The sequence below is a fragment of the Helianthus annuus genome, chromosome 7 (genome assembly GCF_002127325.2).
Source record: "Helianthus annuus cultivar XRQ/B chromosome 7, HanXRQr2.0-SUNRISE, whole genome shotgun sequence".
Lineage (NCBI taxonomy): Eukaryota > Viridiplantae > Streptophyta > Magnoliopsida > Asterales > Asteraceae > Helianthus > Helianthus annuus.
The window spans coordinates 1,600,984-1,673,072 of NC_035439.2; the positions used below are offsets into that span (position 1 = coordinate 1,600,984).

Here is a 72,089-nt window from a genome sequence, read left to right on the forward strand (position 1 = left end):
ATCGAGCAGCCCATTCGATCGGAGCTCCTGGCCGATCGGCTGCCACTTTCCCCTTTTGGAAGCCTATAAATAGGGCTGTCCTTGTCTTCATTTCCACTTTTGGAAAGTTCTGACCGGCCAGCTCCTATTCTTCATCTTTTCTCAGATTTCTCTCAACTCCGGTAAGTTTTCACTCTAATTCTTGTACGTTTTTGATCATTGCATGATTCTACACCTTTCTATCTTTCGAAACTCGATTTCTAACCGTGAAATCACCAAGATCTAAGTGTTCTTGGGTGATGTCATCATGGTGTTCTTGAAGAACATCAAACTTTGGCCTCATTCAACCATGAATAGCTTAGATCTAACCGATTTCCACATAAACAAGTTAAGATCTATCAAAGATCTAAACATCCACAAGTTGGGAAGGATTGAAAGAAGGAATCCCAACTTTCTTTCAACTCTTTTACACTCAATGCCTTCAAACCGGTAGAAACGGAGCCTGAGCCAACCCACCGATCATTCCAATGGTTGGATGGTTCAAGATTCGGGTTCCATCTACGAGGTTCACCGACAATGGGTTAAACTCTAAGCCGACGTTCCGAACCGCTCAACGGACGGATTTGGGTGATTCCTGTCCGAGCCGGAGAGACGAGTAAGAATGAAGGTATCATAGTTCAACTCGTTATCAAACTACCTCGATATAATGACAAGTAACCAAACAGCCAAGTGTTAGACGAAAGGCCGACCAGGTCAGAGATGTTGGCCGAACGGCTAGGCTGTTCGAACAGCCCAGCCGATCGGACATACCAGCCGATCGACCGGGCCAGCCAGTCGGCTAGCACGTGGTCCCACACTTTAAAACTTCATGAAGCATAGTATCGAGGAAGGGATGTTCGATCGAACTGCGTTTGGTGAACATTACTCTTCGGATCATGAGATACTACTCTTCAACACTTAATCGTTTTCACAACTCGTTCGTAGTAGGAATGCCAGCCGATCGAACAGACTGTTCGATCGAGCGACATTCTGTTGAGAATCACTCTAAGGTTCCCAGCCGATCGATTAAGCCGGCCGATCGAACGGACCGTTCGATCGATCGACCTGAAAGGTAAGGACATTTTTGTGTTCTCATATACTACAACGAAAACTTCAAAAGTTCAAATCCTCAAACACAAACACACCAGAGGAAGAAACAATCCACTCGAATGGCCCAGCCGATCGAGCCTACCGGCCGATCGAACAGGACTGTCCAATTGGATATACCAGCCGATCGAACACACCGTTCGATCGAACCTGCCGTTCGATCGACCAGCCCACTCGATCCCTTCACACTTGTCTTATTCTCCACGTTACTCATTGTTGTGCTATCGAACTATTCAAGCTAACCCTACTCTCAGTGCTCCCTTCAATCCATAATCAATCACTGTGAGTATACTCGATCCCTTTTGCTTTTAGCACTACTCAAACTATTTGAACGCTAACCAATATGCATGTATTACGTGACTTAATGAATGCTTGTTGATTGTGTTTACACGTGGAATGCTGTCTACTGCCTTAACGACGTAGTACTATAGTTTGGACTCAGCACCCGTTCACACGGGCGTTGTTAAGGACAATTACTTGCATGGATTACGGTGGTAATCATGTATTGCGAACCGTCTCGGACGGTCAACCCGCAGTCATTGGTATCGATAGGTCCATGTCGATAATTAACATGCTTCGTTTTCCTCTGTGTACGTGCTGGTTATGCGTAAACTATTCGAACTCTATAGGCTATTATCAAACTTGTATGCTCACCTTTACATTTCATGTATTGACTTTATTTTAACGTATGTGACAGGTGCTTAAGTTGCTAGGATGCTTAGGTGCGTGGTGATGAAATCGAGGCTAGGGAGTCTAGAAATAATAAACGATTGCCTGTAATAATAAATCTGAGTTGTCGGAACAGAACTTCTTGTTTGGATGATTATCTATAATAATATGTTTGTTTATTCGGGATACGGTATGGGGTGTATCTTTAACTGGATTATATAAATAGTTGTTATGGAAACTTCTGAACAATCTGTTTCGCTCAGTGCCGCGCCCCGATGATTCCGCCATCGGTTGGGGTGTGACATTGCTCCTACCCGACCCCTCCTGCTTCACAATCTGTTCCAAACAAAGCTACTAATGGGCCTACCAAAAAGCCCAATTCTGTGCCCAAAAAGTCTCCGGGTTTCAACTACAACCGAGCTGTTCAAGGTCAGTCCCAGGCCTAGAAAGCTACATCTGTAAAGCCCAAAAATTCTAAACCAAACCCTCCTGCCAAAGCTGCTGTAAAAACGCAGTTGTGCACTCAAAACAGGTTCGCGGTCTTGGATTTAGAGGCAAGTGCCAAAATTGGTACGTTAGTCGAAGAGCTGGTTGATTTATATCCTCAGGATCCGGTCAATGAGGATCCCTTTGTGTGCACTACGAATCAGCAATGCCCCAGTGACCCGGGTCGTGTTCTCCCTAACTGGAGTCGTTTTAGTCCATCGGAATCTTTAAACCGGACTTTAGATAAAGATTACGGCATCACTGACTATCAGAAAAAACGTAACATTTATGCCTTTTGTGGTGATTCGAAAGCGGTTAAAGAGGAGGACCAAGAAGAGTGGATTGACTTTGTGCATCGTAATCTATATATAATATATATCATTACCACTATACAAACCATAATGCATACATTACAACAACCATTGCATCAATATGTTGCAAATTATATTTATGCAAGATTTTGGCTAAATTAATTAGATTATTATAAATAATAATACTTTACAAATAAAACAATACAACTTTGAATGGATCAAACCGATTGAATATGGTAAGATAATGAAACCATTATTTGATTAGGGTACAACCACTTAAGCACAATTTATAACTATACATGCATACAAAACAAATTGAATTTGGTAAGATAATGAAACAATTATTTGATTAAGATACAAGCACTTAAGCACAATTTACAACCAAACAATATAAAGGTACAATAACACCTTGCAAGACAAACCCTTAATGCAGAACTTACAACTTACTAATGCACTCACTTGTTGCAAATTAATAGTATATAAATGTGCTAATGTTTTAAAATCGGCAAACTAGAGCTGGATTGAAAACTTGGTTTGTAAGACAAAACCGGCAAACCAGAGCTGTTGAAATCTGTTTGGCAAGAAATGGTTACGTTTGCTACCCAAATCTCGGTTTGTAACCTGCCTCTTTCAAACTGATTTAAAAACCCATATCAAATCGGTTAAAAACCGGAAATGAACTGAATCAGTCGTTTCCCTCTCCAAAAACAGATTCCTAACCCCAACCAGGTCCACCAAGAACCAGTTTTGACTTTCGTTGACCAAGACCGGGAATAAAAAGACTTTGCACACCTCTAGGCTTAGATAAATTACCAAGGGCTTGCATCTACACAAATTATCCCTTTTAAAAAATAAAATAAAAATTATCCCTTTTTTATTACATTACTGTGTAGGAAAAATCATACAGATTTTTTATCCACCTGGTATTATGTTCAATTCAGCCCTGCCCCAAATCAATATTATTAAAAGGGTATTTTTAATGCTTAAAACCTCCTATAATATTTGAAACACATATTTTACATACTAGATGAATCAATAAATTCTGACAAACAAGTGTGTCGTGGACCCAACCCAGCCTGTTTTGACCGGTTATCCAACTTGCCCGATAAGGGTGCTAAATGGCCAAATGGGTCATTTTGGTGGGTCAAACCCGAAAATGTTACAGGAACCTGAAAATTGAATAGAACATATAAATCTGTGTGATTTTGTGGGTCGAACCCGGAGATGGGGTATGGTATTGGACCTGACCTGAACGATCGGACATTTCTGTTACTTATTGCCTTTTATTATAATATTTATTATTATTGCGTACTAACCCATGAAGGCTAGCGCGTTGTAGTTTACACTACACTATGTTGTGGGCTTGTAGAGACAACCCTTAACTGGGCCTGGCCCATTGAGGTTAGGGTTGCCCATATCTCCTATATAAGGTGGTCCTCACCTCATTATTAGGGTAAGAGATATGGGGCAAACACACTTTTTGTAGCTGGAAATAGGGGATTCTTCCCCTACCAGCCGTCTCTACATCCCCACTTTTCTCTCTTTTCCATGACAGATCTAGGTTGAAGAGGAAGAACAAGATGTGATTCTCCATCTCTCAGAGAAAGCAGTTCCAATCATCCCAGAGGTGATTCCGTGTTTCTACATTGGCGCCCACCGTATCAAAATCTAGATCCAAAAAGAATCACAACTCGTTTTCTTCTCTACTTCATCTTTTAGATTTGTTTTCCTATGAGTTTTACAAGCAGTTCTCGATCAAAAACTTCAGATCTGAGTTTTCTTTTAAGTGTTATGTGGGTTTTCTTATATACTTTTAGATATGTGCTCACCATAGCTTTAAACAAGAATATTAATCGAAATCCTCCATATTTTCGCACATTAAAATTTTTTCATCAAGATTCCTAGATCTAATACTTCTAAGGGTTGAGAACCCCTCTTTTTCGCTTAAAAATCCGGATTCATGATTTATTGTTTTCACACCTTGTCGCATCTGTTTCTTTCAATTATCTAATACAATATGCACTATTCTCGAACATGAAAGGAAATCATGCAACATCTTTTTTTTAAATAAGAAAGTGTACAAATTGGTACTATTATTATTGCACAAGGTATAACCCCTAGTGCTTCATTGTGGGAGACACACTCTAACATGGCAGGAAAAAGGGTGTACTAGATGTCCCCATCTTTACACCTATATAAGGAGGTCTTCACCTCATTATTAGGGTAAGAGATATGGGGCAAACACACTTTTTGTAGCATCTGATGTCTGGTCAGCACCGTCCATCCTTATGAGGGATATCATCGGGATCTCTCTAGTCCAGTTACTAAAGTTATGCCCTTCATCGAACAACTCTTTAACATATGCTCATTTTCCGATACACAACTCCACTAGAGTTACACCAAATGCATAGACATCCATTTGAGCATTCGCATGCCCGGTCCCTGTAGTGACAAAAATAGATAGAATTAAATTCAAAAGCGGTACAAAGAAAAGAGGATGTCTTGGTTTTAAAAAGCGTGAAGCGCACAAAAGTAAGATAACTATCGTGTATTTTCTATTTGCGGTCAGTAATCACCTTCGTATTCAAGTGCCAAATATCGTGACTCAACTAAACTATTGCCATCGGGTGCGCTTTCCACCAATGCATACACCACTACCTTTGCTCTCATACCCTCACGTATAACAAGGATGTTGGAGGCCTTCAAATCGCCGTGAACATAATCTCCGTGGCCCGATTTAGATTATCAACCCTAAGTCTGGCAACACCCCGCGGCATAATAGCAATATCACTAAGATCCTGTCCTAAACTCTCATTTCTGTCATCAAGAACGACACCAAAATTGAACCATTGAGGGTTATGATCAAAACAAAACCAGACTAGTAGTGAGGTTACCCCACCAATGACAGTTGCTTCAATCACGATAGCGAAAATCGAAAGATAGAAATGAGACGGTCGTTGACAAAAGGGAAGTCGAGTGGGAAACGACGACGCCATCGCCGGAGTAAATGGAGAGTAGTATCAGTAAAGATGTTAGTCGGAAAAGAAGGTGGGGAGGCATGGTGAGCGATTTCTTGGGGGTCAAGATCTTTCGGTTGACGGTTGAGTTTGGCAACGAATCGTTAAGTAGTATCTTTGAATTTGACTTGTTTGTTGCAAGTTATGGTATGTTCATTAATTAAATAGCATGATTAATGAAATAGCATGATGAGATTTTTTGTAATGAAATTTAAAAAGAGGGATTCTTGATTATTTATTTTATATCCTCCATTTTCCTCAATCTCTTCTTAGAAACACGTCACATCCTCTCTTGTAATCGATCTCCTGATCTTCACTTGTGCTTCAATTGGTTTTGAAATTATTATTTAAGTCAAAGGTATTGTTTAGAGGGTGTTTGGAAATTGCTTATCGACTAATTAGCTTTTTCAAAAGACCATTAAGTTAAAAAAAGTGTTTGGCACCGATAAAAGTGGTTTTTATTTTGGCTTCTTTGAAAAAAAAAAGAGTGGTAAAAAGTTGTTTTCCAAAAGCCTCAGAACCACCTGACTTTTTAAATAGCTTTTTGAACATAAAATTGCTTTTTATTTTAGCTTTTTGAAAAATGGGAAAAAAGTTGTTTTCTAAAAGCCATAAAAAACTAACTTTCTAAATACGTAATACTTCGATAGGCAACCCTGAAACGTCTTTCTTCAACTTTCAACTTTCAACTGAAGTTGGTAAGTGTGAACCTTGTCGTTGGTTAGTGGTGTCTAAATACCTGATGACGGATTCTCCAACAACACACACTGGTCAAGCCTAGTTCATGCCAATGGACCCATAGTTTCACCATCACACGCAAACCCTTTACCACCTATATTTATCTCTGAATAATAAACATTTTGAATAATGCCTAGTACTTTTCTACCAACGCCTTTAGCCTCAGAGAGAATCCCATCCTTATAGAAAAAAGGTAACTAAACAACGCACAACAATAGTTACTAACGCATTTGACTTTAGAGATTCAAACCCCCATAAGTGAAGAATATAAGGACACATGCACTATAACCACAAAGCCAAACACCACAGAAGGAACCAAGAAACAAACACACTGAATATGGAAATTCGACAACCATTACACGCACGCATTGTTAAATACGCAGAGTGATAAACCTAAAAACGTACATAAAGCTAAACCAATATCTATAGCCTAGAAGCCTTAGGTTACATGCTCTTTAAATGTTGTTTGCGAACGACTATAACAAAAGCGCTAGCAAATAGAAAACGTACCACTTAATAAGATACCACGCAAGAAAACACTAAAACCAAATATAAAAAAGAAACTCTATACAATTTAATTAGGCAAAAAAGAAAAAACAAACAAACAAAATTAAAGAACACTAACCTTATGAGCCAGATATGTAAAACGTTTACTAAGAGTCACGTGTGCCTCTTCGCCTACAAAATTCATAGTTAATTATATGTTAAAACAATAAAGATATGTAATGAATAAAACAATAAGAAGTACACATCCACAGCGAATGTTTGAATCTGAAATACGTACTCAAGTTAGCAGTCAATAAGGTGGGACACATACTTCTGCGTAAGATGTAACAACATATTGCATAAAAGAAAAACTAATTGTATTATGTTATACATCAATGTAGGTCCAACGAAAACAAAAGGCTTATCAACCATCTAAAGTAAAGAGTCTAATCAAGAATGCTTAACATCAAGCATGACATTTTACTTAAACACACATAATAAATAAAATAATGTTATCTAACATATCATACCTATATGTATATGTAAGACCCTTGATTTATACTATTTACATATAAACATCGACTATAATTGTGTATTTACGATTACATATACATTTGAAAATACGATTTTATTAAAACATTTTAAAATTTAAAACATTTCAACATCGTATATTTATATCATCGTTTAAAACGTGGCGACGAAACTTAATGTGAAAGCTTGAATCTTGATCGTGTTCGGTTCTTTGTTGAGCTTGATCGCCCATCGGTACCTTACATTATACCTACATTTCATAAAATATGAAATGAGTTAGTTATATGGCGTTTAAAACGGGTCTAAACGAGTTCGCAATACAAAATAAACATCACAGCAGCTTTTGCTAGTTTAAGTACCCGCCGCGTGCCACGACGGGATCTAAAACACCTGTCGCGTGCAACGACAGCTGTCGCGGGCCGCGACCACAAGGATTATGGCCATCGCGTGACGCGAGGCCCTTGTTTTGAAAGAAGGTTTTGATTCAGTTACTTACTGCATATTTCCAGCCAAACTAACATTCACAAAAATGATCATAACTCTCTGAATTTTTATCCGTTTTACGTCCCGTTTCTTCCTACATGATCGTAATTCAATTTTCCATCATATGGAGTCAAAATCTGACATCCGGATTAACAACTTTCTAGGTTTTTAAGCCCTCATCTTTATATCCTTTTACAAAACTTTTGACCCGTTCATGATTTTATCAAACAAACATGTTTTTTACCTCCAAATTCTCATGAACATCATATTTTAAATGTTCCTATTACACAAGCTTCTAAACAATTCCAACTTGTCACCCGAAACGACTCAAAACTCCACCCATATCCTAATCCAATCATCCTACAGTAATCCTTTCTGATGTGGACCAGATTACTTAAACACCAAAGGATGACCCACAGTGCGTCTTAATTCATAGGACGATTAACCAAACGTACCCGTATCTAGGGCCAAAAAAAACATCATTCGTCACCTGCATTAATGACCAAAAAAAACGCAATTGTAACTTCACCTCATCCGACAACTACGCTATTTAATATCAATCGAACACTGCATAATAAAACATCATTCGTCACCTGCATTATGTAACATTGTTCGTAAACCACACAAATAATAATCATTTACCCACCATTTAACTAGCGTACGACACATAAGCACATAAGGTGGGAACCTAACACATTAGTTGTTGCATGTAGGTCCCTTAATCCTATGGATCTTGACAGAATTGTCTATCTAATCCAGAGTGCGGAATCCTCCGGATCAAATTATCACAGAAAGGTGTAGAAGTAGAAATCACTAAAAACTGATCTTTATTGATTATCAAACTGATTACAATCAATCAAGATCCCTAACAATCACCAAATTCGTCGAAGCCCTATAACTCTCACAAATTCTCTCTCAATCTCTCTATAGACTGATTCTCTAGTGATTATGGTGATTAACCTAAACCCTAATGCAAAGCCTTGTTTATATAACACAAGTTTGCAACACGGGCTAGGTTAAAGCATATGGGCTGCGAATTGGACAATCCCAATTCGCCTACCATTCCCCCAATGTGGGTTTGGTTTGGCCCAAGCATAATTTACGAACTATTACAAAGCTAAACCTGCTAACCGTTTATCATTTCACTAATTACAAGATATCCAAAGACCCAAATCTAAAAGTTGTTGTCACAAACATGCACCAACATACTCTTCCTTGACAATAGCTTCATAAGATAACTTTGTCTTCAGTCTTCTTGCATTCTTCATGTAATCTTTTTGTAGTCTTTGGTCTTTAAGTAGCTTCAGCTTCAATAGCTTTTGTCAGCAACAGACTCCCCCTAAGCTGATGCATCCAATCACCAGATATTCAAAATTATTAGCACTTGAGTAAACTCTAGTTCAGCATTTGCATAGCAATCTTCAAACTCTTCAAACGTTGTCTGCAATGTAGTAAGGAGGTTTCTACCATGCATCCAATCAGACTCCTCTTCACTCAACTCATTAATTTACTTAACTTTGCTTCACAGGAACAAATTGCTACTATCCGTATACAAAACAAACATCTCGAGAAACCATAAGAATGTTTCAACACAGTTTAACAAATCATTATTAATCAAGAGATGTGAAAACTATATTACAGATTAAGCAATTATCAACTCAACACCAACACTCAAAACTTTCCAACATACTAAAACCTACAAGGTTAAAAATTTGAACTCATATTCTAACACCAGCTCCCCCTTTCGGTAACAATTCTTCCATGAACAACCATTTTTTCGTACATTAAGAATTCTAAAGAAAAAGGAAAATATTTTTGGGTTCTTATATTTTATGAAAGCAAATTAAATGAACAAAGAAAATAAACACTCTGTTTTTGTTAGAATCACTAGTTAAGAAGATCATACCAGCCAACTCAAAATGTTTCACACTTACAGTCAATTCTTTAAGTTAATTTTCGTGAAACGCAGTTCAAGGTGATCACCAGTATTGTTTATCCACTTAAACAAAACAGACAAACATTTCAAGTACTTTTACCGGGTGATACGATTAAGGTAATATTATACTGATGTACTAGCGTGTCCCACTTCAGGACATACCCCCGCGATCAAGGTATGCACAAAGATTCCTCGTAGCAGCTGAGTATACCAAATTCATCCTTTTTGTTTTACAAGGTTAGATAATTGGTGATCATGTCAGTACTTTCGTACAGCAAAGGGACCAATATCCTACGAGGGTAAGGTAAATACCAAATGGTACGATTTATGCATTTTGCACATTTGAATGACTCTCTAAGAATGCTTCTTCAATTTCTGGTTGTTTAGCATTTTAGCTCTTTTAAGATATCTTGGTTGTGCCTAAGTCAGCATATATCTAGATGTAGCAAAAGGATAACCATGATATCCCGGATGAAATAACAGTATAAAGACCTAAAACCTCAGATTTTGGCAATCTATCAACGCAAGATTTAAGGTTATAAAACCATACGCCACTTATATGTTACCCACTGATACACAGTTCATTATGTTTATATTACCTTAGTAATTTGATTATTTCATGTTTCTTGCCTACTGGTACATCAGATGATGAAGCTGCCATCACACTTATGCAATTTCAATGCTAGTTCCAGTGTGACAGTCTAACCCGCTGATGTACTATCATTTCTTCTTTTTCGCACAGTGGTAAATCATTTTTGATTTTTTATATTTTTATATTTTTATGTTTTTCTATATTTTTTTTATTTTTTATTTTTAGGAAAGCACTAAAAATATTTACAAAATTCTTATGAAAAACTGGTTATTCGGGATTCCTCAACCTGCTGAATTAGACTAGATGTTCAAAACGAGCCCTATCAAAAGCTTTTGTGTAAAGATCTGCCAGGTTATCTAGTGTGTCAACTCGATGCAACTCAATCAGTTTCTTTTCAACACAATCCCGTATAAAATGATGATGAATGTCAATATGTTTTGTGCGACTATGTTTTACAGGATTATTTGTTATGGAAATTGTGGCATTCTTGTCTATCATAATAGGAGTACGAGTGAAATTCAAACTATAATCACGCATCTGTTGTTGTTTCTACTGAACCTGAGAGCAACAACTACCCGCAACAATGTATTCAGCTTCACACGAAGACGTAGACACACAAGCTTGTTTCTTGCACTACCATGACATAAGTCTTCCCCCTAAGAACTGACAAGCACCTGTGGTAGATTTTATGGTTGACTTACATCCTCTGAAATCTGAATTAGTGTATGCAATAAACTCCAAGTAACTATCAGCAGGGTACCATAACCCAAACTTAGGTTTTCCCTTCAAGTAACGAAGAATTCGCTTCACCGCCCTCATATGCGAGTCCTTTGGATTTGCTTGACATCTGGCACAAAGACATACGACGAACATAATCTCTGGTCTTGAGGCAGTAAGATACATCAACGATCCAATCATGGCCCTATTTTGAGTTGGATCAACATTGTCCACACTCTCAGCATCTAGACCAATATTGTGATTTTCACAGATGGGTGTACTAAAAGTTGCGCAATCCTCCATTTTGAAACTAGTCAAAACTAGTCAAAATGTCATACACATACTTCGTCTAATGAATAAAGATCCCATCCTTCTTTTGTTCAACTTGCAACCCCAAGAAGAATGAAAACTCACCCATTGCACTCATCTCAAACTTACTCTTCATTACCACCTTAATTTCATGACGCATGCTCTCATCAGATGGATGAACCAAAAATAATGTCATCCACGTATAACTGTACCAACAGAAAATCTTCCTTATTCCTCTTAATGAAAAGTGTATTGTCGATCTGACCCCTTTCAAAGCCATTTGCCAAAAGATTAGTCGACAGTGTCTCGTACCACACCCTGGGTGCTTGATGTAACCCATACAACACCTTATCCAATCTATACACTCGATCTGGATAGTCTGGATCAGTAAACCCATCTGGTTGTGAGACATACACCAGTTCTTTGACTTTCCCGTAAAGAAAGGCACTCTTCACATCAAGCTGATAAACCTTGAAACCCTTAAAAGATGCAAAGAAACAACCGAATTGCTTCCAACCTTGCAACGTGTGTAAACACTTCATTATAATCTATCCCTTCTTGCTGATTGAAACCTTTTACCACTAACCGAGCCTTGTTTCTTGTCACGATCCTCGGTCATATTTCTTACACTTGAACACCCACTTGGTGCCAATTTCTTTCTCTTCCTCTAGTAAATCAACTAACTCCCAGACTTTCAACTTCTCAGACTGAGCTAATTCCTCCTGCATAGCTTCTACCCATGAATTATCCTTCCGAGCCATGTGAATATTTTTCGGCTTCTCTTTTGAGAAATAAAATAGTTATGCAAGCACTCGTTGATAATACCAGTCTTCTCAATCGTAGCATACAAGCATAACCCTTCTGCTAGACTTCTCCTTGTTTGAACACCTACATTCGGATCACCTAGCATGTTCTCAACCGAATGATCTCTGTTTGCTTGTGTAGTAGCAATGGTGTCAACTTCCAAGTTGGTTTCTAGATTTGATCCGTTCCCCCTTGACTATTATGAGTAGCAAACAGATTAGTAAAGTCCTCCCCCTCAATAGGTTCAGACTCGCTATCACTCGAATCCACTACTTCTGCATTTGCATTTGAGGAAGTTCCTTCCACATCCGCAATTGGAACACTTGATCTCAGACCGAAATTACTATCATCTCTATCCCTAGTCAAGTTATGGATTACCTCCAAATCATCTGCATCAGAAAACCCAGGAATTTTAAAAGACTCAAAGAATAAATACGTAATCATATACCTTGGCTGGACCTGGGCTGGACTGTTTGGGCGAATACGTTATTATTTTGATTTTAAAAACCGTTTCTATTTTACCATTAGTTTTATTAGAAACTCTCTTGTTTGGTGAACCGTCTACATAACTTAGGAAAAATCCTTCGTCAGCAACTTCACTAAATCTTGGTTAGTTTTTATTACTAATTATTGTGCATGGTAGCCCAAATGTTTCAAACCCTTCTAAATTTGGTTTACGATTTCTTAAAAGTTCATAACATGTTTTGTTATGTCGTTTAACCGTCAAAACCCTATTTAGAACATAGCAAGCTGTATTCACCGCATCTGCCCAAAGGAGGACAGGAAGCTTAGAATAAGAAAGCATGGTCCTAGCAGCTTCAATTAAAGTCTTGTTTTTCCGTTCTGCCACTCCATTCTGTTGCGGTGTGTATGGAGCATTGAATTGATGTTCTATCCCCTTGCGAAGACAGTACATATCCAACAACCGATTTTTGAACTTCATGCCATTGTCGATTCTAATGCGCTTAATCCTTGTCTCAAGTAGATTCTCCAACTTTATAAAAAGATTGATCAACATTTCTACTGTTTTATCCTTTGACACTAAAAAGAAAACCCAAGAAAAACAAGAAAAGTCATCAGTAACAACTAAACAATAATATTTTCCTCCTACATGTGAAGTAATTCGAGTGGGGAAGTAATGGAATTCACGGTTTTAGACTTGTGAGGTTTTATATGTTGCTTTCCCTTTTTACAATGATGACATTGATCATCTACAGAAAAATTCTGCATAGGCACACCTTCCACTAAACCATTTTTAATTATATGATTCATTTTTCGATAGTGGATATGTGCCATGTGTGCATGCCATAACATCGACTCAGCCTCGGATGCTTTTGACAACAAACATGTAGACACCATCGAAGAGTCATTAACACTCATGTCCATGACATAGGTATCATTCTTCCTTGATGCCCTCATAACTATCCAATCTTCAGGAATGTCCAAACCAAGTTTTAACACCAATGCCTCAGACTTAGTAAAGTGGACAGAGTAACCCTTATCACAGACTTGCGACATGCTCATTAAATTGTGCTAACACATATACCTATTGTTTTAATTAAGATACGTGAGATAGTTATGTAGTTATATAAAATCTATCACTCTCACTATATACAAGTATTTATGTGTTTTTCTACTTATAAATCGTTATGTGTTATTAAAATATAATTACTATTCCGTGGGTTCTGTTTGAGTATGCAGGGATTTGTGGACTCAACTGTCGCTTGGTTATGGTTATGTCAACTACGTGAATCTTCAAGATGGTTAGTTTTGTAACTGTTTGAAAAGTTGGATATCGTTTATATTGTAACTCTTAGTAGTGTCAATATTCGAGGAATTGTTAATGTTTGGTAGCTGATCTAGATGGAAATATTACCTCGTATAAGATGACTTTTAAAAAATTACTTTTACCACCGCATCTAATCAATCTTGTAAACAAAATATGGGTGTTATTAATATTGCTACGAAAGTGAAAAATATTTGCTTAGGAAACATGTCATTTGTAAGTTTGAAGTCAGATCTGTAACGAAGACAATAACCAACAACAAAAATTGCTAACCATCTTGTGTTTCACATCTAACCACTAGAATACATAATCTACCATGGATTAACTTAAACATTATACAAAATTAACACCACCTTAATTGATTTAAAACTGGCCTTTCAAAGAAAAGTTCTAAACGTAGTTCAAAGATCCATGTCCCAAGGTGGCTTGCATGTTGACTCATTTGCTTGATCCGGATCTTTATTCCATCTAAATCAAAGTCGACCACCTGAATCGGTTGTAGGTATAAGTGGTCCACCTGTACTTTTGCACTTCATATATTGCAGGTTGATAAAAGTAATGAAGAAGTTGCATTTTTGGAAACTCATCATAAAGCTTTTGATTTTATCACAATGATTTAATTTTATTTTATTGAAAAAAAAATGTTATTTGATTGAATATTGTTCGGTTTTCTGTACATAGCAGGACCCTTTTATACCCACAACTACAAGTTGAGCTTCAAAGTCTCTTTTGTTCTACAAAGAACTCGAATCTACCATTCGAAGGAGCTTAGAGATCATCTGTTCTTTCGGAATTGTTTTGTTAGTGTACTAACACCCAAGAGTTGAGTCGAAACGTAGGACGAAACCATTCACCTTGATCATACTTGGCGGAATTGGAACAAACAATTGGCTTCTACTTTATATGAAACATAACACCGTCGCAATGCGGCGGGTACTTCTTCTATTGGGTTTTTATTTGTAAGCCCCCCCCCCACCCCACCCCGGCCGCAACGCGGTGGGGGTTAAACCTAGTTATGATAAATGACTAAAGAATTTAGGGGCTCTTTGTTTCGACTTTTAACGGGCTCCTAATGGTTCAAACCTCTTACTGGTTCAACACTTAATGGTTCTGACTGTTTGTTTATACCGAGTCTGAATGATTAAGACCTCTTATATGAATTGGTCAGACATTTATCTCTGAATGGTTAAACTTTATACTGATTCTTAATGGTTCAGACATATTACTGATTTAACACTTAATGGTTCAGGTTTACAAACATTTACAAAAACCTAATGAGTAGGGATGGCAATCAAACCCGAACCCGATGGGTAAACCCGAAACCCGACACATTTGGGACGGGTTTGGGGTCGGTTAATAGGGTTTGGGACGGGTTTGGGAATAGTTTTTATTTTTTCGCGGGTTTGGGACGGGTTTGGGATTTAGTAATATACCCGTTTACCCGACCCAATTACCCGATAAAGTGTTTACCCGATATAGTCTCTTTTATATTATTAAATGTGTCTATATATGATACATCTATTTTTTACACATATAGGTATTCTATTTCGTATACATTGTAGTTATTTAATATATATTTTTATAATGACAATACATAATGTAACAGGTTAGTAGTTACCCGATAAATACCTAATGGGTTTTGAGATGAGTATACCCAACGAGTAATCTTTTAAAATTAACGGGTTTACCCGAAACCCGCGGGTATACCCGATACCCGATGGGTATTTACCCGCTAGAAACCCGACGGGTTTTGGAACGGGTTTGGGACAAGCTTATCTGACCTGAACGATCGGACATTTCTGTTACTTATTGCCTTTTATTATAATATTTATTATTATTATTGCGTACTAACCCATGAAGGCTAGCGCGTTGTAGTTTACACTACACTATGTTGTGGGCTTGTAGAGACAACCCTTAACTGGGCCTGGCCCATTGAGGTTAGGGTTGCCCATATCTCCTATATAAGGTGGTCTTCACCTCATTATTAGGGTAAGAGATATGGGGCAAACACACTTTTTGTAGCTGGAAATAGGGGATTCTTCCCCTACCAGCCGTCTCTACATCCCCACTTTTCTCTCTTTTCCATGACAGATCTAGGTTGAAGAGGAAGAACAAGATGTGATTCTCCATCTCTCAGAGAAAGCAGTTCCAATCATCCCAGAGGTGATTCCGTGTTTCTACATTGGCGCCCATCGTATCAAAATCTAGATCCAAAAAGAATCACAACTCGTTTTCTTCTCTACTTCATCTTTCAGATCTGTTTTCCTATGAGTTTTACAAGCAGTTCTCGATCAAAAACTTCAGATCTGAGTTTTCTTTTAAGTGTTATGTGGGTTTTCTTATATACTTTTAGATATGTGCTCACCCATAGCTTTAAACAAGAATATTAATCGAAATCCTCCATATTTTTGCACATTAAAATTTTTTCATCAAGATTCCTAGATCTAATACTTCTAAGGGTTGAGAACCCCTCTTTTTCGCTTAAAAATCCTGATTCATGATTTATTGTTTTCACACCTTGTCGCATCTGTTTCTTTCAATTATCTAATACAATATGCACTATTCTCGAACATGAAAGGAAATCGTGCAACATCTTTTTTTTAAAGAAGAAAGTGTACAAATTGGTACTATTATTATTGCACAAGGTATAACCCCTAGTGCTTCATTGTGGGAGACACACTCTAACATGGCAGGAAAAAGGGTGTACTAGATGTCCCCATCTTTACACCTATATAAGGAGGTCTTCACCTCATTATTAGGGTAAGAGATATGGGGCAAACACACTTTTTGTAGCATCTGATGTCTGGTCAGCACCGTCCATCCTTATGAGGGATATCATCGGGATCTCTCTAGTCCAGTTACTAAAGTTATGCCCTTCGTCGAACAACTCTTTAACCTATGCTCATTTTCCGATACACAACTCCACTAGAGTTACACCAAATGCATAGACATCCATTTGAGCATTCGCATGCCCGGTCCCTGTAGTGACAAAAATAGATAGAATTAAATTCAAAAGCGGTACAAAGAAAAGAGGATGTCTTGGTTTTAAAAAGCGTGAAGCGCACAAAAGTAAGATAACTATCGTGTATTTTCTATTTGCGGTCAGTAATCACCTTCGTATTCAAGTGCCAAATATCGTGACTCAACTAAACTATTGCCATCGGGTGCGCTTTCCACCAATGCATACACCACTACCTTTGCTCTCATACCCTCACGTATAACAAGGATGTTGGAGGCCTTCAAATCGCCGTGAACATAATCTCCGTGGCCCGATTTAGATTATCAACCCTAAGTCCGGCAACACCCCGCGGCATAATAGCAATATCACTAAGATCCTGTCCTAAACTCTCATTTCTGTCATCAAGAACGACAACCAAATTGAACCATTGAGGGTTATGATCAAAACAAAACCAGACTAGTAGTGAGGTTACCCCACCAATGACAGTTGCTTCAATCACGATAGCGAAAATCGAAAGATAGAAATGAGACGGTCGTTGACAAAAGGGAAGTCGAGTGGGAAACGACGACGCCATCGCCGGAGTAAATGGAGAGTAGTATCAGTAAAGATGTTAGTCGGAAAAGAAGGTGGGGAGGCATGGTGAGCGATTTCTTGGGGGTCAAGATCTTTCGGTTGACGGTTGAGTTTGGCAACGAATCGTTAAGTAGTATCTTTGAATTTGACTTGTTTGTTGCAAGTTATGGTATGTTCATTAATTAAATAGCATGATTAATTAAATAGCTGATGAGATTTTTTGTAATTAAATTTAAAAAGAGGGATTCTTGATTATTTATTTTATATCCTTCATTTTCCTCAATCTCTTCTTAGAAACACGTCACATCCTCTCTTGTAATCGATCTCCTGATCTTCACTTGTGCTTCAATTGATTTTGAAATTATTATTTAAGTCAAAGGTATTGTTTAGAGGGTGTTTGGAAATTGCTTATCGACTAATTAGCTTTTTCAAAAGACCATTAAGTTAAAAAAAGTGTTTGGCACCGATAAAAGTGGTTTTTATTTTGGCTTCTTTGAAAAAAAAAAGAGTGGTAAAAATTTGTTTTCCAAAAGCCTCAGAACCACCACCTGACTTTTTAAATAGCTTTTTGAACATAAAATTGCTTTTTATTTTAGCTTTTTGAAAAATGGGAAAAAAGTTGTTTTCTAAAAGCCATAAAAAACTAACTTTCTAAATACGTAATACTTCGATAGGCAACCCTGAAACGTCTTTCTTCAACTTTCAACTTTCAACTGAAGTTGGTAAGTGTGAACCTCGTCGTTGGTTAGTGGTGTCTAAATACCTGATGACGGATTCTCCAACAACACACACTGGTCAAGCCTAGTTCATGCCAATGGACCCATAGTTTCACCATCACACGCAAACCCTTTACCACCTATATTTATCTCTGAATAATAAACATTTTGAATAATGCCTAGTACTTTTCTACCAACGCCTTTAGCCTCAGAGAGAATCCCATCCTTATAGAAAAAAGGTAACTAAACAACGCACAACAATAGTTACTAACGCATTTGACTTTAGAGATTCAAACCCCCATAAGTGAAGAATATAAGGACACATGCACTATAACCACAAAGCCAAACACCACAGAAGGAACCAAGAAACAAACACACTGAATATGGAAATTCGACAACCATTACACGCACGCATTGTTAAATACGCAGAGTGATAAACCTAAAAACGTACATAAAGCTAAACCAATATCTATAGCCTAGAAGCCTTAGGTTACATGCTCTTTAAATGTTGTTTGCGAACGACTATAACAAAAGCGCTGGCAAATAGAAAACGTACCACTTAATAAGATACCACGCAAGAAAACACTAAAACCAAATATAAAAAAGAAACTCTATACAATTTAATTAGGCAAAAAAGAAAAAAAAAACAAACAAAATTAAAGAACACTAACCTTATGAGCCAGATATATAAAACGTTTACTAAGAGTCACGTGTGCCTCTTCGCCTACAAAATTCATAGTTAATTATATGTTAAAACAATAAAGATATGTAATGAATAAAACAATAAGAAGTACACATCCACAGTGAATGTTTGAATCTGAAATACGTACTCAAGTTAGCAGTCAATAAGGTGGGACACATACTTCTGCGTAAGATGTAACAACATATTGCATAAAAGAAAAACTAATTGTATTATGTTATACATCAATGTAGGTCCAACGAAAACAAAAGGCTTATCAACCATCTAAAGTAAAGAGTCTAATCAAGAATGCTTAACATCAAGCATGACATTTAACTTAAACACACATAATAAATAAAATAATGTTATCTAACATATCATACCTATATGTATATGTAAGACCCTTGATTTATACTATTTACATATAAACATCGACTATAATTGTGTATTTACGATTACATATACATTTGAAAATACGATTTTATTAAAACATTTTAAAATTTAAAACATTTCAACATCGTATATTTATATCATCGTTTAAAACGTGGCGACGAAACTTAATGTGAAAGCTTGAATCTTGATCGTGTTCGGTTCTTTGTTGAGCTTGATCGCCCATCGGTACCTTACATTATACCTACATTTCATAAAATATGAAATGAGTTAGTTATATGGCGTTTAAAACGGGTCTAAACGAGTTCGCAATACAAAATAAACATCACAGCAGCTTTTGCTAGTTTAAGTACCCGCCGCGTGCCACGACGGGATCTAAAACACCTGTCGCGTGCAACGACAGCTGTCGCGGGCCGCGACCACAAGGATTATGGCCATCGCGTGACGCGAGGCCCTTGTTTTGAAAGAAGGTTTTGATTCAGTTACTGCATATTTCCAGCCAAACTAACATTCACAAAAATGATCATAACTCTCTGAATTTTTATCCGTTTTACGTCCCGTTTCTTCCTACATGATCGTAATTCAATTTTCCATCATATGGAGTCAAAATCTGACATCCGGATTAACAACTTTCTAGGTTTTTAAGCCCTCATCTTTATATCCTTTTACAAAACTTTTGACCCGTTCATGATTTTATCAAACAAACATGTTTTTTACCTCCAAATTCTCATGAACATCATATTTTAAATGTTCCTATTACACAAGCTTCTAAACAATTCCAACTTGTCACCCGAAACGACTCAAAACTCCACCCATATCCTAATCCAATCATCCTACAGTAATCCTTTCTGATGTGGACCAGATTACTTAAACACCAAAGGATGACCCACAGTGCGTCTTAATTCATAGGACGATTAACCAAACGTACCCGTATCTAGGGCCAAAAAAAACATCATTCGTCACCTGCATTAATGACCAAAAAAAACGCAATTGTAACTTCACCTCATCCGACAACTACGCAATTTAATATCAATCGAACACTGCATAATAAAACATCATTCGTCACCTGCATTATGTAACATCGTTCGTAAACCACACAAATAATAATCATTTACCCACCATTTAACTAGCGTACGACACATAAGCACATAAGGTGGGAACCTAACACATTAGTTGTTGCATGTAGGTCCCTTAATCCTATGGATCTTGACAGAATTGTCTATCTAATCCAGAGTGCGGAATCCTCCGGATCAAATTATCACAGAAAGGTGTAGAAGTAGAAATCACTAAAAACTGATCTTTATTGATTATCAAACTGATTACAATCAATCAAGATCCCTAACAATCACCAAATTCGTCGAAGCCCTATAACTCTCACAAATTCTCTCTCAATCTCTCTATAGACTGATTCTCTAGTGATTATGGTGATTAACCTAAACCCTAATGCAAAGCCTTGTTTATATAACACAAGTTTGCAACACGGGCTAGGTTAAAGCATATGGGCTGCGAATTGGACAATCCCAATTCGCCTACCATTCCCCCAATGTGGGTTTGGTTTGGCCCAAGCATAATTTACGAACTATTACAAAGCTAAACCTGCTAACCGTTTATCATTTCACTAATTACAAGATATCCAAAGACCCAAATCTAAAAGTTGTTGTCACAAACATGCACCAACATACTCTTCCTTGACAATAGCTTCATAAGATAACTTTGTCTTCAGTCTTCTTGCATTCTTCATGTAATCTTTTTGTAGTCTTTGGTCTTTAAGTAGCTTCAGCTTCAATAGCTTTTGTCAGCAACAGACTCCCCCTAAGCTGATGCATCCAATCACCAGATATTCAAAATTATTAGCACTTGAGTAAACTCTAGTTCAGCATTTGCATAGCAATCTTCAAACTCTTCAAACGTTGTCTGCAATGTAGTAAGGAGGTTTCTACCATGCATCCAATCAGACTCCTCTTTACTCAACTCATTAATTTACTTAACTTTGCTTCACAGGAACAAATTGCTACTATCTGTATACAAAACAAACATCTCGAGAAACCATAAGAATGTTTCAACACAGTTTAACAAATCATTATTAATCAAGAGATGTGAAAACTATATTACAGATTAAGCAATTATCAACTCAACACCAACACTCAAAACTTTCCAACATACTAAAACCTACAAGGTTAAAAATTTGAACTCATATTCTAACACCAGCTCCCCCTTTCGGTAACAATTCTTCCATGAACAACCATTTTTTCGTACATTAAGAATTCTAAAGAAAAAGGAAAATATTTTTGGGTTCTTATATTTTATGAAAGCAAATTAAATGAACAAAGAAAATAAACACTCTGTTTTTGTTAGAATCACTAGTTAAGAAGATCATACCAGCCAACTCAAAATGTTTCACACTTACAGTCAATTCTTTAAGTTAATTTTCGTGAAACGCAGTTCAAGGTGATCACCAGTATTGTTTATCCACTTAAACAAAACAGACAAACATTTCAAGTACTTTTACCGGGTGATACGATTAAGGTAATATTATACTGATGTACTAGCGTGTCCCACTTCAGGACATACCCCCGCGATCAAGGTATGCACAAAGATTCCTCGTAGCAGCTGAGTATACCAAATTCATCCTTTTTGTTTTACAAGGTTAGATAATTGGTGATCATGTCAGTACTTTCGTACAGCAAAGGGACCAATATCCTACGAGGGTAAGGTAAATACCAAATGGTACGATTTATGCATTTTGCACATTTGAATGACTCTCTAAGAATGCTTCTTCAATTTCTGGTTGTTTAGCATTTTAGCTCTTTTAAGATATCTTGGTTGTGCCTAAGTCAGCATATATCTAGATGTAGCAAAAGGATAACCATGATATCCCGGATGAAATAACAGTATAAAGACCTAAAACCTCAGATTTTGGCAATCTATCAACGCAAGATTTAAGGTTATAAAACCATACGCCACTTATATGTTACCCACTGATACACAGTTCATTATGTTTATATTACCTTAGTAATTTGATTATTTCATGTTTCTTGCCTACTGGTACATCAGATGATGAAGCTGCCATCACACTTATGCAATTTCAATGCTAGTTCCAGTGTGACAGTCTAACCCGCTGATGTACTATCATTTCTTCTTTTTCGCACAGTGGTAAATCATTTTTGATTTTTTATATTTTTATATTTTTATGTTTTTCTATATTTTTTTTATTTTTTATTTTTAGGAAAGCACTAAAAATATTTACAAAATTCTTATGAAAAACTGGTTATTCGGGATTCCTCAACCTGCTGAATTAGACTAGATGTTCAAAACGAGCCCTATCAAAAGCTTTTGTGTAAAGATCTGCCAGGTTATCTAGTGTGTCAACTCGATGCAACTCAATCAGTTTCTTTTCAACACAATCCCGTATAAAATGATGATGAATGTCAATATGTTTTGTGCGACTATGTTTTACAGGATTATTTGTTATGGAAATTGTGGCATTCTTGTCTATCATAATAGGAGTACGAGTGAAATTCAAACTATAGTCACGCATCTGTTGTTGTTTCTACTGAACCTGAGAGCAACAACTACCCGCAACAATGTATTCAGCTTCACACGAAGACGTAGACACACAAGCTTGTTTCTTGCACTACCATGACATAAGTCTTCCCCCTAAGAACTGACAAGCACATGTGGTAGATTTTATGGTTGACTTACATCCTCTGAAATCTGAATCAGTGTATGCAATAAACTCCAAGTAACTATCAGCAGGGTACCATAACCCAAACTTAGGTTTTCCCTTCAAGTAACGAAGAATTCGCTTCACCGCCTTCATATGCGAGTCCTTTGGATTTGCTTGACATCTGGCACAAAGACATACGACGAACATAATCTCTGGTCTTGAGGCAGTAAGATACATCAACGATCCAATCATGGCCCTATTTTGAGTTGGATCAACATTGTCCACACTCTCAGCATCTAGACCAATATTGTGATTTTCACAGATGGGTGTATTAAAAGTTGCGCAATCCTCCATTTTGAAACTAGTCAAAACTAGTCAAAATGTCATACACATACTTCGTCTAATGAATAAAGATCCCATCCTTCTTTTGTTCAACTTGCAACCCCAAGAAGAATGAAAACTCACCCATTGCACTCATCTCAAACTTACTCTTCATTACCACCTTAATTTCATGACGCATGCTCTCATCAGATGAACCAAAAATAATGTCATCCACGTATAACTGTACCAACAGAAAATCTTCCTTATTCCTCTTAATGAAAAGTGTATTGTCGATCTGACCCCTTTCAAAGCCATTTGCCAAAAGATTAGTCGACAGTGTCTCGTACCACACCCTGGGTGCTTGATGTAACCCATACAACACCTTATCCAATCTATACACTCGATCTGGATAGTCTGGATCAGTAAACCCATCTGGTTGTGAGACATACACCAGTTCTTTGACTTTCCCGTAAAGAAAGGCACTCTTCACATCAAGCTGATAAACCTTGAAACCCTTAAAAGATGCAAAGAAACAACCGAATTGCTTCCAACCTTGCAACGTGTGTAAACACTTCATTATAATCTATCCCTTCTTGCTGATTGAAACCTTTTACCACTAACCGAGCCTTGTTTCTTGTCACGATCCTCGGTCATATTTCTTACACTTGAACACCCACTTGGTGCCAATTTCTTTCTCTTCCTCTAGTAAATCAACTAACTCCCAGACTTTCAACTTCTCAGACTGAGCTAATTCCTCCTGCATAGCTTCTACCCATGAATTATCCTTCCGAGCCATGTGAATATTTTTCGGCTTCTCTTTTGAGAAATAAAATAGTTATGCAAGCACTCGTTGATAATACCAGTCTTCTCAATCGTAGCATACAAGCATAACCCTTCTGCTATACTTCTCCTTGTCTGAACACCTACATTCGGATCACCTAGCATGTTCTCAACCGAATGATCTCTGTTTGCTTGTGTAGTAGCAATGGTGTCAACTTCCAAGTTGGTTTCTAGATTTGATCCGTTCCCCCTTGACTATTATGAGTAGCAAACAGATTAGTAAAGTCCTCCCCCTCAATAGGTTCAGACTCGCTATCACTCGAATCCACTACTTCTGCATTTGCATTTGAGGAAGTTCCTTCCACATCCGCAATTGGAACACTTGATCTCAGACCGAAATTACTATCATCTCTATCCCTAGTCAAGTTATGGATTACCTCCAAATCATCTGCATCAGAAAACCCAGGAATTTTAAAAGACTCAAAGAATAAATACGTAATCATATACCTTGGCTGGACCTGGGCTGGACTGTTTGGGCGAATACGTTATAATTTTGATTTTAAAAACCGTTTCTATTTTACCATTAGTTTTATTAGAAACTCTCTTGTTTGGTGAACCGTCTACATAACTTAGGAAAAATCCTTCGTCAGCAACTTCACTAAATTTTGATTAGTTTTTATTACTAATTATTGTGCATGGTAGCCCAAATGGTTCAAACCCTTCTAAATTTGGTTTACGATTTCTTAAAAGTTCATAACATGTTTTGTTATGTCGTTTAATCGTCAAAACCCTATTTAGAACATAGCAAGTTGTATTCACCGCATCTGCCCAAAGGAGGACAGGAAGCTTAGAATAAGAAAGCATGGTCCTAGCAGCTTCAATTAAAGTCTTGTTTTTCCGTTCTGCCACTCCATTCTGTTGCGGTGTGTATGGAGCATTGAATTGATGTTCTATCCCCTTGCGAAGACAGTACATATCCAACAACCGATTTTTGAACTTCATGCCATTGTCGATTCTAATGCGCTTAATCCTTGTCTCAAGTAGATTCTCCAACTTTATAAAAAGATTGATCAACATTTCTACTGTTTTATCCTTTGACACTAAAAAGAAAACCCAAGAAAAACAAGAAAAGTCATCAGTAACAACTAAACAATAATATTTTCCTCCTACTCCTTACATTCACTGGACCAAACAAATCCATGTGAAGTAATTCGAGTGGGGAAGTAATGGAATTCACGGTTTTAGACTTGTGAGGTTTTATATGTTGCTTTCCCTTTTTACAATGATGACACTGATCATCTACAGAAAAATTCTGCATAGGCACACCTTCCACTAAACCATTTTTAATTATATGATTCATTTTTCGATAGTGGATATGTGCCATGTGTGCATGCCATAACATCGACCCAGCCTCGGATGCTTTTGACAACAAACATGTAGACACCATCGAAGAGTCATTAACACTCATGTCCATGACATAGGCATCATTCTTCCTTGATGCCCTCATAACTATCCAATCTTCAGGAATGTCCAAACCAAGTTTTAACACCAATGCCTCAGACTTAGTAAAGTGGACAGAGTAACCCTTATCACAGACTTGCGACATGCTCATTAAATTGTGCTAACACATATACCTGTTGTTTTAATTAAGATACGTGAGATAGTTATGTAGTTATATAAAATCTATCACTCTCACTATATACAAGTATTTATGTGTTTTTCTACTTATAAATTGTTGTGTTATTAAAATATAATTACTATTCCGTGGGTTCTGTTTGAGTATGCAGGGATTTGTGGACTCAACTGTCGCTTGGTTATGGTTATGTCAACTACGTGAATCTTCAAGATGGTTAGTTTTGTAACTGTTTGAAAAGTTGGATATCGTTTATATTGTAACTCTTAGTAGTGTCAATATTCGAGGAATTGTTAATGTTTGGTAGCTGATCTAGATGGAAATATTACCTCGTATAAGATGACTTTTAAAAAATTACTTTTACCACCGCATCTAATCAATCTTGTAAACAAAATATGGGTGTTATTAATATTGCTACGAAAGTGAAAAATATTTGCTTAGGAAACATGTCATTTGTAAGTTTGAAGTCAGATCTGTAACGAAGACAATAACCAACAACAAAAATTGCTAACCATCTTGTGTTTCACATATAACCACTAGAATACATAACCTACCATGGATTAACTTAAACATTATACAAAATTAACACCACCTTAATTGATTTAAAACAGGCCTTTCAAAGAAACGTTCTAAACGAAGTTCAAAGATCCATGTCCCAAGGTGGCTTACATGTTGACTCATTTGCTTGATCCGGTCTTTATTCCATCTAATTCAAAGTCGACCACCTGAATCGGTTGTAGGTATAAGTGGTCCACCTGTACTTTTGCACTTCATATATTGCAGGTTGATAAAAGTAATGAAGAAGTTGCATTTTTGGAAACTCTTCATAAAGCTTTTGATTTTATCACAATGATTTAATTTTATTTTATTGAAAAATAAATGTTATTTGATTGAATATTGTTCGGTTTTCTGTACATAGGAGGACCCTTTTATACCCACAACTACAAGTTGAGCTTCAAAGTCTCTTTTGTTCTATAAAGAACTCGAATCTACCATTCGAAGGAGCTTAAAGATCATCTGTTCTTTCGGAATTGTTTTGTTAGTGTACTAACACCCAAGAGTTGAGTCGAAACGTAGGACGAAACCATTCACCTTGATCATACTTGGCGGAATTGGAACAAACAATTGGCTTCTACTTTATATGAAACCGAACACCGTCGCAACGCGGCGGGTACTTCTTCTATTGGTTTTTTATTTGTAAGCCCCCCCCCCCCCGGCCGCAACGCGGTGGGGGTTAAACCTAGTTATGATAAATGACTAAAGAATTTAGGGGCTCTTTGTTTCGACTTTTAACGGGCTCCTAATGGTTCAAACCTCTTACTGGTTCAATTAATGGTTCAGACTGTTTGTTTATACCGAGTCTGTCTGAATGATTAAGACCTCTTATATGAATTGGTCAGATAGGGGGGGTGTAGAAAGTAGCACCCATGATATATATTATATATAGATTACGATAAACCTGTCAAACGGGAAAAAATAGACGCGGGTTCATCGTAACGCACGATTCCTAGATCAACTTAGTTATTTACTATGTTTTACGTTTTGGTTTAATTTCTTCGCATTAACACGCCGCAACTTCAGTGTCGGTGGTCGCTGGCGGTAGTGTGGCATTAGTGCTCGTCCCCGTCGCAACACGGCGATGATTAACACTAGTTATTACCAATTTTTATGCAAATTTCACAAACGACGATAAACGAATATAAAATTAAAAGGTGAACGTGCATTACATGACATATACAATCATTATTATAAAAAAGTTCCCCTAATACAAATATAAAAAGTTGATACATGAGTAAAGTATACGTTATTTTCCCATAAACGTCTCATATGCCATGATTAAACCAAGAAAAGGACATAGTATACTCAGGGTACAATATTCAACAACTTTTGTGTCCTGTTCCATTCCAAGCAGCCACACTATCTTCTGCAAAGACTTTCCACAGTCTTCTCCGTACCCTCTTCATTATCTCCCCCAAATCTTCTTTCTTTAACCCTTTTCTTACTGTTTCTTGATCTTCACACAACACATGGATGCCAAAGATCAGATCACACACACACCCCCTTCAGGTTCCTCATCTTTCCACTCAAATAATCCACTTTCCCACATGGGTTTTCTCAGATTCAACTCGCCATTGTTGATTTAGAACATTAATGGTGGTTCTTGACTTTAAAGTTGACTTTTTTATTGTGGGTTTGTTGGTTTCTTGATGTTTGCAGGGGTTCACTTGTGTCATAGATGTGGGTGGCCTTTTCCTAACCCACACCCAAGTGCTAAACACCGGCGAGCACATAAGAAGATCTGTGGAACCATTGATGGTTATACTAGTTTGATTGGTTCAGAAGTGGGTTCAGATGATGATAAAGAAAAGACCCCTAGTGAGATTTCATGTTTTGATTTTTTTTTTCTTTTTTTTTGCAATTTTTTGCTGTTAATTTTTTTTTTTTTTTTTTTTTTTGTTAATTGGGTAAAGTTTGTTTGGTTTAAGGTCCCAAGATTGTGGAGAAGGTAGGTGGGATGAGGGTGAGTTTTAGTAGATCTGAAGATGAGGTGTTTTCAGATGCAGTTACTGAATTTCCAGATAGTGGATCTGCAAGCAAAACTCTGGATAGGGATTTGTTTTTTTCGTTTAAAGACGCCGAAAATGACGGTGAGTGTTTGTTATTCAGTTTTTATTTTAAGATTATAGGGTGTTTGGCATTGTGTTTTCAGGTTGCATATGATCAGGGTATGGTGTTTGGGTATGGTAAAACTGATTTTGATTATTTAGTTATTTACGTATTAAATCGTTCAATAATTAGAATTGTCAAACACTCAACTACCCAGGGCTGGCAATTGGGTACCTGTTAAGACACGATTAGACCTGTTTGACTGAAAAACACACCCTTTGACTTTTTTAATTTTTAAAATAATTAAAATTACAATGTTAGGATCTATCATTTATTCATCTTTGTACATAAAACATAAAATTGTTTTATGAACATGAGGTAGAAAGTAGTTAAACGAGTCGTAATCATGTTTGAAACTTATGTTGTGCGCGCCGTCAGAAACCTGTTAAACCTGTTAAGACACGATTTGCCAACTACTGATTATTTGATCATCACAATTCACAACGTCAGAAAGCACACTAATATATTATACACTAGCTTCCTTGGCTCTTTTTAGCTGCAACAAAATATACGATTGTGATCGTTTCATATTACATATTCACTTTTAAAAACACAATGCCAAAAACCTCCCTTACTGTAAAGTTTTAAACATAATTTACATTTCAATTCTTTATACGAGTTTTTTTTTTTTTTTATTTATAGGTGCTAATGAGTTCTTAAATGATCCAATAGAGATCAGCAAAGTCGATGCCAGCGTTGAAGTTTCTGAAAAGATTAACACCCATGTAGAGAAATCTGAAGAAACTGAGATAGCAACTGTGGGTGATTCATCTGAGTCAAACCATGAGTTGACCGACACTGGTTTGGTCAAAGATGGAGTCATGGGACACGCACCTGAGCCAGGTCACATTTCCCATTCACAAGAGACTAAATCTATTGATGTCGTGGAGGCAGAGGAGGAAAAAGGTCAAGAAAGTCAAACCTCTGAAAGTAGTACCAAAGAAGCTATAGATTCAGAGTTGACCAAAACACCCCCTGAAGTTTCTGCAATTGTCGGTGGATACCATGATAACGTTAAGCAGGAGATCAAATCTGATTACGTACACGTTTCAGAAGTTGTTAACGATTATAAAACTGTTGAAGAAACCAATATCGAAAAGTTTGGTTTGGAATATGAAGTTTCTTCAGAAGTTGTTAAAGAATCTGAAACCGATCGTTTAGAGGAAGTTGCTGAAGAAATTATGGATAAAAAATCCGAATCTGATCATAAACAAGATCCAGAAGTGGCCAAAGAACCTGCAAGTGTTCAAAACGTTTCGGTTTTGATTGAAAAGGAGAATTCTGGTGCACCAAATGTACAGATTCAGGAAGTTTTCGACGAACCCGTTGCGGTTATAACTGAAAAAAAGGATCTTGAAGCACACAAGTTGGAAAAAAGCTCGATACAACAGATTCAAGAAGTTGTGAGGGAACCCGACACAGTTTTGACTGAAAAAGAGGATCTTGCTGGACCCCACTTGGAAAAAGAATTAAAAGAACACACCCATAAAGTTTTCGAGAACCCCGTATCTGTTTTGACTGAAAAACAGGATCTTGGTGTACCAGATTTGGAAAAAAACTCAAAAGAACAGATTCAAGAAGTTGTTAAGCAACCCGACACAATTTTAACCGAAAAAGAGGATCTTGGTGGACCCCACTTGGAAGAACAATCAAACAAACACAACCATGAAGTCGTAGAAAAACCGGATCCAGTACTGACCGAAACTCAGTATATGGGTCCACCCAAACCGGAAAAATGTTCAAAAGAACATGTTGAAGAGCCCGATTTAGTTTTGACCAAAAAGGAGGATCTTGGTGCACTTAAGTCGGAAACATGCTCAAAAGTAGATGATAATAGCAGTGTTGTTGCTGATGTCAGCATTGATAATTCTGTTGTCAATGGCAAGAATGCATCTGATGTTGTTCGTGTGCCTATAGAAGAAGCTAAGATTAAAAATCAAGATTCTGGTGCAGCTTTATCAGCAGTTTCAAGTGGCCGCAGTAGTTTGGAGGGAAATTGGGGCTCGGTTTCAGGTACATTTGCTGACTCTCATTGTTTCGGTGGTAAATGGGAGAAGCACTTTTTGTCCAAAAATTTGGTGTCGATCATGATTTTAAAAGTTATTTATTTAAATAAAATAATAATAATTTATAAGGGTTTTATAATGCTAAAAAGAACCTTTTTGTTGAGTTTCTAAAATGCCAAAAAGACCTTTCCATTGAGTTTTTAAAAAATAATCATGTGAAAAAGACCTTATTAAAGTTAAAAGACTTATGTGCCAAGTTTTAATATTTTAAGGGATTTAATTATTGTTAGATCATGATCTGATCTTGATTGACTTGAATTAGTGAATTAACAACTACAAGTTGCCTAACATTGTTAAAATAAAATAAAAGAGCACAGGGACAAACTCGCTAAAACGAGCTATAAGAGTTAATATTATGAAATCTTTTGACTTCGATAACTTACTATTTTAATTAACATCATTAACAACTTAACTATAAGTCAGAGTATACTATTGCTAGTTTGCTACCATATACTTTTATGACATTGATTGGAGTATCATCTTACGATCTTGAGAACTTTAATGTGCGGATGCAATTAAAGTTGATACGTTTTCTACCAAATTTGCTTTTAAAATAAAAAAAGTAACGCGAATCAACCCATTTGCAAGTAATCGGGTTGAAATTGCTACCTCTACACGTGACTGTGAACTTCAAATACATTTGTGTATAAATTTGTATGTTATTACAGTGCTTTCTACTGCTTCAATTGATGCTGGATCTTTACAATCGACTGAAAAGTCAAAAGTCAACTTCGGGAAGTCAAATGCAGCAACATCCGATGTTTTCGAGCCACCGTCATTCATGACACTAGTGGAAACCGAAAGCAAAGATAAGAAACCGGAATCTTCTGAGGTGCTAGACTCACAAAAACAACCAAATTCCGAAGTTTCACAAGCCGGGTGGTTCCCAACTTTGACCAAAGTCAACAATGAATCCGAAGGGAGAAAGAGAAACGAGGAAGCGATTGCAAAGGTTACAAACTGGAGCACCGGGAAACAGTCTATACCTCTAAAGAACCTGTTGGGTGAAGCCAAATCGCCAGGTGGCGCACAACCCGAGCCCGTGGTTAAGAAAGATGAAGCTGTGGTCAACCCTCCGGTCAACAATGACGTGTCATCACCACCAAAGCTGATTGATGAGAGTAAGAAAGGGAAGAAGAAGGTAAAGGGTTTAAGTTCGTGGGTACCATTTGTATGCTGTTCTTCGGTAAATGTTGTTAACTAGAAGATGATGCGAATGCAGCAACGCTTTTGGATACTTTGCTTGATCGGGTCTACATTTGTTGCTAAAACCGTTGCAAAGTCTGACGTTCCCCTTTTGTATATTTTTATATAGTAGATGGATCATGATTGTTTCTTCAAGTGATAATAGAATGGTTGATTTGTACTTAGGTTTCTGTTGCATGTGAATGTTGAATCTGTTCTGGTTGTTCTGTTTGAAACAAAGGGGGCAACTCACCCATTAACGAGCGGCACACCGCCCGCCTCGTTAATGGCTTCTTCATTAACCAAATAAGGACGGTTGTGCACACCTTCAAAATCCAGTCTCTCAAAAGAAAATGTGAACCCTTGGGATTTAAGATATCCGGTTTTGCAAACATGTGACCTGATGTTAATAACCCGTTGTTTGCAAACACACAACCGAACCCAACCCCATTGAATGAGGTAAACAACCCTTCTAATCTCTTTGATCCAAAGTACTTCACCACAATTGGAATATGATTTTGGTCTTAGTTTTAAATAACGTGCTAAACGCTAAAGTGACTCAAATCCCCAAATTCAAAATTCGATAATGAGTTACTAAAGCATCGACGAATTCAAGTTCATAACTGAAACCCTAAATCGGAAGTTGGAAGAGGTCGATTTCTCAGACCACTTGCTATTCACGGTGCTACACTGCTAAATTGTTCAAACTTCAAACCCTAATTTGGAAGCTGGAAGAGATCTCATCGTCCAGTTGCCATTAAAAGTTGGATAATTGCTTACTTGGAAGAGACACATGCCTCTTAAAGGGGATGTCGTATGTTCAAACCTAGACAAGAAGAGAATTTAATATTAATGGTGTAAAGTAGAAGAATAACATTTGTCATTCAAAAAAAGTTGGATAATTAATTTTAATGGTAGTATAATCATATTTGTGATATTAATTATTCGTGAAATTCTTGCGAATAATTCATATATGATAAAAGAAGAACTGAATGAACAGTTCTTCTTTTATATTATTATTATTATTATTAATGAATATTACTTTTGATATTATAATAAAATACATGGATGGTTCTGTTTGGTATCGGTACAAAAAGGTAAAAATTGGTATCAGTCTGGTATAGAAAACGCTAAAAGTCGATACCGAACTGATATTGAAAATCTTTTAGTTCGGGAATTTCGGTACTGCTACCCGGTACCATTTGCTCATCCTTAATCACGGGTGTCGTAGATTTTCTTCAACTTTTAATGATTTCTTTTTTTAGTTTCAACGGTGGGGGTGAGCTCGGTGCTAATCGATACCAAATCGATACTGGTACCGAAAATACCGGTTACGGTACCGGTATATGAAGGTAAAAATCGGTACCAGGAACGCCAAAAATCGATACCGAATTGGTACTTAACATCTTTCGGTTCGGGAAATTCGGTACCGGTACCCAGTATCGTTTGCTTATCTTTGACCACGGAGTTCATACGAACAACAGGGGCGTACCCACCCTAAGTCAAGGGTGGGCGGGCGCACCCCATGAAAAAATATTTTTTAGTGTTATTTTTCGCCGGAAATCCCGACCGTACCCCTTGGAATTTTTCACCCGCACCCCTTGAAAATTTTCAACCGCCCTACTTAGAAAAAAATAATTATTAACCACTTATTCACTTAATTATTTAATCCAATCAAAGCCCAATTTGCAACCCATTTTTATTAACACAAGCCCAAACCAAACCTAAAGAAATTTGAACTAAATAAAATAACCCAAACCCATCCACCCATTCCATTTCCAAATCCCGTCCCCAAAAAAACTTACAGCGACTTGACGCCACTGCTCACGACCTGGTGGCTTTTTTTACCGGAAAAACCAAAATTCCGGTTGGACCGACCCATATTACGTCAGAATTCCAATATAGAACTAGTATGGTTTATTTATTTATTTATTTATTTTGTTTTATGTGATGATTAGGAGAAAATATAGATGTGTAAGGGTTTAATCTTTTTATATTTTTATATTTTTTTTTGTTGTTCTAGACTTGTAGTTAAATGATTTTGTTGTTTTATTTATAGCTTTGTTTGTTTAAATGATTAGTTACAAGTAATCAACATTTAATATTTGGGCTTGAATGTTTAAAAATATAATTGAAAGTTACAGGCTATGGTTGAACATGATTGTTTATTTTGTTTAAGTGTTTAGTGTTATTTTATGAACTTATGGAGCAAATTATACGTGTTAGGAACAATGAGAAAGAATGTAATGAACTTATGACGTGTTTAGTATCTTTATATGATATTTTGGATATATTTCAAAAAAAAAAAAAAAAAAAAAAACCTGTAGGGCACAATTTTAAATACGTTTGTAATTTGTAATAACGTTTGACGTGTTTTTGATGATTTATAAATTTTAGTTTGATGTTCTTTTGTCTTACATGATCCGACCTGACCCGCTATGAACCGATATTTTTATACAGCTAGTAGCTAGGTGCCTAAAATCTTTGAAAATATTCTGCACCCCCAGGAAAAAGTTCCTGGGTCCACCACTGACGAACAACATCATTACCATACAACTTATTTATTGATTCTCTTTCGGTTATCTTTTAGTGTTTTTTCTACATTTTCTTTTTATCTTGTCAACGGTTACGTGCGCAACGCGCTCGTAGTGATTTCAAACCACATGTAAACACGGACTAAATAATAAAAGAAGTTCGCCGCAACACGGCGACGGTGATAAACCTAGTTTTAACCTAAATTAACAAGTTGTGACCCGTTACCCTGCTCACCAAATTTGATACTTATACAGTCTGATAATGTTATCCAGTAGGCCCAATGTCGGCTTCATCTTCTGGGTTGGGCCCAATGGCACCTTGATTAACTTGCAAACCAAATGGCCCATCACCATTCTTGTATTCATCAAAAACTCTTCTAATATTTTCAGTTACCCATTTATTCTAAAATTTCTAGTGTTACAAATCACATATATCAGCTTTACAGATGAATATTTACAAGGAACTTATCAAGGTTGGTTAGCATTAGAATTGACGATAGACACAAAAAACATCTAAGTTAAAGCAACAATAAGTTCTCATTTTTTCATTATATATCTTTTTCTTTTATTGTTTTTGTTTGATTCTTTTTATATATATGATTTCGTACATGTCTGTACTTTAACCTATGAAATTAATGATTTTTAGATACACTATGTACATAATTAATTTTTGGTGAGTTTAATAACAATATTGAGACAAATACAATGCTTAATAAAATATAGATCTAACCAATGTGGTTAGATTTGGTTTTTGTTTCTTTTGAATTTGCTCCTACAAAGATGCTAAACACATGTGACAACTATTTTAAGTATTAATCCTTGTGATTTATCTTTTCACTGTTCTCCCCCTCTATGTTCCGGACTTCATGCGAACTCGCCTGTTTTAATACTACTATGTTCTTAAGCAAACTTTATTACCAAAGATACAAACATGCTATCAACACAAACATGCTATCAACTATTGGTCATTTAAACGTGTATTAATCCCTTTGATGGGGTTGAACCAAAAAAAACATTTTTATTCAAAGGCAACGTTTAAATAGAACCAAAACCACTAGCAAGACGCTAGAGGAGCAAACACTACAACAAAACAAAGCAAAGAAAGCAACTTAAAAAGAAAAGAAAAACGATTACCAGAAATCAAAACTTCCCAATCGAGAGTTATTGAAGCCAACAATCTTAGCATGAGTCTTGAGCCAAAGCAAACCAAGGGACTTAGCTTCCCCTCACAACTCCTCTCCCCACCGCCTTCTTATGATTTAAAAGTCGGTTATTGTGAGCTTCCAAATCACCCAACAAGTTAGAACAAGAATTGATTACGAGTGTTTTTTATTCCTTTTTTTAATGCACCGAGCAAACTAAACTAAAGTTAGATGATTATATAACATTTTTCGTGTAAAAAAAAAAACTAAAAATAAAATCAACTATGATCACCCATCGTTAATTTATTAGCATAAAAAAATCTTCTAGTAATATATATAAATTTTAATGTTACATGTTTATTACAAAAAATAAATATAACATACATCGACTTGAAATGTATTCACATTTATGATCGATAATTAAAGAAGGTACATACGATATATTGCACATCTAAATTAAATGTATTCAGTATTCGATTCGGATTCGAGAAATTCGAAATCCGACTCGATTTGATTATCAAAAGTTGAATTCGATTAATCAAATTCAAATCGAATACAAATTTATGATTTTTTAATTCGGTTTGATTTAATTCAAAATTTGAATTCAGCTTAAACATATTTTTCTATTTGGGGCAAAATATAAATTACATCCATTCTTCACAACATTACCAAGCTCAAATGACAAATAATCGATGCTCCTTATTTCTAAATTTTTTTACCTAACTTATATCACTACTAGTAACCAACCTAACTTTTAAATTTTGGTCTTTTAACGTATTGATAGTTTAATAATATTGTAGATCTGTATTTTTTATGTTAAAAATAATTAGTTTGTAGTAGTTTCAAAAATAAAAGTAAAATAATTTGTTGTTTAGGGTGAAGTTGTATTAAACTGAATTCGAGATTCAAATACGAATCGAATAAATCAAATCTAATTCGATTATGAATTCAACTAAAGAATATAAAAACTCGATTCAATTAACTCAAAAAATTGTTATTATTCGATGAACACCTAAGGTTAGCCAGTTATTGAAAAAAAAAAAACTAAACAATATTACTTCCTAATTATTGAAAAAAAAACAAAAAAAACTGAACAATATTACTTCTTCTAGAAAAAAAAGAGTTAAATGTCATTTTAGGTGGTGTTTGTTTTTTTTCAAAAAGAGCTTCCTGTCTCTTCTGTCTGCACCGTGCAGACGCGGGAAGATGTCTAGCCTCAAAAGAGTGTTTTTTTTTTTGAGAAGTGCTTCCTGTCTCTCCCCAGCCTCTTCATGAGGAAGTGATAAAACCAAAGCTTCTCCAAGAAGAGCTTTACCTCTTCTTGGCACCACCTCCACCTCCACCCATGCTCCGCCCCTGCTCCGCCACCACCACCACTGCTCCGCCACCATCATCATCATCATCACCACCCCTGCTCCGCCACCACCACCTCCACTCCGCCACCACCTCCGCTGCTCCGCCACCACCACCACTGCTCCGCCATCATCATCATCATCACCACCTCCGCTGCTCCAGCCTCCACTCCGCCATCACCTCTGCTCCACCTCCACTCCGCCACCACCTCCGACATCATCATCAACATCACAAACAAAACCCCCACATCAAAACCCCCAAAACGAAAACCCTAAAATCGAAAACCCTAAATCGATCGGAAACGAACACCCCAAATCGATCAAAGTTCAGCGAGTCCGGTCGACCTCATGTTCAGCGACTCCGGCCAGGTGTGAAGGCGGAGGTGGTGACGGTCGTTTTGTTCGATTCGTTGCAGGCTCGGTGGTTGTGATGATGGCGGTGGAGGTGGTGACGGTGGTTGTGATGATGGCGGTGGTGAAGTGGTGGCGGTGGTGATGATGGCGGTGGTGCAGATTGTAGAGAGAGAGTAGAGAGAGAGTGGAGGTGCAGATTGTCTGTGTGGTGTGTGTTAAAACCTAGAAGAAGAAGAGGTTTTATATAAAAGAAAAAACAAACCCTCTTCTCCTTACAGACTGAAGACATTTGGTCCACCTCTTCTCCTGCAGATGCCTGCAGATGTGGCCTGCAGCAGAAGAGGTTTTCAAGAAGAAAAAACAAACAGCACCTTAGTCCCTATGGTTTGGGCTATTTCCCAGTTTAGTCAAAAGGTTTCATTTTTTGTCTGTCGATCAAAAAAGGTTTCACTGTTGTCATTTTAGTCCACTTCTGTTAATGAAAAAGACAATTCGGTCATTTTATATGACCGAATTACCCTTCTAAACTAAAACCTTTAGACTAAACTAGCGAAATATACCAAACCAAAGGAACTAAAATGAGATGTAACTCTAAAAGTGTTGCTTTCATTTTGGAAAGAATGAGTTGAAGGGTAGTTACCATATATACATCAAACACGAGGGGAAATATTTGACTTCTTTAGTTTAAAAAAGGGGAAGAACATTGATTAAAGCAAGTCATCGATCCCCAATTTGATTTGAATCATCAATCCGCTCAAAACAAAACCCCCCTGCAACAACGGCTACTTCCTCTTTCTCTTTCTCTCTCTATCTCTATCTTTATCTCACTAATTTCTCGCACCACTGTCTGTCCAAACCCTAATCCGAAACTGCTTTCCACAAGATGAAGCACTCAAAGCCCTCACGAAATCAGATCCTGAGGGAGATTCCTCTTGACACTCCACCGTCAAACCCTAGCCCGATCAAGCAGCCGAAAGGTTCTAATCGAAAACACAAGTTTTCGAAAGAAAATGATTCACCGCACGAGATCGGTTCTGTTCCAGATTCGTCACCGTCTCCCGCAGCTGGTAAGTTGAAGTCGCCGCTTCCGCCACGTCCGCCTAACGCGCTTAAGCGGAAGCTTAGTAACGATTTTGGTGTTGAAAATGGCGTATCCGGATCGGATGATACTGGAGTCAAGGTAGTTTTTGTATACCTAACAGATTTTATTATTAATTTAAAGTTTAAACACAATTGTTGTATTAGTCTATTAGGTTTATAGTATTATTATGATTATGATGTGGCTCGGTTTAGGTTATTGTGCGTGTGAGACCGACTAGTAAGAATGAAGAAGAGGGGGAGGTTATAGTCCAGAAGACTTCTGGTGATTCGTTGACTATTCTTGGTCAACCGTTTACTTTCGATTCTGTGGCAGACGCAACGTCTACTCAGGTGAGTTGCTCATGATTTATCTGTTTGTGTGGAGTGTGGAATTTGTTTAGATTATGAACTGATGAAGTGATTGTTATGTTCGCGGTGTGTTTGTGTGTCGATTCAGGTTGATATATTCAATCTTGTGGGAGCTCCCCTTGTTGAAAATTGTCTAGCTGGATTTAACAGCTCGGTTTTTGCGTATGGGCAGGTATTGTTTGGTCTTCTTTATGTATGTGCGTGCGACTGTGAACGTAACAGTTTTGTTTTAAAGTTCTTCATGGCTATCTCTATAACTTTATTAACTATGTACTCTGTATAAAATTTGTGTAGACTGGGAGTGGTAAGACCTACACAGTTTGGGGGCCCGCCAACGCATTGTTAGAAAACGAATTATCTAGCGATCAGCAAGGTTTGACACCCCGTGTGTTTGAAAGACTTTTTGCCCGTATTTCTGAGGTGAGATCATACGTTAGTTTTATTTATTTCACACATCAAGTTTGTATTGAGTATTTGAATTAGCTTAGTGTTCATTTTCTTGTCATCTCACAATTTAACTGCAAATTTGCATAGGAACAAAACAAACATGCTGACAAACAACTCATATATCAATGCCGTTGCTCTTTTCTCGAGGTAATACACTAGTTTATTTATCATGGGTACTTAAACTTCCACTGTCACACGTATCTTAATATTGAAACATTGTATCTGCAGATCTACAATGAACAAATCACTGATCTGTTGGATCCAGCTCAAAGGAACCTTCAAATAAGAGAAGATACCAAAACAGGTGTTTATGTGGAAAATTTGACTGAGGAGTCTGTTTGCAGTATAAAGAATGTGACCCAGCTTCTGAAAAAGGTTTCGATATCTGAAATTCACATCAAAACTTTGTTAGATTAGACAAATATTGTTCATATGTACAAACTTGAAATCTGATTTTCTCTGCAGGGGTTGTCAAATAGGAGAACGGGAGCTACAAGCATCAACATGGAGAGTTCGCGTTCACATAGTGTTTTCACTTGTGTTGTCGAATCAAGATGCAAGGTAATACAACAAAACTATGGTTAACGAGAGTTAATATTCAAGTTATTTACCTTGGTATGATACATGAAAAAACTGTTGATGCCTTAATGTATCGTGTGTTCTAAATTCAAAAATTAAAATTTAAACCTTATAGAGTATGGATGGCTTGAGTTCCTTGAAAACAAGTAGAATTAATCTTGTTGACCTTGCCGGGTCAGAAAGACAAAAGTTGACCGGAGCAGCCGGAGAGCGGTTAAAAGAAGCCGGGAATATTAATCGTTCACTCTCACAACTTGGGTACGGAATCTGACATTTTTTTTTTTTTAATTTTTAAATCGATTGTATACTTATAACTGAATAAAATTATGTGTTTCCTTTGCAGAAATTTGATTAACATTCTAGCTGAGGTTTCTCAAAGTGGAAAACAGAGGCACATTCCTTATCGAGACTCGAAGTTGACTTTTTTACTACAAGAATCTCTTGGTGGTAATGCAAAGCTTGCCATGGTTTGTGCCGTATCTCCTGCACAAAGGTATCATGAAAGTTTCTTTTTATTCTTTTTATTAAACTGTACGTCTTAAATTCCTAAGCAAATTTGCAATTTAACATGAACTGGTATCTTTAAATTTTTTTCGATACAGCTGTAAGAGTGAGACTCTTAGTACATTGAGATTTGCTCAGCGTGCAAAAGCCATAAAAAACAAAGCAGTTGTCAATGAACAGATGCAAGATGATGTGAAATCACTGCGTGAAGTTATACGGCAACTTAAGGTACATTTTTGTTTTATTCTCTTCCTTCGTATCCTTGTTATAGCTAATATAGGCAGCACTATGGGCGGGTTGGATAACGGGTCAAAATGGGATTGGGTCAAGTCGTCAAGACGAGTAAATCTTGGTCAGGGTCAAAACGGGTATAAACCTTTTGTCTAAAAATATATTTTATTCAAACAATTAGCGTGTCAAATGTGATTACTAGGCTACAAACAAACCAACCGAACATGGACAACGCCTTGTTCGTGTTTGTTTGTTAAGGAAATTATGTGTTCACAAACTGTTCATAAACACTTACCGAACGAGATTTTCTGCTCGTGTTTATTCGTTAAGGAAATGAGCGTGTACATTTGTGTTGGTTTATTAATATAGGTAATGAACGCAAAGGAACCTTCATGAACATAAATATGCCCAAACGAACATTCATACACACAAATGAACACAACAAAAAGGAACATGCATTAAATTTTGAAGTTTTCTGCATTAAAATTAAACATTGGTTCATATAATTTGTGTTAAATTTAACATGAGCGGATATGTTCTCCACCCATTTCACCGTTTGACCTGATAACGATATCTAACAGGTTGAAATATGGATATCTACTAACCGGGAATAATGTTTAACAGGATGAACTGTTGCGAATGAAGTCAAATGGTAACCAAGTTGACCCAGGAACAGGCTATTCAACAGGTTGGAATGCTCGGAGAAGCTTAAATCTTTTGAAATTTAGCTTAAATCATCATCCAATGATGTTGCCTCGCATGGATGACGATGATCATGATAATCATGATGATGATGAAGAAATGGAAATAGTTGAGGAAGCAGAGCAAGTTATCATAGCAGCCAATGAGGCATGCAAAAACATGGAATTAGGTAGACACTAAACCTTAAAACTGGCTACATCTTAAGCTTAACATGTCTAGAAACAGAAGCATTAACAACCAAATCTTTTACACAGATACTACTGATGCAGATAATCAAGAAATCTTGACCCATTCATTAGATAATCAAACCTGTGATCAAGATTCTTTAGGTGATACACCTAACCTAAGCATAGTACCGTTTGAAGCAACCGCAGTTCTGAAATCTCCGACTGCAAGCGTTACACCACGAGCTATTAACAATAGTAGAAAAAGTTTGAAGAATTCCTCCACTTTGACTTCTTCTCCAGAAACCAACCGTTTGGCTGCGAGTTTAATAAATGGGCTTGAAGTAATCAATAAACATAGACAAAGTTCTGTTTTGGGCCGTTCATCATTCAGATTTTCATCTAAATCTGTTGCACCTGAACCAAAGCCAGTTAAAAAAGAGATCGGTGTGCAAACAATTTTTCCGGAGAACGAGTTTTTATGCAGCAATTGCAAGGGTAAAAGTTTGGTAGAAGTAAATGATGCAAATGAGGCAAATGATGATTTGAGTCTACAGTTGGTTCCTGTTGACTGTGCACCGTTGGATGATAATTTATCGAAGCAGATTGTTATTCCAAAAGTATGATTTTTAACCAAAAAAGTGGTGTATTTAATTTTGTTTTTTTGGTCTTATTTATGTTTTAACATTTGTGCAGGCAGTAGAAAAGGTTCTTGCTGGAGCCATAAGGAGAGAAATGGCTTTGGAAGAGTTTTGCACCAGACAAAATGCAGAAATCATGCAACTTAATCGTTTGGTATGTTGGTTTTGATTGTTTCAATGCAGAAATCATGCCAACATGAAATGATGTTTTTACTCTTTTAACAACTTTAATTCTGTTACAGGTGCAACAGTACAAACATGAACGGGAGTGCAATTCTATTATCGGGCAATTGCAGGAAGATAAAATAGCCCGTCTTGAGAACCTGATGGAGGGTGTGTTGTCAGCAGAGGAGTTTGTAGACGACGAATTGAGATCTTTAACATATCAGCATGAGGTATGCATTCCAGATTCCAGCTCTTCAATTGTTGAAATTTTGAAACAAATTCTTATATTAATCTAAACATGTAAATAAAGCGATTTAGAAGGGTGTACGCATATCATATATATCATATATACTTGCGGCAATCCGGCAACTACTAACTACACGTTTCTCACTTGCTCATTTTTTAGTAAAACATTTTTTATGTAATATTCAATCCATATTGACCCTTTAATAAGTAAATAAATACATTCCAAATCTTCAATTATATTTTCAACTTTTCTTGTCCTTTTTTTTATAAAGAACTGACGCAGTGATGTGCTAATTGTGATTACCAAAACATTTATTAAAACATTAATCTGAACTTTTGAATTAAGTGATTTAGATGATTGTATGTATAAAAATTACACTTCATACAAGTATACAACTTTCTATCCGTGTGACCCATTTTGTTATTTTTTGGTTGTAACCCATTTGCCATTTAGCTAGTTTTTTTTTTTTTTTTTTATTTAACCCATTTCACCAGTTTGAGATATTACTCAATCTAAGTTGACTCATTGACTAATCTTTTGTGCTTCTTTTCTTACATGTAATACAGATACTTAAGGAAAAATATGAGAATCATCCTGAAATTGTAAGGAAAGGATTTGAGTTAAAAAATGTTCAAGACGAATTGGAGCGTTACAAGAACTTTTTCGATATGGGGGAGAGAGATGTATTGATAGAGGAAATTCAAGATTTAAGAAGTCAACTTCAATCCTACATTGATTGTTCACCAAAGTTGACCAAGAAAGAAAGTCCACTTTTGCAAATAACCAACGGAGAGTCAACTTTCGAGAGTGCCGAACAGAGATTCGAATCCGAAAGAATCCGATTCAGCGAAACAGAACGCAAATGGAATTCGCTTATCGAAGAACTGAAATCGAAACTCGAAGAAAGTCAACTGCTTGCCGAAAAGCAAAAACAGGAGCTCGATTGCGAAAGAAAATGTTCAGAAGAACTGAAGGAAGCTATGCAAATGGCTATGGAGGGTCACGCGCGTATGCTCGAACAGTACGTTGATTTGGAAGAAAAACATATGAACATGCTTATAAATAAAAGGATGATTCAAGATTCGGTTGAAGATGTGAAGAAAGCAGCTGCGAAAGCGGGAGTTAGGGGTGCGGAATCTCGATTCATAAACGCTCTTGCTACTGAGATTTCAAGTTTGAAAGTTGAAAGAGAAAAAGAAAGAAGAAGATTTAGAGATGAAATTAAAGGGCTTGAAGAACAGTTAAGTGACACTGTCGAAGCTGTTCAGGCTGCTGGTGAGTTAGTTGTTAGACTCAAAGATGCAGAAGAAGCTGTTGCTGCTGCACAGGTTAGTTATACTCTTTAGTCTTTACCGATAGAGGGGTTGCTTCACAAATTAGAAGGTCGCATACAACAAAAAAAAAAGGTTATTGAGAGTTTGAAAGCATATAGATTTGGTCAGATAGACATGTCACACATGTTTGGGTTAAAGTGGGTCATTTTGGGTTGGATTGGCTTGACTGGCTGAAGTTTGGCCGGTTTTGCGACTTTCGTCCACAAGTTTGTTTTTCCGCATGTTTTCATCCGCTCGTTAATTCCTTCCTTTTTTCTCCGTTAAGTCAGGGGTATTTTCGTCTTTTTCACTTTTTGTACAAGCATTTAGCATAATGTACACGCGAATTCTTAAGTGAAAAAAAACTGAATTGCCTTTAAGTTAACAAAAAAGAGGAAAATACCTCTGACTTAACATAGAAAAATGGATGGAGTTAACGAGCCGGATGAAAACGGCAAGATTTCAAACCTTTTGGATCCAGATTCATCTTACCTCAAGGACGAAAATGGCATTTTACTCTATAACTTTTCCACTAAACGTTATATGTAATATATTTTCTTCTATTTGTCGCATTCTAATATATGTTAAACCAAAATGGCATGCTTAGACTAGATGCATGTTGCTAAGCTATCTCGTTGGCTGGTTTGTGGATTGACCCGAAACACCCTTTTTGCCCCGCACTTCTGATAAATTATACTATTTCACTAATAATATTATGAAATTTTATTCTCTAAAAACTTTCAGGCACGGGCTATGGAGGCTGAACAAGAAACAAAAAACGCTTTCAAACAAATCGAAAAACTGAAGAAAAAGCAAAAGATTGAGGTATCAACAACCCCTGTTTACGATATGCCAATATACGATACAGAGTCAAACTTCACAGTTGACCAGCAACCCAAAGAGGAATTTGAACAATTCTTTAATGTGGATAAAGAACCCACTTCCTGGTTCTCTGGATACGACAGGTGCAACATTTAGGTACCAAACTTTTGTCTCAAGATTTGTTTGTACTAATAGAAAGTTCCTGTTATAGAAATGTAATATTTCCATTTTCATCTTCACAATAATCTTTAGCCACTCTGTATTATAATTTTATTCGACGTATAGATAGGGTACGTAGGGCCCCTATACATAGAAAATGTAAGTTTTAGAATCTGAGATCCTTTATTTTCTTTGGCCTCAAGTGTCATTTGGATAGGGGGCAATCTTCAAGTAGATCATGTCTATTGCTTATTAGTTATTATTAATTTAGATATATATATATATATATATATATATATATATATATAGAGAGAGAGAGAGAGAGAAAGTATAATGTACAAAACGCCTTAACGTACGTTAACGTACGCGACACATACACAACTTGCGAGATAATATAGAGATAACTAGCGTGATTACATTTTGTTCAATTGAACGTGCGTGATTTTTGCTCCCATGCGTGATTAACTGCTCCCATGCGTGATTAACTGATCCATGCGTGATTATAGCCCTGATCTGATGGTTACCATTAGAGATGGGCATTTTCGGGTTTTTCTAGAACCCGGAACCGGGTCCAACCCGGAACCGGGTATGGTACAAGTGATTGGAACCGGGTGGTTAGTGGAACCGGGTCCGGGTATAACCCGGGTACACGTCATTTTTTTTAGAACCGGTAGAACCGGGTTCGGGTACTATAGAACCGGGTCCGGGTACTGTGCAGAACCGGTTACGGGTACTGACCAGAACCGGTTCCTCTGCGTAATTCAGAAAAAGTCGCTGACCGTTACTGTTGAAACCGGTTACGTCTGAAAAGCTGTTTTTTTTTTTTTTAAATTTTGACCGTTATAACCGGTTTTGAATTATAAAAAACGATTATTTCATCAAACTCTTACCACATTTCCAATTTTCATCTTCCATCACTCTTCTTTCTCAACACAATCAAACCCGGAAGAACTATGGCATCGGAAGAACAAGTGGTTTTGATATTAGAAACCAAGCGTAACCCGGCTATTTGGAAAAATTTCGATTTGTGTTTGATGTCGGATAACCATGAGATGGCTCGTTTTAGGTGTTATGTTTTAAGTGTTATGTTTGAAGTGTTATGTTTGTTTTAGGTGTTATGTTTGAAGTGTTATGTTTGTGAAATAATATCTCGTTTGTGGGAAAAAAAAATCGCATATATAATCGTTTAAGTAGTACAAAAAGTCGGTTCTTTCGGTAATCATAATCGGTAATCAAAATCGTTTAACAGAACCGGTTCCGTGGGTCTGATCAGAATCGGTTCCTTCGGGACTGATCAGAATCGGTTACAATAATTTATTTTTTTGCTCGTTTGCTTGAGGACGGTGCGACACTTTCACTTCCGCTACGCTTTGGTGCGGGCACTTCGTTACAATCGTCTTCGGAATCATTGGTCTCTACCTCGTCTTCCTCTTCATCCTCTTCTTCAATAATCTTGTGCTCCAACTCCACCTCGTCTTCGAGACTCGACTTATGTTGAACACGATCAACGCCGTCCAAATGGTCTTTTAGGCAAATTGCCATCTCTAGCGACTCCGGGGTTAATCTTGTTCTTCTAATCGACAATACCCTACCACTAAGAGAAAAAACACTTTCCGAAGCTACCGTGGAAGCTTGGACCGTTAGTAAATCACGAGCCATGGTGGCTAAAATCGGGAATTCCGATTCTTTAGACTTCCACCATGCCAAAATGTCAAAATTATTATACTCCTCGGCCGTCATAGTAAGTGCATCATCCCTTAGTTTATATCGGCCGAGTTCACTAGATGGTTCGTTACCCCTTTGTTGTTTCGCCGTTTCGTCTCTAACGACGTTCAACATGGTTATGATGGGGTCGGCAATTGTTTGATCTTTAGAGGCCGATGATGAAGCTCCATTAAAAATTGTATGATTTTTTTCCCCATATTTTTTTAAATAATGATCATAAAGTTTATTCAAAGATTCATCGAAAAGTTTTTTAGTTTTGCCTTTTAATGTTGGATCAACCTCGTGCATATCCAACTTGTCGTAAATTTCATCAACTAACGCGTTAACACCCGCTACGTTTAAAATTGGGTTTAAAGCGGCGGCACATAAAAATACGGGTGGTAAGTCCAAAAAATATTTTTTAAATTTATTGATCATTGGTGTCAACATGTTCCTCAACATGTCACTTGAGTTTTCAAACTTTTTAAAATTAGTTGTTATCAAATATAATTCGGAAATAACTCGAGAACTAGTGGGATAATAAACACCGGAAATTAAAGTTGTTGATTTTTTGAAAACTTGTAAAAATTCACTTAGTGTTTGAATGTTATTCCAAGCCGTGTCGGGAAAAGGGTCGACTTGGTAGTCATCACTTAAAGTTGTATGAAATGCTTTTAAAGTGCCCATTTGTTTTAAAGCCATTTCAAACATATGACAAGTTGAATTCCAATAATATGAGCAACACATCTTGTGTGAAAAAAAGCACCATCACAAATTGGTTTTTACTTCAACTTTAGTTTTTGGATCGCATTTGAGTTGTTTGAGGCGTTATCGAAAGATATTGAAAATATTTTATCCTCCAAACAATATTTTATAATTGTGGCATTCATAATTTTATAAATATTTTCTCCCGAATGAGGAGAAGGAAACTCTTCAAATGCGATCGTGCTTTTCATCATTTGCCATGTATTGGGATCAACCCAATGAGCGGTGACACAAATGTATGATTCGGGTAAACCGTGTGGAGCCGACCACACATCACTAGTTAAATTTACACAAGTTTTTAAATTTTGAAAAAATGCAATTAAATCTTTTCTTGCATTTTCCCATAAAGTTAAACAATGACGTTTTAAAGTTCGACGACTTACATGTTTGTAGCTAGGTTGAAGAGTCTCCCTAATTAGCTTAGTGAGATCGGGGTCGTCAAAGTGTCCAAAAGGCAACGCTTTTTTGATGACCAACTTCGCCATCCTATCCCGAGTTATCTTTTGTTCGTAGCGGAAAATGTTCCCATCTTTTGAAAGTTGGACTTGACCGGGTGTCAAATCTTTGAGAGCTTTGCAATACTTTTTCGCATGCTTCGTTAAAGTAGAATTAGAATCCTTGCCTAACAAGGAGCCACAATGCTTGCATTGAGCCTTTTGCGAACCATCGCTCATCTCGACTAAATCCCAATTGCACCAAACATCCATATTGCGGCTATGCGATAATGTTCCCACCACAAATGGAGCATTTGAACCTTTTGGAACATTATTGACGGATGGGGAGTTTGTGCTTTTAGAGTTCTTGGAAGCCATTAGAAATATGTAAAGAAGGTGAAGAAATAGATACAAGAAGAAGATGAGTTGTGAAAAAAAATAAAAAAAAGTGTGATATTTATAGCATAACCGGTTCCAACGGTCATAACGGAACCGGTTCCAACGGTTATATTTGCATTTAATGAGTTAGCATATATCTAGGAACCGGGTACAACGGTCATATCCATTTACGAATCGGTTACAACGGTAACATACCGGGTATACATAGGAACCGGGTACGGGGGAGGAACCGGGTACGGGTATAAACCGGGTACGGATAGGAACCGGGTATGGTTGACTTTTTTTAGAAAAAATGGGAACCGGGTAGTACCCGTCGGGTTTTTTAAACCTGGGACCGGTTCCTCTGAGCATCGGGTAGGAACCGGAACCGGGTCCGGGCCGGGTCCACTGGAATCGGTTTGGAACCGGGTTTTATGCCCATCTCTAGTTACCATTGTCGCGTACGTGAAGTAGGATAAGCCGTGAAGTATGTTAACCGCTCCCTATATATACACACATAAAAATTAGAGTGAATTTCAAGTTTTGTCCTTTATCTTTAGGCCACTTTGCTAGTTTTGTCCTTTATGTTTAAATTTGACGAGTTTTGTCCTTTATGTTTAAAAATCAAGCACGTTTTGTCCTTTATGCTTGATTTTTAAGGACAAAACGTGTTTGATTTTTTAAACATAAAGGACAAAACGTGTTTGATTTTTAAACATAAAGGGTAAAACGTGCTTGATTTTTAAACATAAAGGACAAAACTCGTCAAATTTAAACATAAAGGACAAAACTTGCAAAGTGACCTAAAGATAAAGGACGAAACTTGAAATTCACTCTAAAAATTAAAAAAAAAAAGAGCATAGACAGGGAGTTTACAAGTACCATTTTTGTAGTCCCCCTGAATCCTGTTGTGTGGTGAGTCTATTTCATGTCAGTGGAGACCATTAAACAGGTAGCTTGTGGTATTGTCTTCTTTGATATGTATATTTCCCCTACTTGTGGACCACTAAGGGTATATATGTAAATACTGGATCAGAAGATAGGAAAAAAACAAAGTAGATATAGCAATCCTGGCCATACATTATCTTGTAAAGATTATGATATTTATTTTTGTACAAAGATAGGGATTTATACAAGATTATATGATATTGAAGACACAGAATGGGCCATGATTTTGATATCGGGTCGACTGGCCTACAAGCTCTTTTTGTCCATTTTATATAAATAAGTGCTTTGAGAGAAAGAAGAAAGTTATGGACTCAATGAGCCGGTGGCGGTGGATGATACAAAAACACTCATTTAAATGATAAAAACAATTTTGGAGGTTATATGCATAAAAATAGGTTTCAGTGACATTCAACCCATTTGACCTGATCCCTTTTTAGTTACTGCTTTTTATTTGATCTAGCTGGCTCATTAGACACTGAGCCTTGATTCATAGTTGGGATGTTTGTTATATCTTGATTCATAGTTGGGATGTTTTTGGTTGCTTGGGTGGACATTTCCTCGGAGGTCACCTATCCTTGGATTACACCAATGTTTTAAAAATTGGTTTTTAAATCATATCCTGTTAAGTTTAGAAATGGTTTAACCGGTTAAATTGGGTTGTACCGGACGGTTCAACCGGGTTGACTGGTTAACCCTAAAAATCCATAAAATACATTTTTTTTTTCAAAAATCAATCCAAAACTACATCATTTTATAATAAAAATATTCTAAAAGTTAATCCATAATAAAAAACTAATCCAAAATTTCACTATTGGTACCTTTTTAGGCGTTAGGTTTTGCTAAGAAAGTAAATCTGTCACTTTTTGTGCCTGTAAAAGATTTAAAGTCCAAATTTTAATCATTACGCTACTAGGACACACTTAAGTTTGGAATTCTTCATCCACAACCAATGTGCCCAAATATGTTGGTATTATTTTAGGCGGGGCATTCTTTATGAACCAATACATCTCTCATGTAGATAGAAGAGAATGATATTCATCTAAGGTGTCATAAATCTTGAATTGCATATAGATAGAGAAAGTTGGCACTGTTTATAGGAAACAAAATGACATAAAATGGACAATTTAATTCAAAGGACCATCTGTGAACATTCATAACCAAAATAGTGACAGGCTTTTTTTTTTTTTTTTTTTTTTTTTTGTGGTTGGATTGTTAATGTAGAACTTTATATGCCATCTTCAATTGCATTTACACAAGTAAGTTGTCTTTTTTATTACTCAAATTAGTGAATGTACAAGTTACTCCCATTGGTGTCCCCAACTATATGATTTGATGTTAAGCTAATGAAACATGATACCAACAACCCAAGTTAAAGCTTGTTAAGGGTGGAAGAAAGATGCATAATAAAGTGAAAGACAAGTGTGATCTATGAATATGTATGTAACTGGTGACAGCCTGGTTATTGGCCCATCTTCCTTGATCATAATTGATGCTAAATGAACCCTACCAGAACAAACATCTCCAATCAATGCCCCCTCTTAACTCTTTCTTTTTATTAATGCATTGGCAGTCTTGTTATATAGTATATATACTTCTAAATATTCACTAATCATCATTCTTAATGATATTTGACAAAGTTATATGGGTAGCTAGCGGGTCACTGCCACCGGCACTCGTTCTGAGTTCTATAAATTATTAACGTATTAATTATGATCATAAAAACTCAACTACATAATTGTCTAATTGTCTTTAGTAAGATGATGAAGATATTTGAATACATTTTGAGTAATCTTTATACAACCTAATATATTAAATTAATAGTTTCTATTTCTAAAGATGTTTTATGATTATTTAACAATATGATTTTTTTTTTGAACGACAACAATATGAATATGAATTAGTTATTACTTATTACATAACATGTGTATGAAATAAAAAGATAATAGTGTTAAAAATAACTTTTTAAGAAATTTGGTGCAAGGTGTAACAAGACATATCATATAATGTCACACCGTCAAATTTAATATTTTGATTGGATATGAGTTTTAGACTGGCCCATTCTATACACCCCCCCCCCTCCTTCCTGATTACACCCCCCCTTGTGAGAGGAAAACTGTCGGTCCCACGCAGGCCCCACCTGTAAGTATGTGAGAGGAAGGGGGTGAAAAAAGTAAATAGGGGGGGTGTAGAAAGTAGCACCCTTTAGACTACCACATCAAATTTGGTGTTTTGAATCCAATCAACTTAAAAGAAGCTCAAACCCAAGCTTTAGCCCAAAGGCTACTAGGGAAAGGTTCAAATGAAAACCATTTTTATTACGGAAAATCGAAAACTAACTAAAAAAAACCTAAAAAACACGCCAAAACATTTTTTTTACATTTTTTTTATTAAAATTCGTTAGTTTTTATATATAAAAAAAATTTCAAAAAAAAAAATTGTAGTGCACATGTGTAATAATTCACATCTGTAGTGCTATTACACATGTGTACGTACTATTACACATGTGCACTACGAAAAAAAAATTTTGAAAAAAAGTTTTTTATATAATTTAAATAGCGAAAATTGGTATGCAAAAAAAATTGTATGTTTTTTAGTTTTTTTAGTTAGTTTTCGCGATAACCAGTGGTTTTCATTTGAACCTACCCAAGGCTACTATATGTATAAATAAAATAAATTGATTTCATGATATTACGTAGCTACATAATAGTTTGTTGGCTTTTTGCCCTTTTGGGTAAAGATGTGTTTTAATGAAGTATACTTTAAAAAAAAACATAGCTACATAATAGATATTATATATATATATAAGGTTATAATAAAAATAACTAATAAAGTTATAGTTATGTATAATTTTTATTTATAAATAGTTATATAGGATATATATAAAATAATCAAACATTTAGTAAATAATAAACGAGTCAAATTCAAGCTAGAAAATATATTGATGAGCCGAGTTCAGGTTTTTCACATAAAGTTTAAAACAAACCGAGATCAAGATTAGACAAGCTCTAGCTTGACTTGTCTCGTTTACACTCCTATATAAAAGTTTTTTGATTATCAAATGTTGCTTATTAGTGCCAAATATATGGTTGTATTTAGATTTCTTATATATTTTTCTTTCAAATTAAAGTATAGAGTTAAATGCCATTTTAGTCCTTGTGGTTTAGATCATTTTGCTAGTTTAGTCCAAAGTTTCATTTTTTGCATGTGGATTCAAAAAAGTTTCACCGTTGTCATTTTAGTCTACTTGGTTAACTTCATCCATTATTTATGTTAACGAGAAAGGCAATTCAGTCATTTTATACGGCCGAATTGCCCTTCTAGTTCACATAATTACATATAAAATGACTGAATTGTCCTTCTCGTTAACAGAAAAATGGATGAACTTAACCCAGTGGACTAAAATGGCAACAATGAAACATTTTTGAACTCACAGACAAAAAATGAAACATTTGAACTAAACTGGTAAAATGGCTCAAACCAAATGGACTAAAATGGCATTTAACTCTAAAGTACATTTTTGGTGGATAATAACTCAAAGATTGATCAATGGCCCAATGCAGGAAGATTGAAATCTAATGACAAGTTTGGTAACCCTTACTATTTGCATCAATTTTATCATCTTCTAAAACAATGTAAAGTCAATGTCAATGTTCAAAAAAGCTGGCTCAACCACTGTTTGGTGGATAGTAACTCAAAGAGGGGCCAACCACAATTTCACTGTTCCACAAGAACTCTTGTCCCTAATTACATTCCCTTGTACCATACTTCAACAAAAAGGCATTTAATGAGTGAATAGTAACACTTCACTATGATCAAATCCAAAGATGATATGCTCTAGTGATATGTACATCATGCCATGGAAGTTGTACATTGTTTTAGAATATAGCATTTGAGATATGGTAAAACAAAATTTGTATTTGTTTTCTTGTTTGGAAACCTTGTGTGTGAATGGGAAAATGATTGGGTAGGTTCAAATAGTTGATTTGGCTTTTTGTTGTTAACAATCATCATGAATTGCCATAAATTGCCTTGGAATATACTTTACATTTACAATAATGCTACAAACCTTTTAGGTACAATGTGTAAAGCTTATATGATAGTACATGTTTATGTTCAATTATTTTCTATATTCATTCAAATGTCTTTACCTCTCATTAAAATTACAGCTAGATAAAAACTCGCATATAAATACATCAGTAAAAAAATATCGTCACATATTTAAAATTAGACGAACAATAAGAAAACCAAACTTAGAGATTGTAGGATACATGTTACAGCAACAACGTTGGTACAACGCTTAAAATGTATGAAACTTCTAAGGGATTATATGTTCAGTCTAAGTTTTTTTTTTTTTTTTAAGAATAGAACGATGTCGTCGTCTTCTTTTATTTGTTTTGATTTTTTCATGTGTCGTTATGTTAAAGAGTTATAAGCCAGAATAAATAGAAATGAATGCCATCACTCTTTGGTTTTTTATTTATAATAATACTAGGGGGAATACCCGTGCGATGCACGACATGCATAATAGTTATTGTTTTTTCCTGGAACGACGACTGATATAGATAGTGCGTGACACGGTACGGAAGTGCGAATATAGTATAGATTTTTAACACAAAACCCGGGTTTTTTTAAAGTTAGCCGTTTGACCATGGTTATTTTGACCAAAGTCCACTCCTCATTCGGCGCTTTGTGGTAGCACCACCAGTCAAAAAAGGCCCAAAACACCCGAGGGTACAGTGTTCTCCCACGTTTTTAAGACGCTTTGAGAGAGGTTTGCGCCCCACCACATGTAGTCTCACAAAACTTCAAATCTATGGACGTGTGGTTTCTCAACCCTCTTCAAAAGACGTCACAGTTTTCAAATTTTTTTATTTTTTCTTTTTCATTGTTTTAAATGGTGTAAAATAGATATTATATATATATATATATATATATATATATACACACATATTATACTACATACACATATACATATAAATTTAGTTTTAACATCTAAAAGTCAAATTGCAGGTTTTGTTCCCTTTTATAGATCAGAAAGCAATTTATAAACCAACAAAATTAACAAATCCTAACAGTTCTTCAAGTGTTTAGTTATATAATCTATATATTTATTTACTAAAATTTATTACAATTAACCCAATACTTAATAAATAGGGTATGCAGGACTTAAAAAGTGTTATCTGGACACGTATGTCACTCCAGCTTGCCAATCTTGTGTACCGACTCCAGGGTAATATTTTCAGATGCCTGCAACACACCTGGTTATAAAAGTAAAAAATAAACAAAAATGATGTTTTAGATTTTTACCCTGGTCTCAAACTTAATGTAGTTGTTTAGTCCATTTAATTAAATTTTATTTTTAGTTGACGCATAGGTACAATGTAGTCCTCTATTTGTGACAATTGTCATTGTGCTTATAGTCCTGTGATGTTGTTTTAATACCCATTAACCAACTCGTTTCGCCTCTATTTCTCAGTTATTTAAAGAAGCAACATATACATCAGAAGTAAATTTCTAAAGATAATGGTGAACCGTCAATGGTACAATAAACTTACCTCAAGACTACCATTTGCTAAACTGGTAGTGTATCTCAGAGTCCAGAAATCCCGTGCTAGAGCTATTTCAATTAATATATGGAGAAAAGGAAGAGCCTCATTGATTAAACATGGTCATAAAGGCTCGTACTATTTCATTAAAGTTAATTGTAATATTAAATATTAGTTATCTAATAACCAATCAATCCTTTAAGGTGAATTGTTATGAAAAGTCTATAAGCCCTAACTTAAACATTAATATATGGAGAAAATGAAGAGGCTCATTGATTAAACATGGTCATAAAGGTTGGTACTATTTCATTAAAGTTAATTGTAATGCATTTAAAACAACCATAAATTTTGATTTTAAATATAAGATATAGCTAAACTTAGAAATTGTTTACTGAAAGTTGAAGTTGAAATAAATCATATTCAGATAATTATTTTTTATATGCAAATTCAAACAGACCTATCAAAATATGTAGGAAAACTCCATGCAAGTCTAACTCCGTCACGCTTAAATTCATGTAACCTGAATGCGGTTCATTACATATTTAACCCATTAATTTAAATAGGCAGGCGGGTAGTAATCGGGTTGGTGGGTTGTAAAACTGTGTTAATTTTACCAGCATGGTGGAAGTCAATATTCTACCAGCATCATTACATCCAACTTTTTAAAAGTAAACAAATGGTTTGATAATATGAAAACTATTTCAAATGAATATTAGTAATGTATAAATTTAAACGAACATTCAAATGAAAATAAAGAATGGTTACAAACGAACGCAAATAAGAGAGAGGACAGACATAAACGAAAGTCAATCATCAAACATAAATGAACGAAAATAAACGAACGAAAATAAACGAACGAAAATAAACGAACATAACATTGAACCTCCAATTCGTTTACGGGTTGCACCTACTTCTGTTTAAAGCAAGATGTATAGATTATGCAACGTACCTTAACCACGCGTGTGTGTATGTGAATATATGTTTTTAACTTGATCCGTGTGACACCCCAGGAAAACCAGGAAAACCATGCAACTTAACTAGCTTCCTCAGTGAGTGCCATCAAATTTCGGGACGAAATTTCTTTCAACTTGGGGATGATGTGACAACTCGAAATCTAGAACCTTTCGTTGTAACTTGCTTGTACGTTATGTGACTAGTTAAAATGATAACGTGAACTTTTATGTGCTTTGTTTTGTGTGCATTGTATGTATATATATATATGTGTGTACGTGTTATATGTGAACCGAGAACCCGACACGAAACAACGGACCCGACTCGAGACCAAGAGGTCTCGAGTGAATAGTGACCGAATAGGCCTTTGGGCCGAGAACCTTGTGGCCGGTTGGGCCATTGGGCCGTGAACCCCCACTCGAAACCCACTAAGGGTGCACACTCTTGGAACTTGACTATATATACCATACCTTAGTTAGTTTTTACCATTTGTTGAACATTACACCCACACACTCTCCTACTTTTCTCTCTAAGCCTTAAGCACACAAACCCACCTCCAAGACTCTCGGATCTAATCGGTTAGCACAAGAACTCTCGGGCTTGGAACTTCGGATCGACACACACACACACTTCATTAACCGGTTAGTGCTTTTAATGTTTATGGATTTATGTTAATCATGTTAAATGATAAAATGCATGAGATGATGTTTATTGTTAGTATTTCTTGATGATTATTGTTAGTTTATGTTATGTTTGTGTTTAAATGGATGCATGAATGAGATGAAGTTTTATGTATGTTAACAAGTTATAGTGTTGGAATGTGTTGCTAAAGAACTCATGACATCTTGTGTTAAATAGAGTTAAACTACTAGATCTTGATGATACATGAAATCGGATTTGCATTTCTCATGAAATCGGACATATATAAAAACCGAGTTGTGTGTTATGTTTAGTGTTTTGATGCTTGTTCATAGTTTTGTTTGAATAAAGGTTGAATACTTGATGAATATGTGTTTGAACATAGGAAGAACACTTTGAATGATAGTTGAAGATTGAAAACCCTTGTGATTTTGATCCATCTTTGACTAATAGCCTGATTAGGAAATATGTTAGTGGGATTCTATTGGTTATTTCCGGATTTGGGCCTGATTATATTGTACCACTAATCTGACTACATCTGCATCAACACGTGAACTTGAAAATGACAGCTTACCGACTCGCAATCACCTGGTTGCGACTCGCAACCACAGCGTGATGACTCGAGACCACGCGGTTGCGACTCGCAACCATAACAGGACAAGCCGAGACCGCAGGTTACGAGTCCGGTTGCGACTCGAGACCTTAGCATGATGAACCGAGACTACGGTTGCGACACCGGTTGCGACTCGCAACCATCCATGATCAACACACAGCATGACTCGAGACCATGCTTGCGAGTCCGGTTGCGACTCGAGACCACACTTTTGGGCCTTAGTTAATGGGCCAGACTGATGGGCTTCTGTGTTAACTGCTTTTACGTGTTTGGGCCTAAGTAGTTGGGCTGAACTTGTGAACCGTATGTGCTTCTATTGACTGTTAACTGTTACTGCTAAACGTGCTTGCCAAACGTGTTGAACATTTGTACACTACTTGGTTCGAATCTGATTATACGTGATATCCGTGTTAGGACGCTATTGACTACTTGCGACTTGATTGACTTTCTGTGTTTGACTGCCGAGCAAACCAAGGTGAGTTCACACCCTTTACAAAGCATGGGATTCCCTGGGTTGGGAACGGGGTTAAGGAACGTGGTTCCTCGTCTACCTTGGGTAGGACGTCAGTGGTTCAGGAATGTGATTCCTCGTCCGGATGGACGGATAAACGTACTAGACTAAAACTCTATCACGAAGTCCCTCCTTTTTGTATCGACTAAACGCGCTATTTAGGTCTGACAAGCCTCACACCGTGCCGCAGAGGACGGGCGTGAACTAATGGATCTGGGGCACGTCAATGATGATAGACATTGATGTTTTCAGGGCACATAAACATGACTACAGTCAGCAATCGATACGGTAACGAGTCTAGTATACACATGGGGTAGCCCCCACGGCTGGAGAGCCAGATGATGTACATGGGGTAGCCCCCACGGCCGAAATGCCTGATAACTACATGGGGTAGCCCCCACGGCCGGAGTGCCGGAGTAACTGGGAACGAACTGGTCACGTTTTTAAAACTATGGGGTAACCCCCACGGCAGGATGCCAGATAAAGTAAACTGTTTTCGAAACAACTAAAACGAACGCCCACCCGTGAACTCACTCAACTAGTTGTTGACTCGTTACTACATGCTTTGCAGGACCATAGGTACTCAGTGGGAGCCTGCATGGAGGAAGATCGTTGTGGGACAGGGATTGCTACAAGACTATGTTAAACTTGAAACTTTTGGAACTTATGTTATAACTTTAAACTTATGCTTCCGCTTGCAACTTAAACTTATTTGTTTTGGAACACCAATCGTGAATGGTTAAACTTTTATAACTATTTATATGCTTGTTCAGTATGATTGGTGGCTGGATCCTGGTCAGTCACGCCTCCAAGCGGTAGTACTCCGCAGGTGGGATTTTGGGGGTGTGACAGATTGGTATCAGAGCCATTGGTTATAGTGAACTTGGTTTTAATAAAGGAGAAACGTTTTTGTTAAAACCAGACTATAACCGGTTTAGTGCTCAACGGTCCACAACGACACTTCGCTCCTCATGCAAGGCTCGATGTTCTAGGTAATATGATGTATGTATATTGCCTACTTGTTAATTACGTAGTACATTGCTCATAGTATGCTTGATTAGTATAGCTACTGTTGTTTGAACACGTGCGTGCTTACTCTGTCCTACTATTGTACTTTCGCGAACCTCTCTCACACGTATTACTCTTATTATGAAGAACCATGTCTGGACGCGTTAACATGACACAAGCCCAGTTGACGGCTTTGATCAACGAGCGAGTTGCCGCAGCGCTCGCAGCCGCACACGCAGGAGGTATATCCTGCAGTCCGAAATGTTCTAGGATCATTTGGATCCTACTCTCGTGAACCAACCTTTGTGTTAAACTCTGTCTTTCTTTCACATACCTTAGGTCAGTATGCTCAGGCACCGGTGTGCACTTTTAAGACCTTTATGGACTGTCGACCCACAACTTTTAGCGGCACTGAAGGAGCAGTAGGTCTCCTACACTGGTTTGAGAAACTGGAGTCTGTGTTCGAAATGTGCGAATGCCCTGAAGCGCGCAGGGTGAAGTATGCTACTGGTACTCTCGAGGGTTTGGCTCTCACGTGGTGGAATGCTCAAGTGCAGATGTTAGGGTTGGTTGCTGCCAACGCCACCCCATGGGAAAACTTCAAGGAAATGATCAGGGAGGAATACTGCAGTCGTGACGACATTCACAAACTGGAGGATGAGTTTTACAATCTCAAGATGTCAGGATCAGAAATTGAGGCATACACTAAGAGATCGCATGAGCTTGCCTTGTTGTGTCCTACTATGGTGGATCCTCCGTATAAGCGAATTGAACTCTATCTCAAGGGCTTGGTGCCAGAGATCCAAAGTCATGTGACTTCAGCGAGGCTGACTACTATCCAGCAGGTTGTACAGTTGGCTCACCGTCTTACCGACCAAGCGGTGGAGCAGAACAAGTTACCGAAGCGTATAGGTGCTGCAACTACTTCTGGTGCTTCTAGTGGAGATAAACGGAAATGGGATGGAACTTCAAGCAGGGGTTCAACTTCAGTGCAAACTCAGTCTCAGCAGAGAAAGACAGATGATCACAAGAGCCCCGGTCAGCAGTCATCTAGTGGTCAAAGTCATGGTGGATACAAGGGGAATCACCCCAAGTGCAATCGTTGTAGCCTACACCACAGTGGGCCATGCACCAGGGGCAACTGTCATCGATGCAACAAGCCTGGTCATGTTGCAAAGGATTGCAGAAGCGCATACCCCGTCAATCAGAATCGTCAGCAACCTCAGCAGAACCAGCGACAGCAGCAGGGTAACAACAAAGGATGCTTTCAGTGTGGAGCTGAAGGCCACTTCAAGAAGGATTGTCCCCAACTGAATCAGAACAACAACAACAATCAGGGGAATGGTAACAATGGGAACAACAACAACAATGGTGCTAGGGGACGAGTGTTCGTGATTGGCCAAGGTGAAGCAAGGAATGATCCCAACGTGGTGACGGGTAAGTTCCTTCTCGACGACTTTTATGTTACAGTCTTATTTGATTCGGGTGCCGATACTAGCTATGTGTCACTAGAAGTCAGTAAGATGCTTAAGCGTATTCCTACACCCCTGAGCGACAAGCACACTGTAGAGCTAGCTAATGGTAAGAGTTTGGAAGCCTCTCACGTAGTCAAGGGTTGCCAGCTTATTCTCGCTAACCAGACCTTCTCTATCGATCTTATTCCTATTGTCTTGGGTAGTTTCGACGTTGTCATTGGGATGGATTGGTTATCCCAACACCGAGCAGAGATTCTTTGCAACGAAAAGATCGTTCGTATTCCTGGTTTAGGTGGTGAACCTCTCATGATACGTGGCGACAAGAGAAGTGCTGTTGAGAACATCATCTCTCTTCTTAAGGCCCAGAAATGCTTACGAAAGGGCCACACAACGATTTTGGCTCTAGTTACTGATACCACAGAAAAGGAGAAGAAGCTAGAAGATTTTCCGGTTGTACGCGATTATCCTGAGGTATTCCCTGAGGAATTACCTGGTCTTCCGCCCCATCGCCAAGTCGAGTTTCAGATTGATCTAGCTCCTGGAGCCGCGCCTGTAGCCCGTGCACCTTATCGTTTAGCGCCATCAGAGTTGGAAGAACTCTCCACGCAGCTACAAGAACTCTTGGATAAGGGTTTCATTCGTCCTAGCTCATCGCCTTGGGGAGCTCCAGTGTTATTTGTGAAGAAGAAGGATGGTACCTTCAGAATGTGTATCGACTATCGCGAACTCAACAAGGTGACTGTGAAGAATCGTTATCCTCTACCGCGTATTGACGACTTGTTCGACCAGTTGCAGGGGTCGAGCTACTATTCAAAGATCGATCTGAGATCGGGATATCACCAGCTGAGAGTTCGGGAAGAGGATGTCTCTAAGACGGCCTTTAGGACTCGATATGGGCACTATGAGTTTCTAGTCATGCCGTTTGGGCTGACGAACGCACCGGCAGTTTTTATGGATTTGATGAATCGAGTGTGCAAACCGTATCTGGACAAGTTTGTTATAGTCTTCATCGACGACATCCTGATCTATTCTAAGAGCAAGGAAGAGCACGAACAACATCTACGACTTATTTTGGAACTCCTCCGGAAGGAACAGCTTTACGCAAAGTTCTCGAAATGCGACTTCTGGCTTCGAGAGGTCCATTTCCTAGGGCATGTGGTGAACAAGGATGGGATTCACGTTGATCCATCCAAAGTGGAATCTATTAAGAACTGGCCTGCGCCTCGCACACCAAAGGAAATTCGCCAATTTTTGGGATTGGCAGGTTACTACAGGAGATTCATTAAGGATTTTTCTAAGATCGCGCAGCCTCTCACCTTACTAACGCAGAAAGGCGTTGTTTATCGTTGGGGAAATGCACAAGAGTTAGCTTTTCAGCATCTAAAGGATAGACTTTGCAGTGCACCTATCCTTTCATTGCCAGAGGGCACAGAAGATTTTGTGGTTTACTGTGATGCATCAATTCAAGGTCTTGGTTGTGTATTGATGCAACGAGATAAAGTCATAGCTTACGCCTCACGACAACTTAAAGTTCACGAGAAGAACTACACGACACATGATTTAGAGCTGGGAGCGGTTGTTTTCGCACTTAAGTTATGGCGGCATTACCTTTACGGAACCAAGTGCGCCATCTACACCGACCACAGAAGTTTAGAACACATATTCAAGCAGAAGGAACTGAATATGCGGCAGCGACGATGGGTCGAGCTGCTGAATGATTACGAGTGCTCTATCAGGTATCACCCGGGCAAGGCCAATGTAGTGGCGGACGCCCTGAGTCGAAAGGACACTACGCCTAAGCGTGTAAGAGCTTTACAACTCACGATCCATTCTAGTCTACCTTCGCAAATACGAGCTGCTCAGATAGAAGCACTGAAGCCAGAAAACATTAGAGCTGAAGCACTACGCGGGTCAAGGCAACGTTTAGAACAGAAGGAAGATGGTGCTTATTATGTAACAGGGCGCATCTGGGTCCCGCACTATGGCGATTTACGAGAACTTGTGATGGATGAAGCGCACAAATCTCGCTACTCGGTACACCCTGGTTCGGACAAGATGTACCACGATATTAAAACTACGTATTGGTGGCCTAGCATGAAGGCCCACATAGCAACTTACGTCAGCAAGTGTTTGACTTGTGCGCGAGTCAAGACGGAATATCAGAAACCTTCAGGCCTACTTCAGCAACCAGAGATACCACAATGGAAATGGGAGCAAATTTCCATGGATTTCGTTACTGGCTTACCTAGATCACAGCGCGGGAACGATACTATTTGGGTGATCGTGGATCGACTCACAAAATCCGCACACTTTTTGGCAGTCAAGGAGACGGATAAATTCTCCACTTTAGCAGAAATATACCTCAAGGAAGTTGTTTCGAGGCACGGGGTGCCCACTTCTATTATCTCTGATCGAGATGCACGTTTTACTTCGGAACTGTGGCAGGCAATGCACAAGTCTTTTGGCTCACGTCTTGATATGAGCACAGCGTACCACCCGCAGACGGACGGGCAGTCCGAGCGTACTATCCAAACACTAGAAGACATGCTTCGCGCTTGTGTAATCGACTTTGGCAACAGCTGGGAAAAGCATCTGCCACTCGTAGAATTCTCGTACAATAACAGCTACCACACCAGCATTAAAGCTGCTCCGTTTGAGGCATTGTACGGACGTAAATGCCGGTCACCCCTCTGTTGGGCAGAGGTGGGGGATAGTCAGATCACTGGTCCAGAACATGTGGTAGACACTACTGAGCGGATCGCTCAAATACGACAACGCATGGCGGCCGCTCGTGACCGTCAGAAGGCATACGCCGATAAGGGCAGGAAACCACTCGAGCTCCAGGTTGGGGAGCGGGTTTTACTCAAAGTTTCACCCTGGAAGGGTGTGGTTCGTTTTGGTAAACGCGGCAAACTCAATCCACGGTACGTTGGACCTTTCGAAATTCTTGAGAAAATAGGCAAGGTGGCCTACAGACTGAAATTACCAGCAGAACTCGGGGCAGTTCACAACGTTTTCCATGTGTCAAATCTGAAGAAGTGTCTGTCAGATGAGACGCACGTAGTTCCTCTGAAGGAACTCACGATCGACGAACAGTTGAAATTCGTCGAAGAACCTGTCGAGATCACGGACCGGGATGTTAAGGTCCTCAAGAGCACTAGAATACCTCTTGTTCGAGTTCGTTGGAACTCACGTCGCGGCCCAGAGTTTACCTGGGAGCGCGAAGATCGGATGAAACAAAAGTATCCCCAACTGTTTGAGAACAGTACAAACGCTACTGAGGCTGAAGCTACGGAATTTCGGGACGAAATTCCAGATCAACGGGGGGTGGATGTGACACCCCAGGAAAACCAGGAAAACCATGCAACTTAACTAGCTTCCTCAGTGAGTGCCATCAAATTTCGGGACGAAATTTCTTTCAACTTGGGGATGATGTGACAACTCGAAATCTAGAACCTTTCGTTGTAACTTGCTTGTACGTTATGTGACTAGTTAAAATGATAACGTGAACTTTTATGTGCTTTGTTTTGTGTGCATTGTATGTATATATATATATGTGTGTACGTGTTATATGTGAACCGAGAACCCGACACGAAACAACGGACCCGACTCGAGACCAAGAGGTCTCGAGTGAATAGTGACCGAATAGGCCTTTGGGCCGAGAACCTTGTGGCCGGTTGGGCCATTGGGCCGTGAACCCCCACTCGAAACCCACTAAGGGTGCACACTCTTGGAACTTGACTATATATACCATACCTTAGTTAGTTTTTACCATTTGTTGAACATTACACCCACACACTCTCCTACTTTTCTCTCTAAGCCTTAAGCACACAAACCCACCTCCAAGACTCTCGGATCTAATCGGTTAGCACAAGAACTCTCGGGCTTGGAACTTCGGATCGACACACACACACACTTCATTAACCGGTTAGTGCTTTTAATGTTTATGGATTTATGTTAATCATGTTAAATGATAAAATGCATGAGATGATGTTTATTGTTAGTATTTCTTGATGATTATTGTTAGTTTATGTTATGTTTGTGTTTAAATGGATGCATGAATGAGATGAAGTTTTATGTATGTTAACAAGTTATAGTGTTGGAATGTGTTGCTAAAGAACTCATGACATCTTGTGTTAAATAGAGTTAAACTACTAGATCTTGATGATACATGAAATCGGATTTGCATTTCTCATGAAATCGGACATATATAAAAACCGAGTTGTGTGTTATGTTTAGTGTTTTGATGCTTGTTCATAGTTTTGTTTGAATAAAGGTTGAATACTTGATGAATATGTGTTTGAACATAGGAAGAACACTTTGAATGATAGTTGAAGATTGAAAACCCTTGTGATTTTGATCCATCTTTGACTAATAGCCTGATTAGGAAATATGTTAGTGGGATTCTATTGGTTATTTCCGGATTTGGGCCTGATTATATTGTACCACTAATCTGACTACATCTGCATCAACACGTGAACTTGAAAATGACAGCTTACCGACTCGCAATCACCTGGTTGCGACTCGCAACCACAGCGTGATGACTCGAGACCACGCGGTTGCGACTCGCAACCATAACAGGACAAGCCGAGACCGCAGGTTACGAGTCCGGTTGCGACTCGAGACCTTAGCATGATGAACCGAGACTACGGTTGCGACACCGGTTGCGACTCGCAACCATCCATGATCAACACACAGCATGACTCGAGACCATGCTTGCGAGTCCGGTTGCGACTCGAGACCACACTTTTGGGCCTTAGTTAATGGGCCAGACTGATGGGCTTCTGTGTTAACTGCTTTTACGTGTTTGGGCCTAAGTAGTTGGGCTGAACTTGTGAACCGTATGTGCTTCTATTGACTGTTAACTGTTACTGCTAAACGTGCTTGCCAAACGTGTTGAACATTTGTACACTACTTGGTTCGAATCTGATTATACGTGATATCCGTGTTAGGACGTTATTGACTACTTGCGACTTGATTGACTTTCTGTGTTTGACTGCCGAGCAAACCAAGGTGAGTTCACACCCTTTACAAAGCATGGGATTCCCTGGGTTGGGAACGGGGTTAAGGAACGTGGTTCCTCGTCTACCTTGGGTAGGACGTCAGTGGTTCAGGAATGTGATTCCTCGTCCGGATGGACGGATAAACGTACTAGACTAAAACTCTATCACGAAGTCCCTCCTTTTTGTATCGACTAATCGCCGGGCCAATGGCGAGCGGGTCATTAGTTAGATAGCGCTATTTAGGTCTGACAAGCCTCACACCGTGCCGCAGAGGACGGGCGTGAACTAATGGATCTGGGGCACGTCAATGATGATAGACATTGATGTTTTCAGGGCACATAAACATGACTACAGTCAGCAATCGATACGGTAACGAGTCTAGTATACACATGGGGTAGCCCCCACGGCTGGAGAGCCAGATGATGTACATGGGGTAGCCCCCATGGCCGAAATGCCTGATAACTACATGGGGTAGCCCCCACGGCCGGAGTGCCGGAGTAACTGGGAACGAACTGGTCACGTTTTTAAAACTATGGGGTAACCCCCACGGCAGGATGCCAGATAAAGTAAACTGTTTTCGAAACAACTAAAACGAACGCCCACCCGTGAACTCACTCAACTAGTTGTTGACTCGTTACTACATGCTTTGCAGGACCATAGGTACTCAGTGGGAGCCTGCATGGAGGAAGATCGTTGTGGGACAGGGATTGCTACAAGACTATGTTAAACTTGAAACTTTTGGAACTTATGTTATAACTTTAAACTTATGCTTCCGCTTGCAACTTAAACTTATTTGTTTTGGAACACCAATCGTGAATGGTTAAACTTTTATAACTATTTATATGCTTGTTCAGTATGATTGGTGGCTGGATCCTGGTCAGTCACGCCTCCAAGCGGTAGTACTCCGCAGGTGGGATTTTGGGGGTGTGACAATCCGCATAAATAGTTTTGAGCCAATAGAAAGCGAACCGGGGACTAAATAAAAAATGGAACCCAACTAAAAGCGAAAACCAAGGAAACTGAAACCAAACCTAAACGAACCAAAAAACAAAACCAGACCGAAATGAACCTGTACAAACTGAATAATTTTATCGAAACAAATAAGCCGAGACAAATAATGTTGCTGAAATGAAAACCGAACTTGAACCAAAAACAAATAAAGCGAATCTAACCGGAAAGGAAACTAAATTTACACAAAACTAAAACATACTGAAAACGGAACAAAAAACATAAAAGATCTTACCGAAACGAACTCAAAAAACTTAGATCGAAACAAAACAATTGCTGGGAAAAATCAAAACCAAAACGATGCAAAAAAATAAAACAACCTAAAACCAAACCGAAACCAAAAACTGATAAAAGTAAACAAAATTGATTCAAAATCGACCCGACAATAAAAACGGTCACGTAATAAAGTATTCACCTTCACACCTGGCAGGGGTGATTAGTATGTGGTAGCAAAACAATCAAATAGTTAACGAACAATAAAAATGCAGGTACCTTAACAACGGTAGTGACTCGGTTAGTGACTATAAATTGTTCGGAGATTACTTTGAATCAAGAGTTAGTATGCTAATGGGCTATTAAGCAGTTAGTAATAAATAACCGAGTCACTAACAACTCTACTAACCAAAAATGTTGCATCAGTTCTACTAAAATTGTTAAATAACAATTGATAGTCCTTATTATTAACCTTAACAACATTAGCATACTAAAATTATTATTGACTAGCAGCTAATTATTTATTACTAAAATGTTGTATTAACTTTATTCTGCAACATATTCTTTATAAACTATGCTTACCTTGACATAACCTAATAGCTATATTTCCTTATTAGAAGTCAATGATAATTGAAAATTAGTACATATTATTACCTTGCTGGTGAACACATTTACTCTATGTTTAGGGCACAATTTGATTAGGTTGCTGATACTAAATTGAATATCACACCAAATTACAACAACAGTTTATATTGCTACTATTCACCCAAATCAAGCACCTTAAATAAGTCAGTGTTTCTCTATATTCAAAAAACGAACTATAACTGACGATCATTAAATTGCAACAGTCAATTTAATCCAAATACTGCAATGGAAACATAAAATCTACCACAATTCGTTGGTTAATCACGTATAGTTCTTAATCGATTAGAATCGGAAAAAGGAAATTGACTCGCTGTAACTTAAAATCAGGAAGAAGGCGAACAAAGAGGCGGAGTTTTTCGAAATCAATGACCCCTGTCTTTCATTGTTATTCCTTGAATGAGGTAAGCAAGACCCCATACTACACACTGCATACACATACATAAAAATTGGGTTCAATATTATTTGTATAAACACCGATTGGAAACCCTCACATTGCATTTGATGAAACCCTAATCAATATAAACACACACACACTAAGACTCACGAATCGAATTTATAAAAGGAAAAATTTGGGCTGTTTTTACCTCTTGCTACTCCAAATCTTGATTACCATACATTATCTTCATCTTAGAAATATATATATTGCACTTAAAGGTTGCTGGAGAGTCGGAGGATGATGTGTAATTAAAGGAGCACGTAAATGACCCATTTTGATTCCAACTGAAGTTGCCGACTGATGGAGAGCTTGATGGAGAGCCTGTGCAGGAGATCAATCGAAGATATATGTCTGAGAATTATGTGCCAAATCTATGAAGATCTTCAATTGGGGAGAAGTTAATTACGATTCCAATTGAGTTGCCGACTGATGGAGAGCCTGATGGCGAGCCTGTGCAGGAGATCAATCGAAGATATATGTCTGAGAGTTTTGTGCCTAATCGATGAAGATCTTCAATTGGGGAGAAGTTAATTATGGATTGGAGAGCATATATTGAGAGGCGAAGGATGAGTATCACGGACTCCAAAGTCCCCACAACGCCAGTTAAACAACCCTTTCACTTTCGGAAATCCTCTTCTCGCCGTTGCATCCGTCTCCGGCGACTCCTCCACTACCTCATGTTCTTCCTTTGCACATTCTTCAACTAATGAGATGTCGTACGGAGGCGAAACCGAAACCTCTGGCGAGGATTTAAAACAACCATAAATTTTGGTTTTAAAATAGAACATATAACTAAACTTTAGAATATATATAGATTTTATAAAACAAGTGACCTTTTTACATATCTAGTTACTGGTTAAGTTTTAGTTTACATATTTTTTACAACCGACCCATTATACATTTAAATTTTAGTTAACTACACTAACAATTTACGTTAAAATATTGATTATCTAAAATATCTTATATAAAAAAACATATTGTTATACAATATACGTTTGTTTTTTTCAAGTCGTAATCAATTTTTCTTTAGCCTAAATCTTAGTTCGATCATCAACATTTTAATTGTTTTGAAGCTGGAGCTAAATTTCCATTTTTTTGTGTAATGCTATTTCAGAAATCTAATTGTCATGTTTTAAACATTCAAAATAATATTGAAAAAACTGTTTTACAACAAAAGTAAATTTTTAAACCATGGTCGCATGACTGTTTTCTTTAAAAAAATAATGCTTAAGAGCTATGACGTATTATATATAAGCAAAACTTTCAATTTTCACATAACAGAGGCAGAAGCTTATAAAAAAAAATAGGCAGGGCTTATAAAAAAATGAATTCATATCATTAAGTTAATATCTTATTTGTAAACAATTATATTACACATTAAATCATAAAATATGTAAGTAATGGTATTAGAAAGGGAAAAAATGTAATAATCATTTAATAAGTTCATTAAGGGTAAAATAGTAATTCAATAGGAGTGATTTTAGTGGGTAAATATGTAATATGTATGGTTTAAAAGGGGGAAATATGTAATTGATTTTAAGGGTTGAGTATATATGTAATAAATGATCTTAGAAGGGGGATATATGTAAATGACCTCATTTAAAACAACCATAAATTTTGGTTTTAAAATAGAACATATAACTAAACTTTAGAATATATATAGATATAGATATTAATATATTAATATATTAATATGAAAGAACTTATTATATAATATATACGTCAATTTTAAGCTTAAATCTTAAGTCTAAAAGGTGAGTATGGGTGATGATAGTGCATATATATGTAGGACCTTTTGAAGTATTAATTTGTGGCCCCACGAAATACGCAAAAAATCAACACGTATTCTTTCTTTCTTACTGTAAAACGTTAGGATTACATTGTATGATAGCTGACATAGATAGACATTGTTTTTCCTATAATATAGATACCGACTGTATTTGTATATTTATATGGTACAACTTGGGTTGCATAAAACCCACAAACAACTGGTCAACAATCAAACAACTAAGAAATTCTTTACATGTAATCTTGCCACTAGTTACGCAATCGCCAATCCACTATTTTATTTTCAATTGTTTTCTTTCTTTTATGCAAATATGGTTATTCAACTAGAAATATAATATAATATAATATAATATAATATAATATAATATAATATAATATAATATAAGCCTTGTGTATCATATTTACATGTAAATTGGATTTAAATAATCTGAAGTGTCTTTTTTGGCCAATAATAATCCAAATTGTGTTTATTCCATACATGGTTACAACTTTTTTAGTTAGTTTGTATAATGGTCCGTCGTTAAAAATAACTTAACGGAGTAATTTTTTCCCGAATTACGAATTACAAACCAATGTTTTAGGGCTTTTGATCAGAATGAGGATACGAGTCGATTGATGTAAAACTTACCTTGAAACGGTGATCTAAACGGCTTGATTGTTTGTTAATTGGAAGTTTAAACACCTGAATTGAAGCACCGTTTTCGTCTGGAGCACTGTTTCGAGGTAAGTTTTACATCAAGCGACTCGTATCCTCGTTCTGATCAAAAGCCCGAAAACATCCGTTCGTAATTTGGAAAAAAAAAACTTAACTCCAATGTTTTTTTAACGGCGGACCATTATACAAACAAAATGAAAACTTTGCCCATATTTATATGATTTGAATAGTAAATTACTAAATTTTATTGTACACTAAGTTTGTTTTATTTATACAAAATATAATGGAATAATAATAATTCTCAAGTCAAATAATATTTATGCGAATTTAAGACATACAAGATCTAGATTATACCAAAACGTTCAATTATTTAAAAAAGGTCAACACAACCATCATATTTTTAAAGGTAACATCTTCACTATGGTTAGTTGTTTCTTGAAAAACAATTTTCTTGATTATGACATCCTATAATTTAAATATCATCATTAAAATTTAGAAAAAGAAAAGAAAAATATCTTTCTTTTTTCCCAGAAAGTTGAAGCAATAATCATAGTGCAATCTTGTGAGTGTATGTCCAAAATCTTTAACAGAAATCTTGATAAAACCTAAAAGTTTATTAAAAAGATTGGTAACCTAAGAACCATTTTATTTGTTACTGATCTTTATATCTTTATAAGAAATTTTTCTATATGCTATATCTTTCTCTTGACATTGAGTTCTTGACTACAAATTTCAGGATATGGAGTTGGGGATATAAGAGTGTCGGTTTTGTAATTGCCCTTTTTCGTGTAGAATGATAAATAGACTGGTTATAAAAAAATAAAAAAATAATAAAAAATTTTTTCTAGAAATTGATTTAAAAAAAAATTGATTATGCAAATTTTACTAATGATTAGAAGTTCGGTTTATGAACATGTATTGCGCTTGTGAGATAGTAAAAAGAAACAGAGACGAGTTAACAAAGAAAGTACATTTAATGTTTTAGAGCGATGAAGTAAAGGCGAACAAACAAAAGTCCGAAATGAATCAAGAAAATTAATGATTAAAAATTATCAAAACGGTACGAAAATATGAAGAAAAAAAAAAGGTTGAAGTAAAAGCTTTCTTTTTTCTCTCATCAACCCCTACAATATTTTCCTTAAAATGTTACAACATATTACTAGTAACTAACTTTGTAACTTTCCATCGCCTCGGCCTCTCTGCCACCGGATTCTTGATCGATATTAGTCTAAAATTATACAATCAGTGTTTTTGAAGAAGCCATCATTGTGTCTTCTATCTCTCTCTCTATACAGAATTACATATGCATCTCTTTAAAAATCCATCATATATGTCAAGTGATTCTGTATTATTGCTCAACTTTCATTTGACCTGCAAAAATGTTCATACATAAGATTGTTTTGACTTTTAACTCACAAGAAGTCAAACTTAAAAAAAAAAAAAGTCAACTCACCATGAAAGCCTTGAGGCTGATCCTGGCCTATTGCCATCTTTACAACACTTTGAAGGTCATTTTCCCAGAATGTTGAAGCCTATATTATTTTTTCATGTAACAAGAATTCTTAATAAACACCTTGCAACGAAAAAAAAAAAAAAAACTTGAAATATGTTTAGTGAATGAAATTTTAATTTACCTCAGCAAAACCATCAATGTGAGGTAGTTTCATGATCGAGTTGCGCTGCATTGCCGCCATCAACGGGTTCATGGAAAGTTGATTCTCGGGCCCACCAGGAACCATACCATTTATTTGGGATTGAAATCCGTATGGGAGTGGTTGTACCGAGGCATCAAACGGGTTCACATTGTTGGGCACAGAAATAAGAGGCCGAAACATCTGAAAATTTGCACATAATCCACCCAAAATTACTTCCAAATCCAAATTAAATACGCGTCTCGTCGAGTAAACCAAAAAAAAACTACTCTTATCCAAGTTAACGAACGTTTGGATGTGCGTTTAATCTACACATTGTTTGATAGCAGGTTTTAAAAATAGGTTGGAACAACTTACATCTTTAGATAAAAGTGCTTCCATGCTCACATCCATCCTGGGATTAACAGTGGCCAATTTCATAGACAAAAACTACAAAAAAAAAAAAAAAACTTTAATAATAACTTAAAAAAAACAAAGTAACATATTTTGATTTATACTATATTATTTTAGTATTAAATCAATCTTAATTACCTCAACTTGTCTCTGCAATGACTGTACATAGTTTATAATCTCATCAAGCATAACAGCTTTTCCAGTGACCTATAAAATAAAAAACCCAGCTCAAATCACAACCTTAAAGTCCAAATGCTTCAGTTTTTATTTCAAAATGTGAACAAAAATAATAAAAATTGTAACTTTATTTTGCACCTTATTACATCCTGGAACAAGATCTTGCAGAAACTTCATCCTCTCACTTATTTTCTCTCTCCTGACCTGAATTTATCAAAAAAGGATACAAATTTGAGTTGGGTTTTCAGTTTTGTAAATTATGATTATATATTTACATTAAACAAAATATTATAATTTATAATAAATTAATAATCTTGTTAAATTTGGAAAAAAAAAATGAAAAATGGCTTACTCTTTCTGCAAGACTATGGCTGTCAGTAGCTTGACCCCTTCTGGCTCTAACATGAATGTAATCTTTTGGTGGTTCCGTTGACTTTTCATTTGACTTGCTTCTTTTTGCATCTGATTCCTCTTTTTCTGCTTCTGCCACAACCTGCACACACAAGATTAGCAGTCTGTAAACTAGAACAAAAAGGGACATGAATATATGATATTCTAACAAAATGACCAAACTAACCTTGTCATCTTTAGCAGAGATTGTACTAGATTGTGCTTCTTTTCCCTTTCCTTTTGGAATCCCCTTTCTCTTTCTACCATTACTATTATTATTATTATTATTATTATTATTACTCTGTCCTTTTGTTTCAGTTTCAGAT

At 37.0% G+C, this 72,089-nt stretch overlaps 3 protein-coding genes across 4 annotated transcripts in view; 2 read left to right on the forward strand and 1 right to left on the reverse strand.

Moving 5' to 3' along the window:
* Positions 1-27,544: 27,544 nt before the first annotated feature.
* On the forward strand, positions 27,545-31,811 carry LOC110867572 (SNF2 domain-containing protein CLASSY 3). Of its 2 annotated transcripts, none has more exons than XM_022116549.2 (5): positions 27,545-27,775; positions 27,926-28,084; positions 28,195-28,356; positions 29,048-30,388; positions 31,110-31,811. In XM_022116549.2, the coding sequence occupies exons 1-5, from the start codon at positions 27,736-27,738 to the stop codon at positions 31,643-31,645; spliced, it is 2,238 nt and encodes a 745-aa protein (XP_021972241.1). In that variant the 5' UTR covers positions 27,545-27,735; the 3' UTR covers positions 31,646-31,811. The 2 variants fall into 2 exon arrangements, with proteins under 2 accessions (XP_021972241.1, XP_021972240.1); XM_022116548.2 differs by having other exon boundaries at positions 27,546-27,775; positions 29,018-30,388.
* A 5,936-nt stretch (positions 31,812-37,747) lies between these two features.
* Positions 37,748-44,621, forward strand: LOC110867571 (kinesin-like protein KIN-12A). The gene is made up of 16 exons (XM_022116546.2): positions 37,748-38,188; positions 38,302-38,439; positions 38,546-38,629; positions 38,752-38,877; positions 38,992-39,051; positions 39,133-39,279; positions 39,370-39,465; positions 39,599-39,741; positions 39,827-39,976; positions 40,086-40,215; positions 40,843-41,089; positions 41,175-41,704; positions 41,781-41,879; positions 41,968-42,120; positions 42,704-43,465; positions 44,195-44,621. Exons 1-16 carry the CDS (start codon positions 37,892-37,894, stop codon positions 44,426-44,428), a joined length of 3,396 nt encoding a protein of 1,131 aa, XP_021972238.1. The 5' UTR covers positions 37,748-37,891; the 3' UTR covers positions 44,429-44,621.
* A 25,552-nt stretch (positions 44,622-70,173) lies between these two features.
* LOC110891385 (transcription factor bHLH62) overlaps positions 70,174-72,089 on the reverse strand; it is a 2,686-nt gene continuing 770 nt past the window's right edge. Inside the window, exons 1-8 of the mRNA XM_022139080.2 lie at positions 71,951-72,089; positions 71,726-71,866; positions 71,512-71,577; positions 71,335-71,403; positions 71,161-71,232; positions 70,786-70,986; positions 70,605-70,683; positions 70,174-70,522 (exon numbers count right to left, since the gene is read on the reverse strand). The exon at positions 71,951-72,089 is cut by the window's right edge and continues 770 nt beyond it. Coding sequence (XP_021994772.1) covers positions 70,500-70,522; positions 70,605-70,683; positions 70,786-70,986; positions 71,161-71,232; positions 71,335-71,403; positions 71,512-71,577; positions 71,726-71,866; positions 71,951-72,089 — 790 coding nt within the window. The 3' untranslated portion in view covers positions 70,174-70,499. The remainder of the gene's footprint in view (positions 70,523-70,604; positions 70,684-70,785; positions 70,987-71,160; positions 71,233-71,334; positions 71,404-71,511; positions 71,578-71,725; positions 71,867-71,950) is intronic.

What these genes read in the sequence shown, in the direction of transcription:
- LOC110867572 (XM_022116548.2), top strand. Translation starts at nt 27,736, where the DNA reads ATGGATGCCAAAGATCAGATCACACACACACCCCCTTCAG. An exon ending in CACACACACACCCCCTTCAG is followed by an intron (nt 27,776 to 27,925) that starts GTTCCTCATCTT and finishes TGATGTTTGCAG; the next exon opens with GGGTTCACTTGTGTCATAGA. An exon ending in TAAAGACGCCGAAAATGACG is followed by an intron (nt 28,357 to 29,017) that starts GTGAGTGTTTGT and finishes TTTTATTTATAG; the next exon opens with GTGCTAATGAGTTCTTAAAT.
- LOC110867571 (XM_022116546.2), top strand. Translation starts at nt 37,892, where the DNA reads ATGAAGCACTCAAAGCCCTCACGAAATCAGATCCTGAGGGAGATTCCT. An exon ending in TTGTCGAATCAAGATGCAAG is followed by an intron (nt 39,466 to 39,598) that starts GTAATACAACAA and finishes TAAACCTTATAG; the next exon opens with AGTATGGATGGCTTGAGTTC. An exon ending in CGTTCACTCTCACAACTTGG is followed by an intron (nt 39,742 to 39,826) that starts GTACGGAATCTG and finishes TTTCCTTTGCAG; the next exon opens with AAATTTGATTAACATTCTAG.